The sequence below is a fragment of the Sesamum indicum genome, linkage group LG6 (genome assembly GCF_000512975.1).
Source record: "Sesamum indicum cultivar Zhongzhi No. 13 linkage group LG6, S_indicum_v1.0, whole genome shotgun sequence".
NCBI classification, from domain to species: Eukaryota; Viridiplantae; Streptophyta; class Magnoliopsida; order Lamiales; family Pedaliaceae; genus Sesamum; species Sesamum indicum.
Window position 1 is genome coordinate 8,951,009 of NC_026150.1, and position 63,126 is coordinate 9,014,134.

Sequence of the window (63,126 nt, forward strand, 5' to 3'; positions counted from 1 at the left end):
CAATGGTAATCACTACAGTCAATGAAGTTTCAGATGCTGCATTTGGATTACCTACTTCAAATGCCTCAGAATGCCTTACATGTGGTGCCAGAAGTTCAAAGGATTGTGAAGGTAACTTGGGGAAGTTAGAGTTGTCATGCCACTTTGTGGTCTCTGTCTTTCCCTCTCCATAATATCCTTTCCATACTATCCTTTCTTCGGGTATTATATAATGGTTTTATATTTTGCAGGGCATTTTGGTTTGATCAATTTCCCGTTTACAATTCTCAATCCTTATTTCATGTCAGAAGTTGCACAAATTCTTAATAAAATCTGCCCAGGATGTAAATCAGTTCGGCATGCTAAGGTCAAGGTTAGGTATTACACTCTGATGTGCTGAAATCTAGTGTTGCTGATGTGATGATATTTTTTCTGTTGATTCTAGTTTATGTTTACATGCACACACATAGTAGTGTAAGTTTTTGTTACTTCGATCACCATCCTCTTCTCATTGACTCCTGCATCATAATCGATATCAGTATCATGATTATGTAAGCAAATGCAATCAAGTGCACCTATGTTTTTCAATAGATATTAGGTGATATTGAAACTAAATTGAGTTTAAGAAAATTCCATAGGCAATGTGGGGCTTTCAAAAGACATGTAGAGATTGATAAACAGTATTCTTGAAGTGGCATGGCACAGAACTTTCAGCTTTACACTTCGCAAACAAAATTGGAGGTCAATATGAGAATGGCACCCTAATCTTGGAAGTATCATCAATGAACATGAGTTAATTCGTTGTCATTGCTTAACTGCCTGTATATTCATTTGAATAATGTCTATGCTAGTTGAGATAGCCGTACTCCAACCAATACTTGCATTAACAGTGTTCAGGTCTTTCTTTTCTTTTTGTTTTTTTTAAAGGGCTGTTCTTCCATTAATTGGAGCTTCTTGAAACATTTGTTTACTGAGCTATCAAGTGAATACCTAATTATTTGCAGAGTGCTAATGGTTTCTTTTGGCATTTTTGCATGTGTTAGAAAGTGGATTCCACATCAAGGCATCATCCACCCAGAAGTTGCAGATATTGTGCGGTGAGTTCATTTGGCTGCTACCCTGCATCTTTCTACATGACCGTTACCAACCTGTTTCTGTTCAAATAACAGGGAAGACCAAAAGATGGTTATCCGAAGATGAAATTTAAAGTGTCCTCAAAAGATGTTTTCGCGAAAACAGCAATTATTGCAGAAGTCAACGAAACATTGCTGAACAAGAACTCTGTTAGAGGTCTGGCTCCTGATTATTGGGATGTAATCCCGAAAGATTCAGCTCAAGAATTCAGTGGCTTGCCGGCAAACAAAAGAGTGCTATTGCCTGCTCAAGTAACATTTCCCATGCTTCATTTCTGTTTTATTAGATACATGCTGGTGTTGCTTTCTATTTTCTTTTGCCACCCATGACCTTAGGTCCACATATCTATTGGTCAATTTTGAGATTTATTATCATTTGAGGCTCATTTGTCACCCTCCGCAGCCTCTTCTTTTCCTTTTTCTGTATCATATGAGCTTGAAATGGAAAATGTTGGCTGGAATTTACTTGCCTGAAGCCTAAATTGGAGTTCTTTATTTTCTTTAGATACACTTGCAATCTTCAAGCATGAGCTGTATTGACATGATAATTATGTGATGTCCAGTATGTCTGTTATCAAATTCCATTATTTTGTTTTGTGAAAAGTGAATAAGTGATGTATCATAATGTGGTGATTGTTGAACACTTTTTGCAGTTTAAGTTTAAAAGCATTTTTTCTTATTATTAATATTTTTATTTCTATTATTTTAATTTTTTCTAGAGAAAATGGTCCATGGGTTGATTGATCCAAATAATAATAATAGTCATCCCCATTTACTCCTAGTCCCATGCTTTTGTCTTGGAGAGTTTTCCCCAAGGTTGGTTGATCTTTGAGCTGTTGTTCATATCAATTGTCCAAAAAAAGAAATTATCCATTCTTAACTTGTTTGGATTGGAAAAACTGAAGTAGGAAAAGCCGATAGTTAGAGCAACAAGTTACATTCACATTGCGCCTAATTTTGATGTAATTATGGTTAACTCATGAAACTTACTTTTAGAACTATAACTTTTACTGCAAGACAAGTAGGGAGTAGAGCTTACATTTTGCATTTTGTGCAAGAAGAAAAGCCAATCGTACATGTTATTTAATTGATGAACAACTTCCTGCATGTCCATATTTTCTGAGAGTTCTATTGTTGTATTATATTGTTTACCCCTCCTCCAGACAAGATGGTGCATGCTCATGCTATCATTTATTGTTCAGGTCTATAGCATTTTGAAACATGTATGCCCAAGGGTTCTGGAAGCACTTCTCAAAAGGAAAAACTCAATCTTTCTAAACTCTTTGCTCGTGACTCCAAATAGTCATCGAGTAAGAGAATTTGGGCAGCGTATAACTGTTGTAAGTGATTTTTACTTCTATTGTACCCTTGATTTGCCTGTATACTTTATGAGATACATGATTTGGGATTTACATATCTTCCTGAACATACAATTGCATGCTGTTTTTACTTGATTAACATCTAGGATGAAACTACAAAGATGTACAGAAAGCTTATTGATTTTAGAGGTACACCAAATGAATTGAGTGCCCGAGTTCTTGATCGATATAAAGTTTCCAAGGCAAGCATAAAGAACCAACCTTTGTATTTCTTTTTCTTATGTGTGTGGATAATTTCTGAGAGAAATTACTTCTTTTTGCTTCTTTCGTGTTGCAGATACGCTCTGAAAAGTTGTCAAGTTTAGAAAAAATATATGAGAAGCAATCAACGAATGATTCTGCTTCCAGTGCATCAGGGCTGAAAAACATAAAAGAATTGCTACTTGGAAAGCGGACAGATCATTCTTTCCGCATGGTTGTTGTTGGTGATCCTAGAATAAAGGTTGATGAAATTGGCTTGCCATTTCAAATTGCAGAGAATGTGCTAATCTCAGACCATATAAATCTATGGAATTGGGATAGGCTAGAACCATGCTGTGACTTTATGCTTTACCGCAGGGGATACTTTTCTGTTCTAAGGAATGGTCAGAGGATTTGTATTTGGTCTAAGGACATGTTGCGGACAGGAGATTCTATTTGCAGGCCTCTCATTGATGGAGATATTGTTTTGATTAATAGGCCTCCCTCCATACATCAGCATTCACTCATTGCTTTATCTGTCAGAATTCTTCCTATCAAATCTGTTGTCTCCATTAATCCTCTTGTCTGTTCCCCACTCCGAGGGGACTTTGATGGAGATTGTCTCCATGGTTATGTTCCACAATCTGTAACCTCTAGGGTTGAGCTTAATGAGCTTGTTTCTTTAAACGAACAGTTGCACAATGGGCAGAATGGTCGGAACCTTTTGTCACTAAGTCAAGATAGTCTGACTGCTGCCTATCTGTTCCTTGAAGATGGTGTTCTCCTGAATAAGCCTGAGATGCAGCAGCTGCAGATGTTCTGTTCCTTTATGCCAATATTGCCTGCTATCATCAAATCTACTTCAGGGGCTGCTTGGACAGGAAAACAACTATTTGGCCTGCTTTTACCGCCTGACTTTGAATTTGCTTATGCATCTAATGATGTATGTATTAGGCAAGGAGAGCTTGTATCATCTTCCCATGGATCAGCATGGTTAAGGGATAGCTGCGATAACCTCTTTCAATGTCTGCTCAGACATTGGCGAGACAAAGTTCTTGACTTCCTGCATGCTGCTCAGGAAGTTCTTTGTGAGTGGCTGTCAAGGAGGGGACTAAGTGTTTCATTGTCAGACCTTTACCTTTCTCCTGATTCACAGTCTCGGAAGAATATTCTGGATGAAATATACTATGGTCTGCTTCAAGCTGAAAAATTATCAGATATCAGCTTATTGATGGTAGATTGCAACCAAGATTTTCTTGTAGAAAGCTCTGAAGAGCATGAAAACATGAAAAATTTTCTGAAGGAACACATGTCGATTGCCCAACAGACTAAAGCAGAACTTTTTCAAGCTTCCATTTCTGCTTCCAAGTCAGTTTTCTGGGATATGCAGAATCTTGTTTACAAGTACTCTGACAAAAACAATTCATTTATAGCTATGCTAAAGGCTGGGAGCAAAGGAAACCTGCAAAAGTTAGTACAGCATAGCATGTGTCTGGGCTTGCAGCATTCATTAGCTCCCTTGTCTTTTTCAGTTCCCCGTTACCTTTCTTGTGCTTCGTGGAACAATCAGAAGAACAATTTCACTGTCCACAAGTTGCATAATCAGGAAACCACAGATTCATACATTCCATGTTCAATTGTCGCTAACTCCTACTTAGCAGGTCTAAATCCTCTGGAGAGTTTTGTGCTTTCGCTGACAACCCGTGACAGTTCTTTTAGTGGCCATGCTGATGTTTCTGGGACTCTAACCAGAAGGCTAATGTTTTTCATGCGAGATCTAATAATTGGATATGATGGAACAGTTAGAAGTTGTTATGGAAATCAAGTTGTTCAATTTGATTATTGCACTGAAGACACATCTGCCACACATAGTGATGCTCTTATGGCTGGACACCCTGTTGGCTCATTGGCTGCTTGTGCGATTTCAGAAGCTGCATACAGTGCTTTGGATCAGCCAGTCAGCGCACTAGAACCATCACCTTTGTTAGCTCTAAAGGTACGTTCCCCCGCCCCCTGCCACCCTCTGTGTATCAGGGTGCATGTGTATGGGTGGCTGCAGTAATTCTGACTCAGCTCTCTGCTGCCTGATTATTTGTGGCTAAATATGTTCAAGTATTCTTATCCACAGCAACATTAGATTTAATTGAAGGACCAAAAATATCACCTCAGATTGTCTTCTAGAGCAAATCGACAAATGGTTGAAAACTAGGTTTACTTGGTATATGGGATAGATGTTTAATCAAGAGGATGTCACTATTAGCAAACATTTTTGTACCATTCTAATATCTATACCTAGGTCATTGGTCACTCCGAATCATGCTCCGGGGACTTGGGGGTGAAGTGGATTCTTATGGTACTCTAAGGTACACCAAAGTGCACACTTAAAACTTTTAAATCATGACTTCAAGCACTCTGAAATTTGAAGGTAAAATTGGGATGAAACCATGGGCTCTGATGGTGGAGATGTTAGATGCCAACATTGACAATGGTCATACATGGATGGTGAGAGGATAAAGATAGTGGGGAGAGGAGTAAAGCTAATAGATAAGCTGTGAAGAACTGACAAGAGAATGAATGAAAAGAAGAAACAGAAAAAGGAAAAAGACAGAGAGGTGCTGGCCATGGTGAGAAAAAGTAGGGATGGGTTTGGTTAAGCTGATGCACTAGTACAAGGGTCTTTTGTTACTTTATTCTTTTGTTTCAGTTATGTTGTTTCTTTTATTTTAGGGAAAATTACATTGACACTCCTCACGTTAGGTCAAATTACACAAACACCCTGTTTTTGTAATATCAGGTACACCATGAGGTTATAAATGTAATTACAATTGCATCCCTATTCAAAGGCAAAGCTTACAGACATCCCGTGAAACACCCCCTGGGGGCGTATAATTTTACAAAAGACAGGGGGTGTTTGTGTAATTTATGTAATTTACCCTTTATTTTAATGTCGATAACATGAAAGCAAAAACGATTTTTCCTGGGATCTAGAACCTCTGTATCCAATAGAAAACTTGTCCAGAATCCAATAATCCAACAGGCCACAATATATTGTCAAATCTAATATCTAAAAATATAGTAATAAGCGTGCTCTAAGTTGCTCTTGCCCACAAAATATTTTAATTTTGCTGCTCTGCGCCCTGCTCCTATCCTTCCTCTCACCTTTGCTCCTGCCTTATGTAACCAAGATCTGTATGATGAGATAGACTATTAGCAAAGTGTTTGAAAGTCTGAAATGAATAAGTCTGGAGGTTGGACATGGTATTACAATTAGAAAGAAAGTCAATATAGAAACAGGAATTTAATTCTTGCATTTGAAACCATGTGATGCATTGAAGAAATGGGTTCAATTTTGCTTGATGTAGTTAAGATCATAAGCATAACAGTGGAATGGGAGAAGCTCTGTTTACCATAAATTTCAACTCTTATCAAGCCCAACCATATATGCAGGAGTATCAAATAACTGAGACATTTTGTTTCACTTCTATGAAAGACCAATCTCTTTTTGAACTTATATGAACCCAATCACTTCAGATGAACTTTGAGGTCAACACCAACTCCCATCTAATCCATGCATCACAAAGAAAAGAAGACATAGATAGATATTGCCAGGATACCGAGGGGCATTTCCAGTCTATACAATTTTCACGTGTTATGAGTGCTAATGGTGATTTTGGCTGAATGACCTATATGCTACTTCCCGCTATGTGACTTCAGCACCTTTAACACGAACCTGAAATTTAGTCTTCTAATTGACTGTCTCCTGAGAACAGTATTCTGCAGTTTGCATCATATTGCATCTTAAGCTTTCAATGTTGTGTTCCCATTTCCTTTGCATGTGTAAGTTTGTTCAAGGTGTTGCTTATCTGCTGAATCATATCCAATGCTTATAGAACTCATAGTGACTAGTAGTGCCTGACAGATACTTCTCTTACAATTTGACCATGCAGAAAGTCCTGGAATGTGGAGTGAAAAGGAGTACTGGCTTTAAGAGTGCGTCACTATTCTTGTCAACAAGACTTCGAAGATGGGCAAATGGTTTGGAGTACGGAGCTTTAGAAGTCAAGGATCATTTGGAAAGCGTATTTTTCTCAGACATAGTTTCAGAAGTGAGAATATGGTAAGCTTTTGTACATCCTTTTCGCACAGGTTCCTCCTTATTTTTTATTTTCTGTTAGTAATTTTGATTTTTACATATCTGAATATAACCTTCTGCCGATATTAGTTTCTCCAGGCAGACAAAGAGCAACGCCAGCATTAGTCCATGGGCCTGTATTTTTCATATAAACAAGGTAATACATTAAAATTTGCATGTTGCTTTTCTCAATGTCTGAGTATTTTGATTTAGGACTATTTTTGACCTTTCAGGAAGTTGCCAAGAAGCGAAGGATCAAATTGAAATCTGTGATCAGAACTCTTTCCATGAATAATGGATGCACTGGACTAAAATTTAAAATAACTCTTCCCAAGTTGCAGATAACAAGCCAGTAAGACTCTTCTCTGATAAGGCTGTCCATCTGTTCACATGATTACTGAAGATTTGAGTATGAAAAGAAAGATGGAGAACATATGTCTACAATATATGCTAAAAGTGAATCCTTTATTTGATCGTGTATCTGTGTGCATCACCTCTAATAGTCTAGTTACTGTTGTAGTTCACCTAATTTTCAGAAAGGTCAATAGTATAGAAGTTACAGGGCATAGCTAATCCTCTAAGAAAATTGCGGGAGTTTCAAGTTTATATCCAATATGAATCTTGGAGATGCTCCATTGGTTAGGGGAGGATTAAGAGTAGGGATAATGCCGAAGGAGCTGTGCTGATGTGAAGCATATTCATTTTAGTAATAATACCTTCATTTACTACAAGACCTATGTCAATGTCATTTGCTTTGCTTATTGGTGGACTATGTTTTCTTTAGGAGTTCTCATCTGCTTCATGGGAGGTCTCGAGTCCATCACACGTACTTCCTTTACATAATTTTTTTGGCCATAGTTTTATGCTACACTTGGTGTTGCTAATCTATAAAGTGGTTTAGATATGAAGGAGAAACCAATACATGATTGGTCCTAAGTCTCAGCAGAAGCTTGGGCACAGTATCTCATGGGCTAGAATCTCTGGCAGACCTCTGATGGTGGGCTCTAATTTGTTTTAGGGGAAAAAAGCAATAAGTGATAATAGTGTCAGGTCCAATGTCATTAATCCCAAGGGTCAAATCTTGCATTAACAGTTCTGCTTCTCTTGAGAAAATAGTCCCTTAGCTATGTCAACTTTAAAAAAGAGAGAGAGAGAACTGTCTGAACTCAAAGAATCTTGTATCCTCCTGATCTTGCTTCTGATGGGCAGGGTTTGTTCTGAAGCAGACATCAACAAGACATCTCACAACATAATTTACATCTCAGCAGCATTAACTGAAAGCCTCAAAGAGTTTTCCGACCTGGATATTCTTCGTGATATGGTGATACCGGTCCTTCTTCGAACTGTAATAAAAGGTGTGTGGCACTTTATATTTCCTTTTGCTTATATGTTTATTCCTCCTATCATGTGATTACTTTCTAGATTTTTCTTGAACAACATTAATGTGATGTTGATCTGTAATTGAATTGTGTGGATATGTATACTCCATAAGGGTCGGAAAAGATTGACCTTCTTGTTGTACCCATCTCATTGTGACTTCTATTTTGCATTGTAGCTGTTGGCTAACCATCTCCTGGTTTTGCTAGAACTGGGGCTTTTGGAAGACCCCACCTTATATATCTTACGATCTAAAAGGCAAAAGCAACTGAAGAATAATCTATGAACAAACCAAAATAACTAGTATGCATTGCTTTAGGAAAATAATTGAAACATGAATTCAGAGATGCTATACATGCGCACTATCTGAAACAGCATGCAGCTTTGTTTGTTCTTGTTCCTAAGATCTGTGACTTCATTCTGAGGTTTAGATTAGGCATCATCATATACTAACAGTTTTTGTTGAACTAGTCCTTTTGTGTCTGAAGCTCTTGCTGCAGTATTGTCATAATCTATGTTAAAATCAATGTAATGAGACAAATTATTCGTACCCTGGGAAATGCTGCTGTCTTTGAATAGCAAACCCAACAGCACAGATAAAGGCATGTTTTATATTGATGCAAGTCTTAGAGCATGAGGTAATTTCTTTAGCATAATAGTTTACTCCAAAATATCATTATTACTTATAGCGAAGACAGGATCCTAATCTTGGACGCTTAAACCATATACTGTTGTACTACTGCATTCTATAATCTTCTTTTGTTTCAAATTCAATTAATATAATCATGATTGTTATCTGCCATTTGGCTGACTAAACAAAAGGGTATTAGCCACTGTTGGCTTCGGCTGTAAATTGAAGCATCTTTGTGTATCTCCAAGAGAACACGCTAAATTTTAATGACTTGATGGTGGGATTCAAACTAATTTACTTTTTTGTCCAACCGCGTATTTTGGTTTCTTGCAGTTTGCTGCTGATTCATCATGTACCGTAATTGGATAATGTAATATTTATAGTGTTTCGACTAATCAGAAATATAATTTTTATCAGCAGGGTGGAGCCACAAGGTTAAGAGTAGTTAATTTCCACCGTTTCCTGCATTGAATTATCTAACTTAAAATTAGCTTAGTGTTTCTGTAGCCTTTTTGTTGAATCATCGTAAATTCTTTGGTATCGTTTTAGAGAACTCTGTTATTAGATTCTACCAGACTGGAAAGACCAGAAAACTAGTATTACAGAGTTTAGGCATCTCTTGTTGTGTCTTTTTTATATTCTAAGGATAAAGTTGGAATAAATTTGTGATGACTACAAACAAAAGGGCATGAAACACGTGATCCCACAAAGTTATGGAGTTCGGGTGATATTTTATCAAGAAGCTTCGATTATAGTTGACATAGTTACACCATAGACTGCTTCTGTTAATGAACTCAGTTGCCCTTTGCTCATTCTGGAGCTTCAAGATTGAACTTGTTTGTCACGTGGATATGAGAAACCCTTTAAATCACGATGCTAGAGAAACACTTTATAAAAAACTACACAATCTTGAGCATGATAGGATCTTCATCTCTGGTTTGTTGTGGATTCTATTATTGTTCAAGTATTAAAGGCATAGAATTCATACTAATGCTTCATTTGTTTGATGGGAGAAAAGGGGAAGTGAAAGGGAGAGGACTACTGGAATTTTACATAAAGAAGTATAGTTCATTTCCCCTAAGATGTTTGGTATGATTCAAATGGAAGAAACCTCAAGTACTTCCCATTATTTGATACAATAAAAATAGAGTGGGATTGGCAATAATTTCGGCAGCGTCACCAATCAGCCCTTTCTTATTTTATGTTAAATATTGGTTAAATTTTAGTTGAATTAGAGCACTTATATTAAACTTGTAAATTATTTTCAACAATAGTAAGCAAAGAGTAAGAATAAAAAAGAAATGTTCGTACTTTTTGGCCAGGGATGACAGCATGTTATAGTTTAGGCACCAGTATAGTGGGCAAGGGGTATATGAAAGTGGGTAATAAATAAAATGAGAAGTTGGAGAAAAATTATAATTAATGTATAATGTGGTAAATCAATATAAGGATTTTGTTTCTATCTTTTGAGCCTTATACCACTTTATGCCAACTTTGGATGGAAACAAAAGCGCACTCTTGGGGGGTTGTAATTACTTCGTATTTTACTTCTGCTCCACTGATTCTTTAAACCAATAACAAAACTTCCTTATGCTCCCACTTACACTAATATTTTCCTGAAACATCCATTTTCCACCCAATAAAACCAACTGTCTTGACTGAACATGGTCTGCATTCTTTTTTAATATATATCAATGAGAAAATGTATCTGATGTGACAGTTAATTGTTTCTTTGCCTTTGAGAAAAGATGTAATAGCAGAATAAAATGCTTGATGAACAGAAATATAATATTCAATCAGTGTATTGCTGGAACAACACCCCCTCTTCCCCCTTGTGTTTCAACTCTGCAATGTCAATGTGTTTTCTCGTCTGTGTTAATAGTGATAGTTTGTTCTTTAGGATTTCCGGAATTTAAGAAGGTTGATATCTTGTGGAAAGATGAAGCAAATCATAAAAGATTCTCCAAGCGCCCTTCAGGGGAACTCTTTTTGCGGGTTGTCATGTCGGAATACTGTGACAGGACTAAATTCTGGAGCATCCTCAAAGATAAGTGCCTCAGAATAAGAAATATAATTGACTGGGAGCGGAGTCATCCAGATGATATCCATGATTATAGTGAAGCATATGGAATTGACACTGCCTGGCAGTGTTTTGTAAATGTAAGTTGTAATAATTGCACATTTTACCTTTAACTGCAGCAAATTTTTCAGCAATAAATTATCCCTATAAGCCTGGATTCTGGCAACTGGGGGCAGATACATTTGGAACCACCCTCTGTGATTCTGGCTGACAGTTATAAAAAGCTAATATTCGATCTTCAAATGCAGAGTCTGCATTCAGCCATCAGTGACACGGGCAAGACCATACTTCCTGAACATTTAGTTGTCACAGCCAATTGCCTGTCAACGACAGGAGAATTTCTGCCATTAAATGCGAAAGGCCTCTCACTTCAAAGAAAGGAAGCCAATATCCAAGCTCCCTTCAGCCAAGCCTGCTTTTTGGTTTGTAATCATTTCTCCTTTTGCTTTACTGCCACCGTATCTATTCTTTGAGTGAAATAACATATTTCTCATGCTTTGCAAATCACCAGAATCCTAGTGATTGCTTGGTAAAAGCAGCCAAGATGGGACAATTGGATGCTCTTCAAGGCAGTCTTGAGGCTTTATCATGGGGCCAAACTCCATCAATTGGAACTGGTTGTCAGTTTGATATTATGTATAACGGGAAGGTGAGGATACTTCATAATTATTTGAAAAGATTAGATATATCTCTTTAATCATCTATGTATAGCAAATCTTATATTGTATCATCTTTACTGGAATGAAATTTACATTAGAGTGGGATTTGGATTTTAGAAAATCTGATTGTTTCCTTATGAAATGCCGTGCTAATTTCTCTGCCATTGCGATGAATGTGTATGCAGATTTGGCCGAAGTTTATTCCTCAGTTATGGATAAGTTGTGATTGTATATTTTTGTCTATTTGTGGGTGTGTTATAGATTTCAGATCACATGTTGTTGTTGAAGGATGCACCACTCTCTTGATTTAATTGTTTCTACATTGCCATGCATTAGGGACACGAACCTGAGAAACCTACAGATGTCTACACTCTGCTGAGCAACCATGTTAGGTGTGCTAAACCAAATGATGTGGCAAAGCACCTTTCTGTAAGACCGAATGGTCTGTCTCCCAACATAAAGCAGCGTCAAACTTTGGTTAAAAGAATGGTTTCACAACATTTCTCGGTGGTAGGGATACAAAAAATTTCACAGAGATTAAAGCGAATGCTAAAAGAGTAAGTGAATCCTTTCTACCTATTATTTTACTGTTAAAACTTTCTTTATGTTAATCTTTGCAGTTTTCCAGTTTCAGATCCAAGTTCGCTGTAATATGTTTGACTGTTCCTGCACGATTCATTTTCTGTTCTTAAACATCCATATTGTGTACTTATTGTTGTTCTCACCAGTTGAATGACTTTATTGAAAATGTGTTAGTATTTCGTAATCTCCTGAGGCATGGAACTAAAATCAATTTTTCTCACTCCCCGTACCAAGATTCATTCTCTTGTCAAGTGAAACTATATGCATCTGTTATGCTGTTTCCTTTGGAGTCATTTGTTTAATTATGCTTCTACAACGATGTAGGTATCCTATGAACAGCCAGTTGAATGGAGAAGATAAGTCTACTGCAATGAGGGCTCTGCAGTTTCATCCTCGTTGGGAAGAGAAGATTGGAACTGGTGTTATGGATATAAAGGTATACTAGGGATATGTACTCATAGGAAACCATTCATCGATTTTGACCACCCAATATGTTAATGTTGGACGAGTAATAAGCATATCATAAATACATACTTATCTAGTGGGAGACTATATACTGCACGAATCAACCAGACTTCTCAGGTCATATAAAAGTAAATTGCTTGAAGCGTTGGTCCAAAGTGGTCTTATATTGGGGCCAGAAACTCCTTTGACTCGGAAAAATGAAAGCACGGGTTTTTGTGTTAGGAATACTATATTCAATGTATCAGATTATCCGTTCTTATTTTAGATCATTGCTCTGTTGTATTCTTGATTCTTGATAGAAGTTACAAAAAATGTTCTATAGGAACTGTCTGATCTCTTAGCTCTTACTCTGCATTTTCTAATTCTTTGCCTTGCTCTCTTGCAACGTTCAGGTTGGCCGTCATCCAGACCACAAAGAAAGCTGCTTTGTCCTCATAAGAACAGATGGAACAGAGGAGGACTTCTCATACAACAAATGCATTCATAATGCTCTTCAGATAGTCGCACCCGAGAAAGCAAAAGCTTACCTATCCAGAAAGGAAAACTTAAACCGTAACCCTGAAGTTGAGGTGGGATAGTTTTTATGTCCGTAAAGCTAAATAAATTTGGCTGCTTGGGGACCTAACAAGAAAAAAGACCCTACCGGACCACAGATCGAATTATTCTGCATTTTTTTTTGTTTTTATGTTGAAATAATGTATGTAACTTGGATAGCCCAAGCTTCTTTTTGCTGCTTCCACTAAAGTTTCTTCGCCCGGAGTTTGGCCAAGGAGATTTAGTGGAAGTAGCAACGGGAAAGCTTTCAAGGGCTATCCATTTTCATGTTGTATTGTTCATTGTCTGTGACTAAATCTTGTAACATTGTCAGCCATAGCAATGCCATGTCAAGTGTTCATGTTTCAATCAATGCCATTGTGTCTTCAGCTAAGTATGTGTGTGGGATGTCGCTCGACGAACCACGAGTTTGAACGATGTTCAAGATACACAGTGAGTAGGATTGGGCTAATCTAACTTAAGATTGAATTGAACTAATATAAAAATGAGTTGGTTTGGCCGAAACCCATTTGGGACCGGGTGGGCTAGTCCTAGGAATCAATACCCGGGACTAGCTCGACTCAGTGGCCCAGAACCAACTTGTTGGGCTTTTTTTTTTAAATAATGCATGGCATATAACTTTTATTTTATTCTTCTAAGTTGACAATTCTAACAGGTTTTTTATACTTTTGAAACTCTAAAAACTTTTCTCTTTTTTTTTCTAGTTCTAAATTGTTAGTATTTTAATTCATTTACTCTTTGTATTTTTTTTTCCATAATTTATTATTTTTCTATATACAAGTTCTTGTGTGGTTTAATTTATTATTTATTTATTTTATAAGACAATTATAAATTTAAGTAATTATTTGTAAGAAGACTTAATATCATAAAAATAAATAAAACAAGCATATTCGGGCTTGGTGTGGGTTTGGTTCAGGCCTCAATCGAGCCGGTCTATGAGCTGGGTTTGGGTTTAAAAATGGACTTAATTAGGGTCTATTTAGAGGTTCAGGATTGTTCCAAAAATGGCCATTATAGTGAGCTAATTTTGGACCAAACTTTTTCGAACTAGTCTGAATACTGCTTTAGGACCAACCCGCCCCACTGTACACTTTGAAAAGATGCTAGAAATATTTTCGTCTGCTTGATTGATTAGATTTGATGGATTAAAAAATAAGATATTAGGAGCTTATAATTGTTTTTAGAAAATGCAACAAGTTTTTAGCTTATTTTTAAATGTTTGACAAATTCTTTCAGTTTTAACATTTTAATTATAAAATTATCATGAGGTAATATTTCATATAAATTTTAAAATCATATCTTATTTGAAAATTTTGTCTTTAAAATAAGACCGTTATTTTACCACTTAAAAAATACTTTACAAGATACAGAAGCTTATAAGAATCTTATGAATAAGTGGTCATCACCTTCTAAATCTGATGAGGACTGTAATTCTCCTTTTACTTGTTAAATATTTAGGTGATATTTGACATTATTTTTAGTGTGTTTTCATAACAGTCACAGATCATCTTTAACGTTTAAGAATAAAAGTTTTCTTAATTGGTTATGAATCAGTTTGTATTTTCAAATCCCTTAAAAATGGACTTAAGCAGCACAAGATCCTATTCCTCAGCCTAAGTTACGTGGTTCATGTGAATTTGTACCCACATAAGCTATTATCATCGCGTTTGTCGTCATTTTTAGTCTGTTTTTATAACAATCATTGACCATCTATAACGTTAATGAATAGAAGTTTTAGATGGTTTTAAATCAAATGATAGTTTCACACCCCCAAACGGACTCAAACAACATAGAATCCTATCTCCCAACCTGAATTTGGAGACGTCGTTTTATATGGGTTTGTACCCACATAAATCATCAACTATTACATCTTACATAAAATAATCATCATTATGAAATAATTCAATAATTCACAACTCATATAAATACAAATTCACATGAATCATACCAAATTCCCCCCTCCCCAAACCTAACCACTACCCTCCATTATCTATACATTACAAACATATAAAATCCCAAACAATCACCATCAACACATAATATGACATCTACAACATCTCTCATTCCCAATGAGTCATCCAATTTTTCACTACTTTCAAACTGTCTCAAGAAAGAGGGTAAATTACAATGGATTTTGATGATGTTTATCATAATTATAAAAACTTCATTATTGTAATTTAAATAAAGTATTTGTAATTTTTCAAACAATAAAAAAATATTTATAATTATGAAAAACTTAAGGAGGAACCCGTTGTAATTTACCCTAAAAATAATACCAAACAATCATTTTTTTTCCTCCAAAAAATTTAACCTTTTTCTTTTGAAATAAATAAAACCTTCCCCAGTAGTGAAACACAAAAAGTGGATGTGTGTGTTGAGGTATGAGCTGAAGCAGTGGCAGCCACATGCCTGCATGGACCTCCACTCAGAGTTGCCTTATTTTTGTCCACACATACACAATAAAGTCATACATTCTTCACTTGTTGAATAGACTGAAATAAATATAAAGGATAAGATTTTATGTGTATAATTGTTTAAATGACTATTTTGTTAATATATTAATTGATTTTTTTAAGTAATTTTTTGTTCCCATTTGAGTTGTAAATAATAATAATAATAATTAATATCATGATGTGTCTTTTTTATAACTTAAAAAATAGGCCAGAAAGAGGTGAAAAATAAACAAATTTTGTGGATAAATGTTTCTCTTAAGATAAATATTTCTTTTTTCTTATAATGAAAAGTATGTAATATCTTAGTATTTGATTAATACATTAATATTCGATCAATATATTAATACATCAAGAATAATAATATAAATTATAGTAAATTAAGATAAATACTTATATGTCTATTCAATTTGAATATATAATTTTGAATTTATTTATAAGATCTTAATATTAATTAAATTTAGACATTATCCATATGACAAAATTTTCTCCAACACATAATTTTATGAAAATAGTGTTCACCCAAAATGGACCCATTTCTATCCGGGTGGAAATAAGACCAATTTTTTTAATTATAAAGTTAATTTGAAAATAAATGTTGATATTTGAATCAATACTTAATTAGAAAAAGGAAGACTGAAAACCCTCCTAAATACATCAATAATTTCATAGTGAAAAAAGTAATAAAATAATAAATTACAACTATTATATAAATAGACAAATACCTACATACAATAATTTTAAATCCAAGACATGTGTCTAATGAAGATTTTTGGGACCTTGGTCTCATAAATAAAGCATTAAACATCTTTGAACTCGATTTGAATGATATTCAACTTGTAGATTCTGTTCGAAATTTATTCACCAATAATGAGCCTAAATATAAAATTCTAGTCAATTATTACAAATGAATTGTGGATTACAAAAACTCTTAATGTTATAGTCTAATTTTATAAAAATATTAATAGATTTTATAATACAGAAATAATAAATATAATTACAAAGACAATATCAACAGATTTATAAAGAATAAGGACCAAAGAGATAAATGGCTCAAGGAGCCAGATCCGATGGGAATCGTCCACAACCACCAAAGGCCGGCAACCACGATACCGGTTGCTTTATCACCCAAAACTAGCCACAAAGGTTCAGTTACTCAAAACACCCACCAGGTCGATCACATGGACCCAAAATCGAAACCACCGATAGACGATCCACAAAAGGACCATCCACAACCATTTAGAATTCAACTTAGAAACTTAGTTCACAAAGAACTATTTTATCGAAGGAAGAGATAGATAATTACTTTTTCTGATTCGGTTGTTATCATCAGAAAAAACACCAAAGTATTTGTAAGGGGAAGCCATTGATGACAGTGAAAGAGAAGAGTGGGGGAAGGTGGAAAAATGAGAACAGAGAGAGAGAGAGAGAGTGGAAGAGACGAGGAGACAGGAAAGAAAAGGGTTAGGGTTTTTCATCTGTAAAAGGTAACAAACAAAATATAAAAAGAACGGGATCATATATGATTAAAAGTAGTAAAATATCCAAACAGGACGTAGCATATATACGTTTCTTCTTGTAGTTGACCCGACCCGACCCTATCCTTTGACCCGAAATTCGATCCTTTGAAAGTGGGAAACATGGTCCTATCCTAGAGTGTGTATTTTATACATTGGATATTACTTATAAATAGTGTCTTAAAAGAATATTTAGGTATGTTTTTACTGTTAATCTTTATCAATTTTTTACCTTAGCATGATTTTTAGACCATTACTGATTTGATCATTCGAATATCTTCATTAAAATATCTCTAGAGTGTGCGTTGATCTACGACTTCCAAGAATCATTCCCGACCATACAATTTCGATCATAATAAAACAATTGCGAGCTTGACCCGAATTAGTTTGAACCCGTGGACCCACCCAGACCTAATTAACCCAAACCCGTAGTCCATTTTGATCCAATTCAAGGTAGGTATAGCTTGTAATAATATTCTTCAAACCTCAATTAGCATTTAGAAACAAAAGTAATTGAAAACCAGTCATGTGATGCCACCTTAATGATAGAGCAATTTGAGTAAATTACAACAGATTCTCTTAAAATTTACCATAATTATAAATATTATCTCATTATTTAAAAATTTACAAATATTCTCCTAAAATTAACGGTCGTCTAACAAACGGCCATTTGTCAAGACTATAAATTTGAGAAAAATAATTATAATTTTTCAAATAATAAAAAAATATTTGTAATTATACCAAATCTCGTAAATCTACCCTAATTATTATAAGTATTGAAGGGGGCTCCTTTTCCGCCTTTGTTCCTAATATATTCCTCTTTGCAATAAAGCCAAATCATATATATACACATACACATACACACGTACACGTGCATGTGCGTGTGTGTGTGTGTGATTAATTAATATTCTAAAAGGGATAAAGTCCAGATGGGGACAGGATTGGATCTCAATCTCACTGTTCCAAACTTATATCAAATTATTTATAATAAAATGATATCTTACTTAAATTAATTACTATCATTGCACAGCTGCACCACTATTTATTTATACATATATATATATATATTTAATATCAAACTATCAGAAATATGTGAATTTTAATAATAAATGGAAATTAATGCATCACATCAATTTAATATAAATCTGCAATCCGCTGAATTTAATTTTCACCCCTCTATATATATAAGAATTGCTTAAATTAGCTTAACAAAATTAAAAGTTATAAGCAGTTTCTTATCAAATTATGCAAGTTATTGATAAAATTATAAATATAAAAGTTGTTTGCCCAAACACCCTGATTTCGACTTTTTTCCGCTTCTTATCCTTGTTTTCAAATACTTATAATTTTTTATTATTGTGCAACTTAATTTATTCCTAACACAAAAGCAGAAGCTACCACAAACAACCTTAAATATTAAATCTAAACAATTATAAAAGAAAATCTTTTGTCGTATCAATTTTTAAAAACCCAAATTTACCCTTTATTTCATTTCATTTCTTTAAAAGATTCTGATCGGATTAGTAATTTTAATATTTTTTAATAATCTCACAATTATATTCTTTTTCCTCATAACTAACCACTACTTTACATTTTTCTCTCACTTAATTCTCCATATTTGTTATAATTTAAAATGATAATTTATTATTTTCATAATTTTTCTTTCTTATCATCTCACACAAAGATTTTTTTTATATGCTCGTGAAAATCGTGTACTATAATAATTAATAGCAATAAGTATGTGGGGCCAAGTTGTGTGTATAATTGGCATGTGACGTACTGTAGGATGGGATCACATTTATGAGACATCATCTCACTCTTTTTATTTTGTTTAGCATTTGGCTGTCCCACTTTCTTCTTCTTCTTGTCCTAGGTTGTATTTATTGAAAAAATTCATTATTTAATTGCTTTTTCATAAATTTTGAAATATTTATAAAAAAAATTATTAAATTATATTTATTAAAAAAGAAAATTGCTTAGAATTTTGCAAGAATATAAAACCTCAGTTTTAGCTGGTGGGCTTAGACATTATTGATAAAATAGTCAAAGACTTGCTGTTACCTATTGCCTCAATTGTAAGCTAAGGTCTTAAAACTCTTCATTTGATAAAATCCCTCTTATTCGAGTCTCATGTATGTGGGTATTTTTTTATTTTTATGGTAGTTTCAGAAAAAAAATATAATGATGTTAACTTCACTCCATATATATATATATATATATATTATATTTATCCCTTTATAAGTACAAAAATACTTGATAGTATTAAATGAGGGGCAAAATTAAAACTTCATATAATTTATTTTGCTAACATCAGGAGTTTTATTTCAAACCCAAACGACATGGGTCAGATATAAATGGAGAATTTTTGAAGAGGGTATGCACATAAAATCGAAACTTTTTTGAAGGAAAGTATAGTTTCATGGTGTTAGAAAGGGTTTAAGTAAAATTAACAAAATAAATAAATAAATAAAAATTTATATTTCGATCAGATCCGAATCCATAATCTTATCGTCGTTGAATCCCAACAACGCGACTTAAATTTTGCAAGATTTATATTGAAGAACTATATAAGTTATTTAATTGAAGAAGAAGTGGTGATGAAGTAGAAATTTAAAAAGTAAAAAAGATCCTTATCATTTGCAAGTTGCATAAGCTGTAGATGTGTCAGCAAATTAAGAAAATAATGACCAAAAATCGCTTTCATTATATTATTTTCCACCACAACTGGCGTCGCCTGTCTTTATTATTATTATTATTTTTACGATATTCATTATATTATTTAATATAAATTCAAAAAATTTATTTAAATCAATTAATATATTCAGACGAGATAAGAAAATAAGAAATTACTATAGAAGTAAACATACATTCATATTCATGGGATTCAAACTCACAGCTTTTCCAGTCCAACTATGCTTCATTGGCTATCAGGTGTCTTTATGGTCTGAGTGATTCTATTTAGTCCTGTTGCCTTCTTTTGGCTTTGGGATTGAGCAATACGATCTGTATTTCGAGTGTAAATATAATTTTTTTTTCTGTTTTAGACTTTCTTTCAATAATCATTTTTGAATTAAATTATATCAGAATCACGTTTTGATAAAAGCTATAATTTATAACTCTCGTACCCTCGTGATTGATTTGTACTTGAGTACCGAGTATATTTATTAAATAATTTTTTAAATTTATTCGTTTACTTTTGCATAATCAATTATAAATCTGTGAATCCAAACGTCATAATAGTTTTGTTGTATTCAATTATTCACAATCACTCATTCAACTGCAGGACGAAACTACACCTATGTATAAGTGAATTTTACCAATAAATTGTTGGTTCAGTGATAAATGAGTTAAATTTTAAGACGAATTCTTGCAAAGAAACAGAGTTTGAATCTTCAGAGTTATACTTGCTGGGAAGGATTTAACTCTTTCGTTACCATTATCCAAACATGATTAGGTTGTGGAGCTACCATTGTTTTATAATAATAATTATACCCAATAATTCCAACAACATGTATGTTGATAAATTAATTTTAGACAAAATTGCAAAATTGGTTCTGTACGTATAGGAGGGGTGACAAAATTAATTATGTAAGTACTGGACTGACAATTTTGATCTTTAAGACAAATATTAGCCTGATAAATTGGGGCTTAGGGTTCTGACTGACAAAAAATGGTTTGCAGACAAATATATTCATAAATTTCCAAAGAGAAATGTAAGTTGAGATCAGTTGGCAATCGAAACCCTACGACCCAATTTGTTCGGCTAATTTTTAGATAATTTTTGCTGGAAGAACCAAAATTCTCACTAAATTAAAATTTACAGGACCAAAATTGTTAATCTGAGTATTAAAAGAGCTAATTTTGCTACTAGCTATACTTACATAATTAACTTTGTCATCATCTATACTTACAAATATTTGCCTTTATTTTAACCAGTGTAGCGGATTGACTAGTCATGAAATCAGATTCAGTACATGCACTGCCCAACGGGGTCCAATGCCCATTCTATTTGACTTTTTTTGTTTTAGTGTTTGGCCTTCAAATAGATCCCTATGATTGGAAAAATTATATTTATTACTTTTGAAGTTTGTTTCTGTTTGCAACCCTTATGGTTTGGAAATTGATATAGCACTCTTGAGGTTTGTTTCCGTCTAACAAATAAACCATTTTGTTAATTAAAATTCATCAAAATTTACTGATATTAATAAAAAAAAATCTATATTTACCTCTAGTTAACTTATTATTGATTTATTGAAGTCAAATAAATATTTTTATAACCAAATTACACTCATATGTCTTCACACGTTAATGTATGTGATGGGGTATATCTTCACTATTATAAGTGTAATTTAGTTAAAAAAAATTTATTTGATCTACAATAAGTTCGAAACAAATCAATTTAATGTAAATGTCAATTTTCATTCAACTTTTTTATTAATATCAGCAAATTCAGTAAATTTTAGATAACGAAAGGACTTATTTATTAGACGGAAGCAAACTTACTCATAAATAATCATAATAAATTAATGTACTTAATTATTAATAATAAATATTTATTATTAAATAATAATTATTATTAAAATAGACAGATAAAGAATATTAAAATAGAAAATAAAGTTATTAGAAGTGTAGCACAACTTAAAATCTTTATATACACATGAGGAAAAAGAAGACCTGTGTCTTAATACTAGGAATATATTTAGTACTGTGTGATCCATGGTGGACCACATTAATTCATAATATTATAATTATTTTCTTTTAATTACAAGGAGAACTATATATATATATATATATCTTAAGATGGGTTAAAATATTTTTCTTTTAATTTTTTTATATAAAAAAGATACTTTCATATTTAATATAATAATATAAGAATTCTTTTGAGAAAATGTAAATGATTTTTTGAATTATTTCAGATTTAGAATGAATAAATAATTAAGTTTAGGTACTTATTTTGTAATAAATTGAACTAAGATATCTAATTAATTTTCATTTAGAATAGTCGAAAAATTTGTGTAAATATCTATTATTCAATTTTAATAAATTAATAATATATAATCTTATACAAAAATATTCAAATTAATTGAGTAGCTAACCTACTACTACATTTTTTAAGGTCAAATAACCAAATTTAAAAATTATTTTTGTAAACTTAGCTCTTAATTTTTTAAAATATTATACTTAAAATAATTTTTATAATTAAAATAGAATTTAAATCGAAAACTTAGGACCAAAATGATAAAATCTATGAAAAATCACATAAAAACACAAAGCATAGAACAGTTTTATCCAAATATTAAAAAAGAAACTTACTGTTATTAATTTGGCTGATGATTGAACCATATCATATAATTCTTTTTTGGGAGGGGTATTAAATTATATTGACTCTAAGATTTTTATTTTAATTTTTTTAGACACTTATTTAACTTTTATGTCCAGTCAAATTAAATACTACTCATATAAACAATTATGATATTTCCTTTTCTTTTTTATAATTAAAAAGTGAGGTTCCGATGAACCCGTTGTCGGTAACTTAACTAAAAGAACTAATCGCCATGAATTATTTCTTTTGTCAAAATTTATCAAGACATCGATTTTCACTAGATTGAGTATTATAAATGGGAGACCGTCGTCATATAATAAAGCACATAAAAACATTAATCATTATGAAATGTTCCTTTCGATAAAACTTATCAAGATATTGCCAATCTTCCCTAATACGTGAAGCCCAATCTCCATTGGGTCAAACATTACAGTCGGACGCCATCATCCATAATATACACATAACATGACGGTATTTACGATTTTAGTGAAGTTCGAACTCGTCCATTTTAGTAAAAATTTGAACATTTAGACTAAAAACACTGACTTTACGAGGTCTGAACTCTTGAGATTCAAGTAAATAATTGAATACTTTGACTAAAAATCACTGAAGTTACGAGGTTTGAACTCTCGACAGTCAAGTGAAGAACTCAACGCTCGGACTACCAAACCACCAACTTTACATACTCTAATAAGATTTGAACTTGTGGCATTCAAGTGAAAATTTAAACGCTCGAAGTATATGTGAAAAAGCTTAAAATAAGTGCTTATTAGCTTATTACTGAAAATTCAATTCCAGAACTTATCTATTGTTGTGAAGCTTCGACCTCGTCACTGCCCTTTATTTGAAATAATTATGGGAGCGAAGGAATAACAAAAGAGCTAACTTCCAAAAACGAGTTGGGCACATGACGAAGTTAATAATGTAAAGAGATGAGAGGTCTCTAAAGTAAAAAGGAGACATTCCCCAATCAATCAATCATTCATTCATTCAACCAAATAAACAAAAAAATTCAGCTCAAACTTGCTTCTTCAGTTCTCAGCAAAGCCATTTTTCTGAATCCTTTCTCTCTCTGACTGTCACTCTCTCACTCAACCCTTCTCCTCTCTCGCGCCACACACACACACACACGCACACGCACATAGACGTGTATACATGCGTGTATGCGCAGGTTGAGTGGCTGAGAACTGAAACAATCATAATTGGCGGTCGCCCGTTTTTCTTGTTGTTTAGCTAATGAATTCGAGTTGATGTACTCCGAATCTTCATCAAAGATCCGGATTACTCAGAATCTTGAATTGATTTTTTCTGGGCCCGAATCCGGGAGCTTGGCAAATTGACGTTTGTTGATGTTGGTTTGATTCTTGCTGCTCCCGATTGCGAGAAATCCTCCGGTAGTGCATTTTTTTTTTCTAACTGTGTTCTGGCGTCTTTATGCGTTTGTATATATAAATATATATGCATGTGTATTTGGATGAGAAAGATTTCAGCCTGATATGATATATTATCAGGTTTGATAAAGTTCTGATTTCTGGTTTCTTCGAGAATTATGTGTTTTGTACATGTGGAATAAGTAAATTTGTGGATCATGTGATGAAAGTCGTACTTCTTGAGTTGAGTAGAGTTGGTATTGTTTTGTGGTGAAGAAGAGTGTACTTTTATGATAGTGACAAAGGATTAGTAGTTGATGTGCTGACAAGTCCTTTTTTTTTTTTTCCAATGAATTTTAGCATATTGTTTTTAGTTGACAAGTCTGGAGGCTAAGTCAATATAGATGGGCTTGATCAGGTATTCTTGATTTCTCTTTTGGCTTGCTCTGATATGGTCCTGTTCTGAGGTAGAAAATGGGCAGCATGAAACTCTTCTCTATTGATTTGAAGTATTTCTTGAAGATGTCTATTTTTGATCGTTAGATCATAGTTTTTTTATTCAAAACTAGAGCGTGCAAAATGTTGTTTATTTTTAATTAACTAGGATTTGTTCCATTTAGCTCTTGCCCCTATATGAAAGGGCAACACTTGGTTGCAGATGTGTAATAACTGTTGTCATAATAAAAGAAAAAAAAATAGACAGGAATGTATATGTATGTGTACATGGTCAGTAGTGTGTTAACCGAGAAGTTGTAGAATCAGACATTGTAACTTCTAACCAGTTTCATTTTGTAGGGAATTGAGAGGAAGAGCAGAGGAAACCTTTTTGGGATCAGTGCTGTGATAGAAAGATTTGTCACATTTTGGTGGCAAAGAAATCAGCTTGATCTTAAAATCTAGGTAATTGATAGCTTGGAATGTCAAACATCAGTAAAAACTAAGTGCCTCTCAACTATCAGTTGTGGTTGTGCATGATGAGCAGATACATTGTTTGTATGAGTGGATATTTTGTAAAGCATAAGTACAAAGATAATTTCTTTTCTCATTTTTCTATTTTTGGAACGCAAGTGTAGAGAAATTTTAATGGTTGCTTTTAGTAACATTCTTGCAGTCTACTGAAAATCGGTCTTGGCACTCGGATAGCATGAAAACAATGAAATATTTCATTTTTGAAAAACTATGATGCCATCTATTAGAATTAGCAAAATTGTTGTGGTAATGCTATTGCATGTTATTCTTATATGAGTTTGCATTGTTGTACTGCAGACAGCGATGGTTGCTTTTGGGAAAAAGTTGAAGGAAAGACAAATCCAAGAATGGCAGGGGTATGCATCAAATAAGTATTTGATTCAATTCAATCACTTTTCCTTGGACGAAATAATATCTATTGGTATTACTGGATAATTTGGACATTTTAAAATGTGGGAGTGCTTGGAATCTGAGCTGTAAAAGTTGTATAATCTACAGCTACAAATAGCTTGTTATATGAGACAATATGATTGCTATGCATTATAGAGGATGGCTGAAATCCTGCTACCACACGGCATATTCTGCATGTTTATGTTTACTTTGTTGACATCGGAGGATATCTTAGACGAATGAAGTAGCTATTAAAATCTGAGAAATAGTGGATGCATAAAGCAAGAAAGGATCACGGATCAACTACAGAATGGTGTTAGATAGACATAGACACATAGTTATATTGTCATATCATCCAGTTGTGTTTGCATTGACTTGATCTTGATGTGAAATACTTTGGTACAAAATAGATACTACATCAACTACAAATTAATGAAGAAAAGGGTGAAGCAATACGCTAGTCAAATTGAAGCTGGAGCACTGGATCGTCGCCATGTTCTCAAGGATTTCTCGAGAATGCTTGATATTCAGGTAATAGAAATTACATCAAATAATGAACATTGTTCACGAACGTATTCCGTACAGTGTCACTTTGCCAAGTCTTATTCTGCTAACATGCTTTGAGTAATGAGTGTATCATTCCATTTCCCACCCTTTTTATCTTCTTCTCCTTTAATATAGTTTATGTTACTTAATTTTATCTGTTGTGGGATGGTCGCCATATGTTGTAAAGGTGCCATTGTTAACATAGCTTAAAAAGATCATTTCTAGAATGTCAATGAAGGTCAAGTTAGAAATTACGGTCAACTTGAAAGTAATATGGCTTATTTTAATGACAAATAAAACATGAGGTCAATGGTCTTGATCTTTGGTAATGGTGTTGTCCTGTTGTGCTTCTATGTAATTTTATGTCTGGATAACAAATTCAAGCGTGTTTTAACAATTATGGTAGAGAAAACCACTATGCTTATGTCTATGCTCGTAGTATATTTCTTGTGGAAAGTACTCTTTTCATACTTATCATGGAAAGTTCAATAATTTTAGCGTGCACCAAGTTTTTGTACAATGAAGCTTATATAATTGCATGCTGACATTGCAGATAGAAAAAATTGTTCTCTTTCTGTTGGAACAACAAGGACTATTCGCAAGAAGGATTGCGCAGCTGAATGAGCAACAAGAGGCTCTTCAGGAAGAGCCTGACATATCCAAAATATCTGAGCTCCGAGAAGCTTATAGGGCAGTTGGGCGGGACCTTCTAAAGCTTTTGTTTTTTGTTGAAATGAATGGCATTGGTCTGCGAAAGATCCTTAAGAAGTTTGATAAGCGGTTTGGCTACAAATTCACTGATTACTATGTCAAAACTCGTGCAAATCATCCTTATTCCCAGCTTCAGCAAGTATTCAAGCACGTGGTAACTTTTTTTAAATTGAAAAGAATCTTGCTGCTTCCATTTTTGTGTCATGTCTGTTGTCTTAATATCTAGGGGCAATCAACTTTCTATCTATACGGTTTTCCTTGGCATTATCAACTTTTTACATCATCATCAGTGAGGCATAGTAAATGATTTGAAATTATGATATTTTCAAATCATTAAAAGGAAATGAAACAAATTGTCACTGACCTGACTGGTGACTGCAGGGTTTAGGAGCTGTTGTGGGAGCTATATCTCGCAATCTCGCAGATCTTCAGGACCGCCAGGGAAGCTACTTATCAATCTATGATGAACCTGCACTTCCTCTCCAGGTTCAACACGTTATGTGTTCTGTTAGCTTCCTCAACTTTTCTGCATTTCTCATTATAATCAGCTTGTTCTTGAGATTGTTTCATTCTTTGCTTACCCCTTGAAGAACTGTTTGCAGGATCCTGTTGTTGACTCACTAAAAGCAGCTGTTGACAGAGTAACCTACTCAACAAATTTCCTCGACTTTTTGGGCCAACATGCACTTATCATGCATGAAGAGTTACCTTCTCCCGTCGAGGAACATGTTGACGATCAGAGATACCATTTCATGTCACTTCTTCTAAACTTGGCGAACACTTTCCTTTACATGGTTAATACATATATTATTGTTCCCACAGCAGATGACTACTCTATGAGCCTTGGGGCAGCAGCAACGGTGTGTGGTATTGTGATTGGGGCAATGGCAGTAGCACAGATATTTTCCTCTGTATATTTCAGTGCTTGGTCTAACAAGTCATACTTCAGACCTTTGGTATTTAGCAGCATAGTTCTTTTTATTGGAAATGCGATGTATGCAATGGCTTATGATCTCAACTCAATATCAATACTTTTGCTTGGTCGAGTATTTTGTGGGTAAGTAGCTTGTCTCTCTGTGTGTTTTTATTGTTGTTTGACTCACTGTGATTGATCTGTCTGCTTGTCCTTCAAGGTGGCTTAACTATGTATGCTAGCATGAATATGTGGGTTTGTTCATGTGTATTTATTTTCATTTCTTTTTTACTTCCGTATTAAATAACTTTTGCTGAATTTTTTTGGTAGTCACATGGGGACACTGCTGTCTAAATCTGTGGTGCTTTTTTCATGTCTTGTCTACAGCTCTAGTTGCTCTGCTCATATTTATTGTTTGTGGCCACTTTATTCTAGATTCTTTGTGTTCTCGTCATAAGTTAAGTTGTCAGTTGAAGTCTTTTATTTTATTCCTGATAGCCAAAAGTAGTAAGTCAGATTGTGTTATAGAAGTTATTGAATTTTTATACACTTCCAGTTGAAAGACACTAAGGAAAAACTAATTGATGCATGCTTTCATATGAATTATCTTCTATATTTTACTACTTGCTCTTGCATATTTCCAGCATGTTCTTAACTATGTAAGTTATTTGCAAGCAGAGCCAATTATCCAAATTGAAAAATCTGATACTAAAACATTCAAGAACATATGAATAAACGAGTTTAATAATCTGGTGACATATGAGGTCTTCATATGTTTAACTTCCAGTCATGCATCGTCCAGCTGCAGGCTGCATTTGAACATAATGGCTGCTCGATGCAGTACCTGATATTGAAGTAATCGGCTTCGACAAGATTTGACAATGTGACATCTTCCCTGTTTTCATTTAACTTTGCAGTTTGGGTTCTGCCAGAGCAGTTAACAGACGTTACATTAGCGACTGCGTGCCACTTAAAATCCGCATGCAGGCTTCAGCAGGTTTTGTTAGTGCTAGTGCTTTGGGAATGGCATGTGGTCCTGCCCTTGCCGGGTTGCTGCAAACTAATTTCAAAATCTTCAATATCACGTTTAATCAAGATACTTTGCCTGGTTGGGTAATGACTGTGGCATGGTTGATCTATTTAGTATGGTTATGGATCTCATTTAGAGAACCTGCTCATGAGACTGAAGTCAATCATGCCCCCCCAACACAATCTAATGCTGGTATTACCTCATAATCTCTTTCTATTACTTGCTTTTTTCTCTGCTGCTTTTCTTTTGTTACAAATAAGTCCTCATCAATAACTGGTGGGATATGGTTTTGTTAGGGGAAGAATGAAACAAATATGATGTAAGAACTCATAAATTATTATGTTTGAATTCAAAAGAATTTGTTTGTAAAATCAAGAAAATGTACTTTAATATTTAGCACTCAAGCAATAAACTTGCCACATCATTAATAAAATCTGTCGTTTGTGCTTTTCTTTGTCTAATGTAGATATATGTTGGGCTGACAAGTCTGGACAATACCTTGATTGAGAACTGTCAGTTGAATTACAAAAAGATGATCTTATATTTTCATTAATATAATTCATTCAGTGACATAGAATCCTTTATATAGTTGTTGGGTGGATGTACTCTGTATTCTAAAAGGTCAAATGGGTCTAAGTTGCTTGAAAGAAAACCAGACCCATGCATAACAGCATCCTACATTGAAGTGTTTTCTTAACTTATGTTTTCCCCATGTGAATCTTCCTGAAGCTTTGTAACTCTACTTTCTGAACATATGGTCTTAAATTTTGACAGTGGATGCTCGTGCCTTTCGTTATTCAATTAGTGAGTTCACTTGACTTTGACTAGTTTATTAAGTGCAAAATTACGAAGATCACGTCAGGGTTTTGGAAATTTTAGAAGTGTACTTCATGATATATATTTTGACTATCAATTTATATCAAAGCCACTTTAACAACTTTATTCATAGCTATTACACGTACGGAAAGGAAATTATTAATGGCATCTTATCTAAACCAACTCCTTTGTGTACTATCTAAACTCCCGTCCTACAGTGAAAAATCTACCATTTCACCGCCACTATAATACTGTAGGATGTTCCAGAAAAAGACAAGTTAAGTGGGGACATCCATTAGAGTAATTTCTGAAGCTAGCGTTGTAGGGTGTGGATAAAGAATCCACGGATTTACAATAATTCTTGCATGATGAAAATTGTTCTTTTGCTTTCGACTCTAGAAAAACCATACAACTTACATGTTCTTAAATTTAGTAATTTCGTCTGTCTTCAAATGTAAGTGCGCCCACAAGCAGGCCCAGGTTACAGAATTTGAAAAAGATGTCTGGAAACCTGACATAGTATTTTTGTCAACAGCAGAAAATGATAAGCTCGAGAAAGGCCTGGTACAACCATTACTTACATCGAAGGAACATGAACAAGGTGATGACGATCAAGAATGTGATGCGAGTGAAGAGGCTCCGGAGGAATCTCGTCTAGCAGCTAACTCTTTAGGATCGGCCTATAGGTTACTCACACCTTCTGTTAAGGTAATATTATTGATATTGTATGCTTCCCATTTTTTTGATAAGTAAGAAGGCTATGTCTCCTCATGCATAATTAAGTTGGAAGTTGACATTTGCTGTACTTGATTTTTGCTTTAATAACTGGATCTGTGCTGTGGGACATCTTTGAGAAGTAAGGTTGAGGTGGATGTAGATTGAAATCGATGGACAAAAAGTGAACAATCGACTAAATTTGGTAATAATCCATTTGGGAGAGTTATGTGATAGGTCTGAGATCTACATGACCTGCAGGAGGGAATGAAAACCAGTGATTATTTGAAAAAGAGGGTTGTTTTATGTTGTTCCTATAGTTGGAAGGTGTAAGCATCAAGTTATTCTATTTACACTAAGGAAGAATTACAGTGCAAAAATAATGCTTTGAACACAGGACGAAATGATATAGCAGCTGGAAAAAAGAGAGAGAGATAAGGAGAGAGGAGAGTCCTTACCCTTACAAGGGTTGGAGCAAAAAACCAAAACCGCAACATCAAATACCAGTTCTCATCAGTAATCTACTCTGTCAAAATAAGAAGATTATAGGAAGTATGAATGTAAACTGAACCTACTAAGAAGTTGAATTCTACACAAGACTTAATGCAATTCTTGCTCTTTAACTTAGATGAATAAGGAATCTAATCAAAAATTCAATAAATATATAACACTAACTTAGCCTTGTGCCCATTCTACAGTGGGTAAGGTCCTGTTCACCTATCCTCATGACAATACTACTTCCTATACTATTTTGCAGGTTCAGTTGTTGATTTACTTCATGCTTAAATATGCAATGGAAATTCTACTTTCAGAATCAAGTGTAATCACAACATACTATTTTGGTTGGACAACAAGCACAGTGTCAATTTTTCTTGCCTGCCTCGGACTTACAGTTCTTCCGATTAACATTGTTGTTGGAAGTTACATAAGCAATATGTACGAGGACAGGTAATCTCAAACCTTTGAAGTCATGCCTTCTATGTAGAGCGCACATATTGATATCTCTGAACAACTACTTGATTAACCTATACCAGTATTCTATAAAAGTAATTCTATGCCAAGAGCTGATGGAGAACTTTTTGGGAAGTCAGAATTTTTATGTACAGGGTGGTGGATGATCCTTTGTTTATTATAAAACTCTATAGTGAATGGTTGTTTCTGTAATATGTCACTTTACATTCAAAAGGGTTCCAACCTTGACAGAATGCGTTGCTTACACAGTAAAATCTGCTGTATTTGATTCTTGAGTCATGAGTTTAACAATTTCTCTTTCCAACTCTATTGCGATGATCATTATTAGTGAGCTGCAAGCTCAAATACACACACGATACTGCTTTAGTTGTGTCAAATTAACTGTGGGGAGCTGAACCAACTATGCATGTATTTGTAGGTCTAACTTGTAAGTCGGGTCGACCGTGTTGGTTTAGATTTAAATGATACGCCCACATGTTACCTCTTAACCCACAACTAGGATCTTTGCTTAATGCATCTCAGTTATGAAGATTGTCTTCTGAAATGAATTTAAAAGCATGATGGTGCATCCTGATATGGCATTATTTAGGCCTTATCTCTGAGTAGTGTGTAAACTTACAATGTTGAACAAGTTATATGTGCTAAAAGATTTGCAGCTCAACTTCATGCCATGCAAGAAAGTGCTTTTGTCTCAAAACATTGCTATCTAAACTAATAGTAGAATTCCCTCAACAATTGTTTGCAGGCAAATATTACTGGCATCTGAAATTGTGGTCCTCCTGGGTATACTTTTCAGCTTCCATTTTATTGTCCCATATTCTGTTCCACAATATGTCTGCTCAGGCCTCGTCATGTTTGTGGCTGCTGAAGTATTGGAAGGTAAGATTTCTATTTCAAATTGTTCATCTTTGCACAGAACAAGTAGCATAAACAGACCAAACATCGCTAATAATCAAATTTAGACATAGTTGATGGCTGTTAATTTTCTAAGATAAACTCATCCCACATGCTAAGTTGCTTTATACCGACTTTGGTGCTTGAAGTTGGTATAAATGGAATTGTCTTTCAAATTGGCATTCATCTAAATGCATTTCTCTGGGCCATCTTCATATGTTGTTGGTATTACTGCAGGGGTCAATTTATCACTTCTCTCCAGAGTAATGTCATCCAGGCTTTCTCGTGGAACCTACAATGGTGGCCTTCTGTCGACGGAAGCCGGGACACTTGCCCGAGTGATTGCCGATGCAACAATCACCCTTGCAGGTTATTTGGGGCAGAGTAGGCTCTTAAACATCACCCTCATTCCTTCCCTCGTCATTTGCATAGCATCTATTGTTGCGACATGTTGTACCTATAATTCTCTGTACTAAGTCAGCTTCTGTATCTAGACGATTTCCTCGAGTCGAGAATCTCCAGTGGTCTCATTCTTTATTTGTTGCCCTCAATACTGTTCTCTGTTAGCCTGAAATTTTGGTTATGTTGGTCCCAAAAATTTAGGTCTTCAATGCTTGGCGAATGTTGTAAATTTGAAGGAAAAAACAGTCCGTTTCTTCCTCATTCTGGGCATTCTGGAGCTGTAACATATGACCATTTTTGTCTTTCTCTGGAGTTGCTACAAAATCTTCTTTGATCTGGGACTAGGCTGCCTCTTTGTTTCCTTTTGTTTTTTTTCCTTTTTCCAACTGTGGGAGGAGCCTGGGGTGTGCTATAACATTTATGTGCATTCTGGATATAGTTATGCCCGGTGTTTATAATAGTTTCTACTTTCGTGCCAGGAATAAGTCGTACTCAAATTAGGAGCGTTTGAAAATAAAAATAAAAAAAATGAAAAAATTGAAGTTTGAGGACATAAATTGATAGTCATGAGGCCACTATTTAAGGACAGTAGAATTATAATACATAAAAAAATTTAATCTTTTCAACTATAGAATGAACTGTCCACACCATAAATATCGGAGAGGAGGAGTTTTCATTTACACTTGATTTAGCTTTCTCAATGTTTCAAATTTTAAGAAGAAAGGCAGACACTATAAATAGTTGATTTAGCTTTTTTTTTTTTTTCTTTTTTTGATAAAATTGAGGTCTCATAACTATTAAGTTACGGATCGACTTAAATTTTACCATATTATGAGCTTTGTCTACTTAGATAACAATCACCCATTAATATACATTGTTATAAATTGTATATAATTAATATGCTGATTGATATAGTTGTTTATATCTAAAAGGGTAAATTATAATAAATTTTTTTGAAATTTGTTGTAATTATAAATATCTTTTCGTGGTTTGAAATATTAATAATACCACCCTAATTTTAGTGGCCATCCAATAATTACGCAATTCATTAGTCTTTGTTAGGTTTTCATTCATTTTTACCCTAACGAATGAACTAAAGTACCCTTGTAGATTATAATTTATATATATTTTTATATATATTTTATTTATGGACAAAGTAGATAATTTTTTTTTATTATTTTTCACTTTTTTCCATCTATCTTCTCAAATTTTCTTATATATATTTTTTTAAAGAAGACATAACACAATATGATTAAGTTGGCAATTTCTGACCCCCATTAAGAATTACATAATTTCATTCAACATTAGGAGTATTAATAATTTTTAAAATAATTGAAGGGTATTCGTAATTATATTAAATACCAGAAGTATTTATGAATTTACCCAATTTAAAAATAAAAATTAGGTGTGGAGAAAATCTGAAGGAAAAATCCAAAAAAAAAAAAAGAAAAAAGAAAAAAACCATTTCAAATGATGCAGATAAATATTTAACCTTTCATCATAGTGAGTGTGGAGTTGAGCAAAAGCATTAATAAGCAGTAGTGGTTGAATCTCACCAAATTCCCCTCCCAATTTCATGTCCTCTTTCATTTATTTCTCAATATTAATAACTTCACCTCTATCTGCACCCTTCAAATCAAGGAATCCATACCATATTCAATTAAATTAAATGAATCCGTTATAATCTTATCATAAATTTTGATTATAAATGATGTACATTAGTAAATAATATTAAATTATAAGGGTAAAAAAGTAATTTGATATATATGAGACACACCTTAAGCAAATGCAACCCACCACACCATATAACTTCCAACACTACTATAAATACCAAAATATTAATTTTTTAAGAGGGAGGACTATTCATTGAGTGAGACCCATCTCTCTTGAAATCAGCACCCCCTTTTGCGGAAACTGCAATTCACCTGGTGCGCAATTGTGCCGAAGTAAAATTCTCGATTTTGTCCTTTAGTAAAAAACCTCAACCACATCAATAAACAAAATTATATATTAATTATCAACGTCAAATATTTACTGATCATACTACAAAAATATAATATTTAATCATGGTTAATAATAAATAGCCACAATAAATACTTATAGACCACAACCGCAGAGATTGTTGGCCGTAATTTTTTCGAGGATAGGCTAAATATTTTAAAATTACTTTTACACCCCTTCTGAAAATTCTTTATTTACACCTGATCGCATTCCATTAATGTTTGAATGGAAAATATTTACGTCAACAAAATTTTTTTACATAAATATTTAATTTTGCCCTTCATTTATTTGACTTATAATGGGATAAATACTATATATATGGAGTGGGTTAACATTGTTATATTTTTTTTTTCCATATAAGTAAAAAATTATAAATGAAAATATTAAATGAGAGGTAAAATATCTATAAAACTATAGCGAAAAGTGATCAGATATAAATGTTGAATTTTCGGAGAAGATGTAAGTGTAATTTAGAAACTTCAATTTCTTTAAAATACAATTCAACATTCTCAGAAGGGATTTAAGTATAATTAATAAAAAAAAATAATCTCTTATTATAAAACAATAAATCGAGTTACAGGATTGAACCAGATTCGATTCGAGCTAGAATTTGGTATCAAAAGTAAAAAGAGATGAGGAGGAAAAAGCCAAATAGAGAAGGTGCAGCTGCTAGCTACCACATTTGCTCTTCACCTGAATATTAATAGCTATTAATTGCTATTCAGCTCAGCAACTTGTCTTGTATTCCAATCCCACCAAACAGCACCTCCACTCTCAATCTCAAAACACGCTTTTACCCCTCAATTCCCGCCCCCCCGCCCTTTCTTCTCACTATATATATCACTCAGTATCTGTGCAGTGCTTTTCTCAAACATCTCATGGTCATCATCATGGATTTTACCACATTTCTCTCTGTTCTGCTGCTTTTTCCTGTACTTCTTCTCTCTCATGCCTTCTCATCATCTGATCATCCAGGTACTCTATATATATATATACATATTCCCCTCTCCCTCTCTCTATATATATATATATTCTTGAAAATGCATTATGTATTAGGATAAATTACAAACAGCTCCCTAAAATTTAACATAATTATAAATATCTTTTTGTTGATTGAATAATTAAAAAATACCTCCTTGACTTTACAAAGACACTAACAAATACTTTCCTATGATGAGCCATTACAAGAAGTATTTGTTAGAATATTTGTAATTTTAAAAAATAATTTATAATTTTTTAATTATGACAAATTTCAAAAAATCTCATATAATACCCTATTTATTATCCCTCGATTTTTGCTGATTTTTTCCAAGTTAATTAATTATATATATGCGGGTATGTTTTTATATGAATTTTTTTAAGAAAATATACAAGGTTATTTATATTATGTATAGGAATTACATTATATATAATTAAAAGCTTTTCATAAAGTATGTATAGATACAGATTATCTGAATTTTTTATATACAGAGAGTGTAAAATACATTAAAAAATTATAATAATATAAGATTATAATTAAAGATTCGAGCTGTATAAGGACTCACCTATTTTTTTATTGTATTTTATATCTTATTTCATATATATAATTTACATGTTTTACATATATAATTCATATAAATTTTAATTACATTATTTTGTAATTAAAATCATAATTTATAAATCAATTATATCTAACCACAATAATTATTGCTTTTCAAGAAAGAAGTCAAAGCCATTAAATTTATATTCCAACCAAAGAATATTTTTTAAGAAATTAAATAATTATAACTAATATTTTCTTTTGAATATTTAATTTGTTTTAGCTCCAAAATATACTTTCATGCACCATGCCACCACCGCTCCCGCAATCTCATACTACGATTACATCATCGTCGGCGGTGGCACCGCCGGCTGCCCACTGGCCGCCACCCTCTCCCAGACGGCATCCGTCCTCCTCCTCGAGCGCGGCGGCTCTCCCTACGGCAACCCCAACATTACCGACCTCGCCGCCTTCGGCAAAGCCCTCTTCGACCTCTCCTCATCCTCCCCCTCCCAACGCTTCATCTCAGAAGACGGCGTCATCAACGCCCGCGCCCGCGTGCTCGGCGGCGGCAGCTGCCTCAACGCAGGGTTCTACTCCCGCGCTGCCTCCCAGTACGTCCGCGCCGCCAGGTGGGACGTGAGGCTGGTGAACGAGTCGTACAGGTGGGTGGAGAAGGTGGTGGCGTTCGAGCCGCCGATGAAGCAATGGCAGGCGGCGGCAGTCGGCGGTGAAGGATGGGTTGTTGGAGGCCGGCGTGGACCCGTACAACGGATTCACGTATGACCATTTGCCCGGGACGAAGCTCGGCGGCACCATATTTGACGGCGACGGCCTGCGGCACACAGCGGCGGATCTTTTGAGGTTTGCGAACCCGAAGGGGCTGACTGTTATGTTGCATGCTTCTGTTCACAAAATCCTCTTCAGAATCAAAGGTATGCGTTTGTGTCATTTTTTTAGAAATTAATTTCTGAATTTTTTTATAATTATAAATATACTCTCGTTATTTAAAAAATTACAAATACCTCTCAAATTAATGATCGTTTAACAAATATTTCTTACAGTAAATTATCATGAGTTATGATTTATAAGACGACCAATAACTTTAGAAAAATACTCATAATTTTCAAATAATAAAGAAATATTTATAAGTATTATAAAAAAGCATGTTATAATTAACATTGTTAGTATCATTATTTGGTTTAATTATATTTTTTCATCCAAACTATGCTCGTTGTTACACTTTAATGTTTAATTTTTTTTTGGTGTCAATTTATCATCTCAACATCACAAAATTTTGCACTTTGTCATTTATAATTATTTTTCAACCAAATTTTTTGTCGAAAAAACATTACATGCAGCATATGTGATATTTCACATATGTAGAGCATGTACTATTTTTTTGACGACTAAATCAACAAAAAGATGGTCTTATATGATAAAATATAAATTTTAAAAAATTAAAATAATAAGTTGACATAAAAATAATAATAAAATATAAAAATAAATATGATTCAAATGATAAAATGTAACTAATCTCATTATTCTATAGCTTAGGAGAGCTGAATTGATGTTTAATTGGTTTGAACAGGGAGAAACAGGCCATTAGCCCAAGGGGTGGTGTTCAGAGATGCCTCAGGAAAGAAGCACAGGGCATACCTGAAAAGTGGGCCGAAGAATGAGATCATTGTGTCATCCGGGGCCCTTGGGAGCCCACAACTGCTGATGTTGAGTGGCGTAGGCCCATCATCCCACCTTAAGGCCCATAACATTACGGTGGTGTTGGACCAGCCTTGGGTGGGCCAAGGCATGTCCGACAACCCAATGAATGCTGTTTTTGTACCGTCACCACATACGGTGGAGGTTTCGTTGATTCAGGTCGTTGGTATCACGCAGTTCGGGAGCTACATCGAGGCCGCCTCCGGAGAACCCTTTGTCTCCAATCCGGCCCAGAAAGACTACTTCGGAATGTTCTCTCCCAAGGTGTGTGCTTTTATTTATTTGGTTAAATATTTTATCGATAGGCCCAATTAACTTTGGTGTATGTTGGGCCGAGGCAAGCCCATGGGGATTTTTTAAACTTTTATTTGATTTATTGAAATAGGAGTTAATTAAATGTGGGTTGTGTTCTTCAACCCAAGAAAATGGTCTGTTTTGAGAAATTGGATTTTACTTTCTATATAGAAAAATAAGAGTAATAAATTTAAAATAAATTATATAGTATTCTTGCTAATAATTCAATTTTACATGTAGTTGTTAATTGTAAATTACACTCTTAGAACTACCAAAATGGTAGTATAATATTTTTTTTCAGTCCGTATTAAATTTAAATTAATTATATAACAAATGTATTATATGTAGATTGGACAGCTGTCAACCGTCCCACCAAAACAAAGAACCCCAGAAGCCCTAGAGCAAGCAATCAAGGCCATGGAAGCCCTTGATCCAGCGGTCATCAGGGGCGGGTTCATCCTGGAGAAAATCTCCGGCCCATTCTCCACAGGTCACTTGGAGCTCCGAACCAAGAATCCGAACGACAACCCGTCAGTCACATTCAACTACTTCAAGGATCCACGAGACGTGCAGAGATGCGTTGATGGCCTCAAAGTCATTGAAACTGTGATTGAATCGAAGGCATTTTCCGAGTTCAGATACGACTATCTTCAGCTATCGGTGCTCCTCAACATGACCGCCAATGCACCCATCAATCTGCTACCCAAGCACGCCAATGACACTACATCTTTAGAGCAATTCTGCAAGGACACTGTAATGACCATATGGCACTATCATGGAGGTTGCCAGGTCGGGAAGGTGGTGGACTCTGAGTATCGGGTTCTTGGAGTGGATGGTCTGAGAGTTATCGATGGCTCGACGTTTAATTACTCGCCCGGGACTAATCCTCAAGCCACTGTTATGATGCTGGGAAGGTAATGTTTTAGTATGTCAGTGAGCATTTAATGATGAAAACACTAATAGAGGAAAAAGTATTATTTTAGTCCGTTAAATATGTCTAATTTTAATTTTAATCCAATAACTATATTCATTTTTGTTTAAATCCAGTAACTTACGAAATTACTTACTTTTAGTCCTCTGGCAGATTTTCGGACAATTTTACCCCTATGCCACTTTTGAAAGGCAGTTTTAGTCCATATGCACTCATAGGGATAAAATTGTCCTAAAATCTACCAGAGGACTAAAAGTAAGCAATTTCATAAGTTGTTGGATTTAAACAAAAATGAACATAGTTATCGGATTAAAATTAAAATTAGACATACTTAGCGGACTAAAATAATATTTTTTCCCACTAATAGACAAAAAAAACCCCTTTGAACCAAAATAAAAAGTAGGGATAATTATATACCCTCTCCTAAGGTTTGGTGTAATTACATATAAATTCTTGTGGTTTGAAAAATTATATCTAGTGCCCCTGAGATTTGCTTCTATATAATAAATAATAAGTCCACCTCTTAATCAAAATTCACTGTATTTGTTGATATTAACAAAAAAATTGAATAGAAATCGATATTTTTTTGAATCTCAAGAGTACCAGATGTAATTTTTCGAATTGAAGAGGATTATACGTATTATTACACCAGACATCATAGGAGAGGAGTGTAATTATCCCTACAGTAGATCATGTCCATTTTCTTCCTGAAGGGTTTTTTTTTTTTTTTGGTCATTTAGAATTTTCACATAGAGTGAAATGCAAGTAACTCAATTTATACATAGTGTGGTTATTTTTGCGCTTCTTAATGTTTTAAGAGTTTTGTTGTTTGGGGAATTGGGTGTGTTGCAGGTACATGGGAGTGAAAATATTGCAGGAGAGACTTCAAAAGTGAGCAAATACAATGAGAGTTTCTAGGTTTCAATCTGACATTGGAAGATGTTTGTGCTTAATTAAGGTTGAGTAGTATATTATTCCCGTTAAATAAAATTAATACTCAGCTCCTTTTTCATTGATTCCTTTACTGTCCTTATTACCTCTTTTTATATCATTCTTGAAAACATTTCTGGTTTTATGAATTCATGCATGAGTATAAAAATGTATATATCACTACCAAAAAGAAATATGTTTTCATTAAAAATAAATAAATTATTTCATATGATCGCAGCTTAAAAGTCACCGTAAATTAATATTACCACTACAATAAAACAAAAATAACGCAAAAATTTTAAGTTTTAGTCACGGTTAATTTTTATTTCTAATGATTTTCGTTATGACTAAAATAGTTACTGTGACTTTTAATTATGGCTAATATCTTGGACTTGTTTGCAAGAGTAGGTTAGTGACTGTTGTGCAACTGTTGTTAATTAATATTTGCTATGATTTTTTATTTTTAATCATAGTGATTAGTCATGACAAAAAGTTACAATTCTGTTAGTGTCTTGAGACAAAATTAGAGATAGTTTGCGACAAAAGTGTCTCTTGCCAATTTTTTTGCGGAATTTGCAATTGAAATGTTGTGATGGATTTTGTGACAATTTTAGACGTGTGTTTGTGATTTTGCGACAATTTTAAACGTGTTTGTTATCCGTTCCAACCTTGTCACAAATTGCTATGTTTGCTTACAATAAGCAAACTTTCATCCTAATGAAACTTCTTTTTTTGTCAAATCACTCAATAATAGCACAAATTTGTGCTAAGAAATAATGCAAAATGAGATAGTCCTATTTTCATTTCTTGCGAGCACTCATACATTTATACATAACAATTGTTATGGTACTAATTAATTAATTAGAATTGCAATCCAACTTAATTAATTACCCAAAATTTTAAAATAAAAAAATGAGAAAAGTACATTTTTGGTCCTATAACTATAAATCGTTATCACTTTGTCCTTGTACTCCATTTACATATTTAGTCATTTTTTGATTAATTTAGTTTCGAACATCTCACATTTGATCGTTTTTTTGACAAAATTGAGTTCTTTAATTGACAATGTTGGTTCCCTTTACACTAGAGTAGATTTCTTTTGTTGTCATGTAATTATTATCAAATACGTGACTAAATTTGCCCCCCCCCCTCCCCCGAAAAAAAAGAACCAAATGTGATGTTCAAGATTAAATTCGTCAAAAAAAAAAACTAAATGTATAGATGAAACAAATTATAGGATCAAAATACTAACCATCTATAATACCGGGAAAAAAATGTAATTTTGCTATAAAAAATTATAGAGAAATTGAATTGAAGATTATGACATGGGAATATATACCTATTCAATTGAGGTCCAAAATTAAACTTGGTAGCACCTTCTACTATAATCGCGTTAGGGCAACTCTCCTTTGGCACCGTAAAGTTAGTCTGTTCACACGTGCTTAGTACCAGAATCGCGTGAACAGACTAACTTGTGGGACGTAAAATGCAAAATTCTCCCTAGTGAACATGCAGTAGCTATTTCCACACCAATTAATCAACCTCATTCATCAGGTAACGTTGTTTTTTGTTGAGTCCAAAGGAGAGTCTTACATATATACTCCACGTTAAATATGAAGAGTATATATATGCCCTCAGTGTACATTAATGTACAATGTACATTGAGAGTACGGATTTGACCAGTTTATAAATATGTTATATATAGCATCTTTTAATATGTTTATGGAGTTCATATAATAATATCAAATCTTGTTTTAATAATTAGTTAATTAGATATAATAAGTTTTAATACTTAAAAAAGGGTTTATAAAATACCAATAATAATATTGTTCTATTAATTAACTTTGACTAAGTTTAAAGAATTAAGTTGTTAAAATTAATATTGAAAATTAAAGGAAGTTTCATGACAAAAATGGGATAAGGCAGAAGTTAATTTTTTAATTAAGTAGAAGGAGAGAAATTTATATATTCATAAAATAATATGGGAAAAAAATATTTAAACGGTCTAAGTATGTAACTTACGCTAAATTATATTAATTTTTTCATATATTTTCACGAAATAGTGAAAAAATTCTTGTATTAAAAATATATGGAGATTTTATTCAATTTGGTCAAACTCAAACATTATGTTTTGTTTTATTTTTTACTTGTTTTGGGGTGTTTTTTGGAGATAGAGAGAGAAAAATAAAGATAAATAAAAAATAAGTTAGAGATAGTGTGTATGTTTGAATTTGTTTTTGGAGAAAATATAAAATAAGTATGGTATGTTTGATGTTTGGTAGTGGGGAGACAAAAAGTACTGTTTATTGTTAAATCATGTCTCTTTTATATATATTTATATATATATGTATAAATATATATAATTTATATAGTTGTGAGTGGATTAAAATAAATATTGTTTTTTAATTAATTATATTTTTTGGACAAAAAGTAATTAAAATTATTTTAAAATAATAAAAAATATATCTAAAACTTACAAAACCAAACAAGCTAAACATACTCTATATTTTGGCACATCTCAAAGATGGGCCAAAATCAAAACCAAACATACTAAAAGCAGCCTAAAATTGAAGGGGCAAAAAATGAAAATCTGAGAGGTCTATTCCACCAAATAGAAGCAGTTAAGCGTAAATTTTCGAAAATTAGGGGGTGTAATTGTCATATCAAATACAGTTAAGGGGCTGAAAATGCAATTCATGCTAATTTAGTTACGGTTTAATTCTGAGTTAGTTATAGTCATGCTCAGTGTGACCGCCATCGTCGCAGTTATTTGAGCAACTTCGCCAGTAGCAAAAGCTCTCATCAATGAAAACCATACTCGCCTCATTCTCCTTCTTCCTCCACTGCCTGGTGTGCTCTTTTTCACCGCATTTCTTCCTTGAATTTGTTGCGCTTAGAGCTTTCTGGAGGTGAATCTGTAGCTCCGATTTTTGTAGTGTATTGGATTGGAGTGTGATGTAGTTCCTGTTTATTTGATGTTCAAATGATTTTCCGTTATTCAGTTTATTGTTCATTTGTGTTGGTAGTCGTTGCGCTTTTTACACTGTTTATGATCTTCGATATCTTGGTAGTGGAGTCTCGGTTTTGTTAATGCGGGATGAGAAGCTGAAGATTTATGAAGAGTTAGCTATCAGATTCAGATGTGTTTGGAGTCTGGATGAGTTTGTTAGATCTATTTCTGGAATCTCTTGTGCTTCGATTTCTATTTGAACTTTATGAATATGATTGTAAATTTGTACCAAAAGTGCATGTGCTTGCGGTGATATGTACTGTTATGGTTGAAATGGAAAGTTGCATTGTTTTTCTCTGACAACTATACTTGTATCATATTTACCTACTTTTTTCCTCATCTTTCTGGTTGTAATCCTTTAAAATGACGGACTGCTTCACTCTTGTGAATGGGTTTTGGAGTTTTTTTGTCTTGAAAATCAATTATTGACTTTGGCATATCCTGACCTGGAGTATTCTGTCCTCATTTTAGATTGCAAAGAAAAGAACATGGGACTGAAGTGGGAGGTGATGAAAATTGCAGCTGTTGGGGCTACTATAGTTAATACCTTTGGGAAAACTTACTATAACGTTGAAGGAGGCCACAGAGCTGTAGAGTTCAATCGTTTCACTGGGATAAAAAACAAGGTAAAATGCTCCATATTTGCCTTCACATTTTGGTTCTGCACTTGTTTTCATATTTTTAGTGCCTGTCCAATACTGAATTTTGCGAATTCGTGTGGTTTTTATTTGATATTTTATAATCAGTCGCTTAATTTGTTTTAAACTTTAAGAAAAAAAATTCTATATTACTCCCTCCTTTCTGTTATGTTGATGCAGAACTTTGAACAACCTTCCAGTAACAGGATTTGACTGATCTTGATTACTGAAACTAGGGATTTGCTGTCTATTAAAGAGCTTTAGCAAATAGATTATCTTTTTTTCTTCTCTTTCTTGGAAGAAACAATAAGAGTTTGGAAGAAACAATAAGAATTCAAAAAACCAAGGGATATTGGTTCTCTGTAATCAATTGCCCCAAAACATGTATTTACTCTATCAAAGAACTGCTGTTAGTGTAGCATTTTTCTTGCTTGTGGCTGTCCCATTTTCTTATATGCTCCACAGTTATAACAGTTATTATTCAGTTCAAGGAAGACCTTGTAGTAGCTAGAGTAAAAGTCATTTGCTTGTCATGCTGACTTCATATAGATGCTAACTACATAGAACATCTGACCTCGAAAAATTCTACTATGTAGTTCAACACATAACTACTATTTTTCACTAGCACCATATGAAAAAGGTCTTGTATCATCACCCTCTCTTCATTCATCATGAGATGACAAAACACCAAACTAACCTGCCGTTGTCCCACTTGACGGAAATGAATATTTTTCATTTTTGAAAATTTTGTGCTTGTTGTTGACTGGTTAGAAGGAGATGGTGCACTATAATAAAGATTTACTAGATGTGGTGTTTTGACATTGGAAATTTCATATCTACTGCTTTTTTCCTTGTTGCTATGGATCTACCATTCCATTCCAATATGTAGCATGCTGCAGTTGTACTCACTTGATATGTTCTCGCTGCTGAGGCAAATGATGCTGTTTTACTAACTTTGTTACTGCAGGTTTTCCAGGAAGGAACGCATCTGATCTTCCCCTATTTAGAATGGCCTATCATCTATGATATCCGCGCACGCCCCTTTCTTTTCATGAGCACTTCTGGAAGTCGCGATCTCCAAATGGTAAAGTCTATCTCTGCTGGTTTTTTTGCCCCTTAGATTTGAACTCCGTTTCAAATAGAAAAATGTATTTCTGGAGTTGCTGGAAATATTTTGAATTTTCCACATCATCTCTTCATATCTTCTTGCCGTAGAAATAAAAATTCCAATTGAAAAAATAAGAAATAAATCTTCAGGTTGAAGTGCGGATATCTCAATCTCTTTGAGGAGATTCAATCCCATTGGAGCAAAATTCTCACTGGTCTAGCAGTATTACTCTTGACTTGTCTCTTCCAGGATACAACAGTTTGATAACATGACTCTAACTCAATTTCGACAAGTAATATCCAAAACTCTCCGAAAAAAAAAATACCTTCAAACAACTAATATAACTCTCTTATAGAATAATTGCATGTAGTCTATGGGTATGTGTATCAAGACAAGTAGAATGATAATCCCTTTTATACGTAGAAATCATCTATCATTTTTAATGTGAATTAATGGGCAATAATGTGATGAGTTACAAGAGAAAGTGGGGAGAAATGGCTAGTAAGTGGATATATTACGCATGATATGGTTTAGTGGGAAGATCAAATTGAAGAAGATATGTTACAAATATTATCACATGACCATCCACCAACATCAACATAATGGATGGAATACGAAGAGATATGTTATAATTTAAAATGCAATATATGCTAACACTTCTTAAGAAACTTAATTCCAAACTCATGTTCTCTTTCGTTGAATGCAATTATAAATTGATTTCCTCCAATCTGGAGAGGGCAAACGCGGCTTGGTAACCAAGTACCGAAACAGCACAGGTTATTTCTTTTCAGCTGGGGAATTTTGCCTGCAATGAGCTTCAAGTTGACACTTCTCTTTTCTCATGTTTAGGCAGCACCAATAAGTATGCATTTGGTTACTTTATCAACTAGTTGGATGGTGTAAGTAAATCCCATTTGCTTATGCAAGCAGGTTGAAGTTGGTCTGCGAGTTCTTTCACATCCTCTGGCAGATCAGTTGCCAACAATCTACCGCACTCTCGGTGAAGACTACAACGAGCGAGTGTTGCCTTCAATAGTTGAGGAAACTCTGAAGTCTGTCATCGCCCAGTACAATGCAAGCCAGCTCGTCACTCAGAGAGAGGTAACAATCAGACTGTTTCTGAACTATAATTATACATTATTTCCGGAGTCAATGTTAACACTACTGCTTTCGTAGAGGATCGGTGATACTAATTTGGTTAATGCGGCCATTGCAGACTGTTAGTCGGGATATTCGTAACCTGTTGACAGAAAGAGCTGCTTCCTTCCACCTTGCAGTAGACGATGTTTCTATTACAAATCTAACTTTTGGGAAGGAGTTTACTGCTGCTATTGAGGCAAAACAGATTGCTGCACAGGAAGCTGAGAGGGCGAAATACATTGTGGAGAAGGCTGAGCAGGACAAGAAGAGTGCTATCATCAGAGCTCAGGTTAGAAGTGTTTCTTTTAACTCACTTTAGGTATTCTCTCTCTATCTCTGATGCAGCATCGGTGTGACAATTAACTGTAGGGTGAAGCAAAGAGTGCTCTGCTGATAGGAGAAGCTATTGGAAACAACCAATCATTCATCACACTAAGGAAGATTGAGGCTTCAAAGGAAATCGCACGAATTGTGTCAGACTCTAAAAATCGGGTGATGCTTAACACAGAGGAGCTGCTGCTGAATGTTCAGGGGACGTGAACCTGTAGTGCAGACCACCTCTTGTGTGGATGAAAGTAAACAAATGCTAGGCCCTTGTAACATACATCTTTTGTTATTAGCCTGCTGTAATAATGTTATTTATAGGCTTGGAAGCGGGGCGAATTGGGACGGGGACACCACCAACTTTGAGTTGAACCTGAGACACGCCTTGCCCGTCATTTCTTTGGACCAGCCCCACCCGCGTCCAAAACCAACCGGGACGGGTCTAACCCATTTGCCCCAATTTTTTTATTAAATTGTGAATAAAATGCTTTATTGATTTAATTGATAAAGTGACAGCATTTTATAGTTATTTTATTATATTTGACTTTCATATAGTTATTTTAAATTTGAATGATTTACAATTTGTTATTATCTACATGGTGAAGCCTTGAAACAAATTATTCTAATAAAAGGCACCAGTTATTAATTCATCAATTATAAATTTAAAATAAAAATTAATATTTTAATATTATTAAACAAATAATAAGTTGATCAAATATATAACTATAAATAAACTCCATTTAATTACTACAAATCATTGAAGTTTGCAAATCACTTTAACACATGAAAACAAATCACATTTTAATTGTTCTTTAAATTACTATTGATGCGTGCGATTTTAGCATGGGTTCAAAATTATTGAATTTTGATATTGGATTTGGGCTAATTAAGTGAAAGTTTTTGAGAAATAGGACATGCAAAACAACACGTTAGCACTCTGATGCTTAAGTAAGTCCCGTATTTAAGAAGAAATAAGTATATAGATAAATCATAACGAGAAATAAGAATTTTGTAGGCAAAAACACGAATTTTAAGAGAGAAGAGTAATAGGGAGAGAGCTTTTTCGATGGTAGAAGGGGACTGTCTGTTGAGGGGCACTCCCCTATTTATATAGGAGGAGTCCCTTTATAACAAGAGTTGGGGCATCCGCATGCCCAGCGAAAAAAGCGGGATTCAGGAGGGATACGGTTGCACCTTATCCATTCCTTAAGCAGCAAGTCTTCGGATGAAGAGGGACTCCTTCTTCGTGCAAACTCCTACCTGGCGATGAGTCCTCTTGGGCTGAAGAGTCCAACCCCTTGAGGGCATCTTCCTCCCTTCGGGCTAGCCTTGAACCCGCCAAGGTCTCCCGCCTATCTACTTTCTAGGGGTCACCCGCCAAGGCCGTCCGTTTGTCTACTTTCTAGAGGGCACCTGCCAAGGCCGCCCGCCTATCTTCTTTTTAGAGGGCACCTGCCAAGGCCGCCCGCCTATCTTCTTTTTAGAGGGCACCTGCCAAGGCCGCCCGCCTATCTTCTTTTTAGGGGGCCCCTGCCAAGGCCGCCTATCAAGTGTTTTTGGGCCTTTTATAATTTGGACCTCTCATGATTTGTGCCTACTTGGACGTTACTGACCTCTCGTTTCTTTCTTCTTTTTGTATCTTTTGAGTCAACCTATTTTTATACACATCAATTAATTGTTCATTATTAATCATTTAAATACAAACATCATCTATACTTAATTGCTCCAATTACTTATTATTAATCGTTTAAATACAAGCATCATCTATACTTACTCATTAAATCATAATGAGTCTGCAGCAAAATGGGAGCTCGGGGCAAATTAAAAAAATATATATAATCAATCCCGACTTGAGACCCATTTAATCAGACCCAACCCGCCCCCATTTTAAATGGGTCCGAGTGGGGCTCGGCACCAACGCCATGCATAGATGCCACTGCGGACGTCGCCTGAATAATATTTATTGTGGGAGTTGAAGCCATCAGAGGTTGAGATGGCCGAGTTGGTCTAAGGCGCCAGATTAAGGTTCTGGTCCGAAAGGGCGTGGGTTCAAATCCCACTCTCAACACATTTGAACTTTTTACTCCCACACTTTCTTTTCTCTCCAACTCCTTTTAGATTTAAAAAAAATAGGCAATGGATGAACTTCAAATTAAGAGCATGAAAAAAAAATGTAATTTCTTTTCACTAAATTTAAATTTCAGAGCATATATATATTTTCACACATTATTATTCTCTATTATAAAAAACTTTCTACAATGTCATGTACCGTATTTTGAATATCAAATTTACCTTTTAATTCATTTCTTCCTTTAAAAAAAAGTAATTTTTATATTTTTCAATAATCTCACAATTATAAGAGGATGGCTAACGTCCAATACTGAGCTCATAGCTTGAGACCGACCCCAGCTCATAACTGCTAGTCAGAAGAAAAGGACGCCCTCCTCACTCGGAGCCGTAGCCGTAGCCGTAGTTTCCCTTCAATCCCTTTTCAATGAGCCTTCAGAATAATAAAATCATATGAAGTAATTTTTTTTTCACTCACCCACTACTCCACGTTTCTCTCTCACATTACTTATCTAATTTTTTTTTCTCGCAAATTTTTATATTTCTAATACACCCACAATTATAATGTATTTTTTCCTTCTTATCTTACTCTACATTTCTTTACTTTCACAGACTTTTTTTTTGCCTCATCCCCTCACACCACACTCGTTTCTTTTCACAAATTTCTTTCTCCTCTTCATCTCCCAATGCAGTTCTTTTTTATACGCTCGTTGGACTGCACACAACGATGATTAATTATTATGAAAGGAAACATTTTTCATATTAATTTTTGAATGTCATAATTTATCAGTTAATTCACTTCTTCGCTTCGAAAAATAATTTGGTTGCAATAATAATTTAATAATTTTTTTTTATCTCAACTCACTATTCAATGTTTTTGCTCACCTATTTTTTTTCCTTCTTCACAAACTTTCATATTTTTAATAAATTCACAATTACAATTTATTTTTTCTCGCTCATCTCACTTCACTTTTTTTTCCTTCTCTTGAACTTCTTTTTTTATCATCTCCTCATTCTACAATTTTTTTCTCCATTTCGCATTATAATTCGTTTTTGTATTTATGAGGGTACAGAGTAAGTCCAAGATTCAGCAACAAAGCATGAGAAATCGAAAAGAAAGCTCTGAACTCCATTCACCATCACCAACAAAATATTCATAACTAACCTCTCAATATTCCAAAGTAATTGAGATTTTAAAATACAATTGTTCATATTTGATGGAAAAAAGAATTCCAAGATAAGTTTGAGTAACACCACAAATATTAATTAAATTTATGAATAATTATATTTACGCCCCAATCTATGAACTATTTACATAAATAATTTCTATCTTTTACATAATTACAGAAATAGCTCCCGACAGTCAATAAGTAAATGTATGAATACTTTATGCAAATAATGTTGACGTTTTTAATGGGTGTACATGTAATTATTCAAAAAAACAGAAATAATTTGTATAAAAAGACCATAAATGAGGGGATATAAATATAATTATCCCTTAAAGTTATAACGAGCGTGAGCTTGATGGTCGCCCAAGCAATAAATAACTTCAATTCTCTCACACGCCCAACATAAAAATATTAATACCAACTACTAAAAATTGAGACCTACATTGTATTAACGTACGACAGGATTCAAACTAAAAATATCTGGGCAGGGCCTAACAACTTCATGTCATTGTGCCAGAATGTGAACCACATATCCCAAAATTCAAACTCTGTTATGATTTTCTAGGTTGAAAGCAGATACATGTATGAATCATGAAGTCGGGACCCTCCCTGTCCTGTGCCCTATGTTTGGAGGAAACAATAAATATTATGAAAGAATGAGGCAAATTTAGTATATCCTGCCAAGAATTCTTTTATGGGTCATGCAGATATTTTTCTTAGAGTAAATTACATTGAAAATTTAGTTCAGTTTACTGTCGGTAATTTTCACTTTATAATGTTAGGCACAAACGAAGTAATTTTCACTTTAAACTCCTCGAGCTCGAGTTCGAGCTCGAACTCGTTAAAAAAGGTCGAGCTCAACTCGTTTACACCCCTAACCCTATACACAAGATACAATTAGGTGAGTGTGAATGGTGAAAAGGGCAGTTGACTGGTTCATCCATAAATGAGAGGTGTGGGGACATAACTGAGAGTTACATGACTCTACAAACTGTGTTAGCTATAGCCTAATTAAATGGCCCGCAAGTGTTGGTCACGAGGAAGGTTCCGGGCAGCACTGATAGAGTGTCTGCCTCTGCCGGCCACATCAGGAGCTCAGTTTTGCCATTTTCTCTTTGTTTCTTTGCACTTTTTGCATCAGCCATGCATTTTGCTAATCACCTTTTTATCTCATTGCTACTTCACATCATCATTTTGTTGCTGGACTGGATGAAGTCATTGCTCATAAGGTCATTTTTGTGACAGATAAAAAAGCTAAGAGTGAACCGAAACTTTATGGCTGAGGAAAGAGGTTCTTGGCCCTATTCACACTCGTTTATTAACTAGTTATCTTAGGTCTAGGCGAAACAAGAGTTTCGTTAGCCTTTGTTCGGATCGAGCTTCTGTTGTTGTGCCAAAAGTTACAGCTAATAGCAATAGGCGCATTAAGGTATTTAAATCGTACGGCAGTTTAAGCACTGCATTTTAACTGAAGCCCGTCATACGATAATCTAAGGACACGCCTGTTGCGGTTGCACACACCAAATGGCTGTAATTGGTGAATTTAGACAAGTACTGTGTTAGAAGTCATGTTGAAGACCAGCTCAAGAAAGAGGTTTTTCACTTTTTAAAATAAATAATAATTGTGAAGAGAAAACAAAAGGCAAACATTGTGATTGATGAAGACTTTGTCAAACTTAGTTCCCCATCAGACAACCTGGCTTGGCTTGTTCATATTACTGTAACTTGTTGTAGCAGAAGCAAGACATAAACAAAGTTAGATCAGCTGCAAAGTGGATGAAAACAAGGGGAACCAAGTCGTTGAGACGGTCGACAATTAAAGGATTATGTGTGAGGCAGAACCAGAAAGGCAAAAATGCAATCAAATTGCATCAGAGATGCATCAAAAGCCTGTTTCAACACTTGCTGTGTAAATCCTCTGCTTGGCCTGCCTGCGCCTCATAGCTCCCCTACAAAGTCCGCAGCAAATCCAGCAGTCAACGCTCGCCACAAATTTGTCTCGGCCATACTATCCTCCATTCAACCAAACACTGATTTTACTAATCATGAGTCCATCCCCTCATTGCAAGAACTGCTCTCTATCCTGAGAAATGCACTCCCACAATTCATGGACACAGTTCTTGCAGACCATATTCGAGCTCAACATTACTATCACCTCTCCCTTTGGAATCATGTCTGTCTTGATTACATCGGCCACGGCCTCTTCTCCTACTCCCAGATACAGAGTTGGAGTCCAACAACTGATGCTGCCGTATTATCCTCATCATCATCAGCAGAAGCAACGTCTTCCCTGAGTGCTGCAGATGCTCCCTTCTTGGAAATTTCTTACAACTCAGTGAACTTGAATTCTTACTTGCTTTACGGCAGCCAAGAATCGGAGTTCCAGGCGGCTATACGGAAAAGAATCATGCGATACATGAATGTGTTTGAAGAGGATTACTCCTTGGTTTTCACAGCCAACCAGTCATCAGCATTCAAGCTTCTTGCAGACTCTTATCCTTTCCAGCCAAATCAAACACTTCTCACAATCTACGACTACGAGAATGAGGCGGTTGAAACGATGATCGAAAGCGCAAAAAGAAGAGGCGCTCGGGCTCAATCAGCCGTCTTCTCATGGCCTAATTTCAGGATCAACTCCAGGAAACTAAGGAAACTTGTTGTGCAAAAGAGCAGGCTGAAAAACCAAGGTCTATTCGCCTTTCCCCTGCAATCTAGGATGACGGGATCGCGATACTCCTACCAGTGGATGAACCTGGCAAGGGACAACGGATGGCATGTTCTACTTGATGCATCTGCATTAGGAGCAAAGGAAATGGAAACCTTAGGCCTCTCTCTTTTCCAGCCTGATTTCCTCATTTGCTCATTTTTCAAGATTTTTGGGCAAAATCCATCAGGTTTTTGCTGTCTGTTTATCAAGAAATCCAGCATCCAAGATTTAAGCCAATCCTCCACAAGCATGGGAATTATCAGCATCATACCATCAAAGGGTCCATTTCAAAAACTAGCCATTGATGAAACTCAACAGATAACTGAAGAAACCCCTCCTGCACTCCAAGAAACTAAACCCTTCATCATCAAGCAGAAAGAGCCATCAAAATCTGAGATAGAAGAACTGGATGAAAAGCCCGAAGCCACCCAAATTGCAAACAAGAAACACAGCACCACAAACACCTCAGGAATCGAATGTCGGGCCCTGGATCACGCAGACAAACTAGGCCTTATTCTGATTAGCAGCAGAGTAAGATACTTAATAAACTGGCTGGTCAATGCACTACTCAGTCTTCGGCATCCGCATTCCGAAAACGGGCTTCCTCTGGTCAGAATCTACGGGCCAAAAATCAAGCTGGACCGAGGTCCGGCACTCGCGTTCAATGTATACGACTGGAAAGGAGAACGGGTCGACCCCATTTTAGTACAGAAGCTAGCTGATCGAAACAACATCTCTCTTACCTGCGGGTTCTTGAAAAACATATGGTTTTCGGAGAATTTTCAGGAAGAAAAGGACAAATTGCTGGAAAACAGAAAAAGGTTTCAAGAACTGAACCCAGAGGAGAAAAAGAAAGGGAAACAAGATTGTGGGGTGGGTGTGGTTTCAGTTTCACTGGGAATGTTGAGCAATTTCGAAGACGTGTACAAAGTTTGGGGCTTCGTTTCGAGGTTTCTGGACGCAGATTTTGTGGAGAAAGAGAGGTGGCGTTACACTGCTCTTAATCAGACAACTGTTGAGGTTTAGACTTTAGATTAGTGAAGAACTGTCGAAATTCTTTGATTTTTTTACTATGTTAATGTTAATCATGAGTTTTACTACTGTTTCTTTTGCTATTGATTGCTCTCTTCATACGTAATAACAAAGATCAGATTTTTGAGATTTTGTAATGGTGAAATTCTGAATTTTTTTTGTCCTGTTTGAATCAATTTTTGTCCCCTGCAGCAGATTTCATTGACTTTTGATATAGTGTGAAAAAAATTCTTGCAACTTGTAAATGTTCGTCCCGTGGAATATTGGATCAACGATGTCTTAACTTATTGATTAAGACTAAGATCGAGATTTTAATGAAAAAGTTTAAAAAAAGATTTGAGTTGCACCTGAATATTTATCTCACTTTATACAAATTATTATAATTTATTTATTATTATTAATATATTGATTGAATTAAAATATTATTTAATGCATCGAGATGAATTATTATAATTTATCTGGCATTATTAATATTAAAAGAAAATAAACAAGGCAAATAAATGTTATACAATGGTATCACATTGATACATATGAAGTTTAATTTTAAATTATTTTTTATTTTGTATTTTTAAAAGATATATAAATCAATAGTATAATATTTTATCAAAAATTGTGATCGAAGATTTTCACCCAAAAAATTGGTCATCTTCATGTTTTACACCAATTTTTTTTTTTTTTATTATAATTGTGTCATGGATTTCAATCATTAACAAAATAATTAATTATTAATATCTAAAAATAATTTATAATTTACCAGCAACTATACTTAGTAGACAAACAATTATAATTAAAACAAATAAATATTTACATGTAATAAGATTTGAACCGATGACTTTATATTTAAGAGCCTCAATTTCGTCGAATAAGCTAAACTTTATTGAAATATCAATTTTAATAAGCGCAAATGACATTAACACTTTTCTTTTTTTTTTATAAAATTACAGATATATCCCCTAAAAAAATATTCGTACAATGCGTCCGACGGTGTTTGTTTAATATTAAGAATAACCCTTAAGTAAGCAACAAAATTATGACAATAATAATGGATGACTTTGACACAAGTACTAATGATTGCCCATTATTACAAACTTTCTTTGATTTTATTTATATTAATATTTGACATTATTATGAGTAAGAATTATGAAATAATAAATTATAATAAACTCACATATAAAGATAAAGATAAGACAGATACCTTCACGTTTAATAAAATTCAAATTTATAAATTTAAATTAAATTATAGGATCTCAACCTTAACTATTGAACTTAGAGATCATTGGATTTTGTTCGATTTTAAAGTAATTTTACACTTATAAATAAAATAAAATACTGCGTGTGAATTCCCACTTGGGCCCACAGATGGGGCCCAAACATACCTTTCAAACACCCATTATAAGCAACTCACGGCCCACTTGGCTGACTACTGTTTCATATTCTGCCGTGCAGAACAAGCTCTACTTTCAACTCATTAAATTGTTGTTTATTATTTTTTTTAAAAAAAATAGTCATCTCAAAATTTTAGAAATTTCAAAAAAAAAAAAAAGGATTGATATAAATATTTTAAAATTTTCAACTCTATTTTTAGATTTATATTTTATTGAATATTAATAAATTTTATATTTGTTTGATTTGGAATAATTCGAAATTCAATTTTTAAATCATTTCCATAAATTCAAATTTAAGTCTAAAATAATACACCCAATTAATAATATATTTTAAGGATAATCACATTTACACCTCCTGATCTATAAAGAATAAGGGCCCAAGCAACAACAACAAGGCCTAGAGGAAGGGAAAAAAGAAAGGTCATTACTGTCATAAGACTGGAAGAAGAACTGCAATAAATATCTTGCCTCTGATCAAGGTATCTTTATGAGTGGTCCGTTATACAAACAACTTTTGTCTTTTGCAGAATTACAGAAGTTGCCCCTAACAGCTAAAATAGGGTAGTGTACGTCGTGATGTTGATGTTTTGGAGGATATAATCTTTTAAAAAAAAGGGATAATTTATACAAATGATATCGATAGTTTTGATGGGTGTATGTATAATTATTCAAAAAATTTATGTAAATAAATTATAAATTAGGAGTATAAATATAATGCTCCCATTATTTTATAATAATAATATTAGTGACCTTCATTAAACTTTAAGTTTTGTTGGGTAAAGCCCATTATTTCTAATAAATCCCCTAGCAGGCCTCCTCTTTTCCTCGTGATAAATCTAATAGCAGGCCTTATATGGGCCATAATTACATTTCCTTGGGCTGTGAAATAAACATTGGCCCACATCTTCAAATTCCAACTTCCTTGGGAAAAAGCCAACTCTTAGAATAAATTCTAATTTATTTCGTTCAATACGCGGGACGGGACGAGTTTGGTTGGACCTAAAATGGTCACCTTCATCGCTTGGTTCTAATTGGACCTTGAAACCTGCTCTGTCCTGCCTCAAATTTGTTCCGGACCCATCTTGATTGGACCCGATAGGTCTAACTCGTAAGATCATATCAAATTAACTTTTCTTAATTAATTACTTTTAAAAAAAATATTACTTTTTATAAATATTTAATAAGATATTATTATTCGGAGTGACTGAATCCAACCAATTATACAAAATTAAAACTCTTCCCCGAGTTAAAACCTAATAAACTAGTCAGAAACCCGTCTTGCCCTATTTGCCATCCCTAGCTAGTCGGTCTTACTGGGCCATATATCTACAACAAATTCGATTGTAATTCACATTTAATATATTTTTTCACTAAACGAACTGAATCGAAACTAAGTTTCAAATATTTTTTAAGAGAAAAAAAAAGTGTTTTAATTTGATTTATTGTACTTCAAAAGCTTTAGCTTAGCAAGCATTTTTAACATACTCTAAGGTTGCATTTTTAACACCAAAATTTTTGAAAATAGGGATCATTTGAAATTCTTTTTTTAAATTCTTCCCGTAAATTCAAATTCTTGATTCAAATATACCCTAATAATATATATATATAGATATATATCAAAAAGTAAAATAGTCAATACAAAATACATCGAGTCAAACATTACACACTAATATAGTACCTTTTGTTATTATTATTATTAGTAGTAGTATTTGTTATTTTAAAGGAGAATTAAGGTTGGTTCCTTAATTTTTTTTTAGATTCGAACTCGTAATCTATTTTTCATAGAAACAAAGTGTCATCATTGAACTATTTGTTATTTTATATTCTACTTTATTGAACATATACATGTTACGTATATAAAAAAAATTTCTATATAAAATATTATTTTTATATATAAATTTTGTATATATTAAATAAAATAAAAAACCATAATAAGATTTGAAATAGAAAATTCAGTACAAGAAACATGATGACCTACGGAAGTGGACAAGGAACGTTCACAGTTGAAATAGAAAGGGTACATGATTTGTCAAAGCCACATTACGGAAAAGACTTAGGTCCAACTTTTCCGGCTAACTCAATTCTTCCAATAAATTCAACACACCCTACCTAATTTCACTCCTCTTTTATTTTCTATTTAATTGAAAAGATTGAGCTGATTATTTATCGCTTTAAATGCAATATGTACGAATTTCTACTGTTATGGAATATTCTTTTTTTTTTTTTTTAAATTATAGTTACGATGTCGATTTTCAACTCAGCTCGTTATTAAAATCAATTATCATACCAATTAGATCAAATTTCTACGTACAATATTCAAGAAATTTTTTTAAATTTTAAGTAGGTTGGAACATGTTCTCTTTTTATTAAAATGTATCATTAATCGGATGACTATCTTAGTATTTCGAATAATTAAAATTTTCTTCATTAATCCGCACATATTGTTGTTAAGAATTTATTTAAATTTTTGTCGAGAGTCAAAAATTATTTATGAGTTTTAAATATCGTAAATTAAAGAAAAGAAAAATACATTCCATTTGAAATTATTGTAGTTAACAAGTCAAACTTGAACAAATTATTATACGAAATATATATATTTGGTAATGAATAATTTAATTTATTTTTTGATAAAAATAAAATAAATAATAAATAATGGCGGGCGAAAACAGGTAGTAGTGGACTTTGGGGTTATAATTGAGGGGAAGAAGTGATGCAAACGTGACCAAATTCTTTAATGCTTTTTTTCCTTACATGTCTGTTTGTATGTGACTTTCACACACAACTACCAACCAAGTCTTTGGGACTTGAGCCGTCGTCGTTTACTTCAAACTCTATTAATAGTTTTTTTTTAAAAAAATTACATAAAAGTTTCTGAATTAAGTCAGAATACACAAATATTTTTTATATTTTTTATGAAATTACAGCTACACCCTTTAAGGGAAGTTAGTGTAATATTTTTAAGAAGGTGTTTGTGTAAATTTTGCATTTGAATATGGGGTGTAATTGTAATAACAATTTGTAACCTCAGGAAACGTAGCTATAATTTTTCAAAAAATAAAAAATATTTACATATTTTAGCTAATTTGAAATATTAATATAATTTATATTAATTTTTTTGTGCCCATAAAAGTTGCAACTATGAAATGATTGTACATTAATTAAAGGAGGGTGCAATTGTTTAATGGGTTCATTTTCATGCACACTAATTTCATGTGTCTTCTCTTACATTTGCTCAACTTTGACAATTTCTGCACTACCTAAGCTTTTTTGTCCTAACTTGAGGTTGCTCTTTCTTATTTTATGTTTTTTTTTTTTTATGATTTAGGTTTGGGCACGATGTGATATTTGATTCGGGTTTAACTTTGATTTGGTATTCATCTTTGAATTTCTGTAATGGTTTCAAGAAACGGATAAATCCCAAATCGATCGACGTTTATAAAAATTGTGAAAACTGCGTTGAGAACTTTGATTATAGCCTGAATTAAATAGAACGTCAAGAGGTAAAGCTCGAATACAATAAATGCAGTTAAGAGAATTTACTTAGTATTTGGGAATGAGTATCTATAGGTGTACCGTTATGTACAATTTAACATGTATTATTGATCCTATGGTAATAGAGGCGTCATCGAGTACTCAACTGAGTAAGGGTAAGGGTCGGGTTTAGGTCGATTTGACCTATGTATGAACTTGTGGATATTAGGACAAACAGTCATAAGAACGATGAACAAAATACAATTAGATAGGTCATCAAAGGTAAAGTTCGAGACTCGAGAGCGATAAATACCATTAGGAGAATCTACCTGGCATTTAGGACTCCTTATTTATAGGTGTGTTGATCATGTACGATTTAACATGTACTACTGATCTTGAGTGAATCCTATAATTATAAAGACCCTGTATGGTATTGAATTGAGTATGAATTGGATTCAACCCGTATATGAGTATTTTAGAGAACATGTTTATTGTACTGTATGCATGCCTTTTACTATATTCGTTTTAGTTTGTGTGTAGTTCCCACATCATTTCAACATAATCAGTATATTATATTATAATTATTAATGACAAATTGAACGTATTAGTAAAATCCAAATCAATGAATATATTCCAAAAAAAAAAAAACTATTGTAAATGTTTGTACACATACATGCGGGACTTCAAACACAATGTTTAATTGTAAGGTTTTAATTTTACCGTTTGAATAGAGTCTCGATATTGGTCATATTTGTGAGTTTAAGCAGCCTCAAGTTTGACAGTTAAGGATGTTAAAAATTGATGATTTTTATGATTCAACGAGGATCTTTTCATGTAATAATTAGTATATTTTATATTTACTTATCAACTTATTATCTAAATATTTTTTTAAAGAAATAAATTTCGAACTTAGGAAACTAGTGCAGGTACGTACACTTTGCAGCACCAAAAGAATACTAATATTCTTTCGAAACTAAAGAAAGGCGCATTTTTGTCATGCAATAATATGTATATACGTAGAAGGATAAATTTGTATGTTTCATAAAATAAATAATATGACCACCGTTACAATAGTCAAATTTTGACCAATAAATTGTCGAGATAAGTGTTACATTTAATAGTTTAGGAAGTACGTGTCTGATATGAGTAAAGATTAGGAGGAAAAGTGTATTTAATATATTAAATTATTAATTTGAATTTTATATAAAAATAGATATATTTTTCATCATCATAAAGAAAAAGGCAAAAGATAATTGTTATCTGTATTGGGGTCCACAGATTGGAGCTGTGAGTTGGGCCAAAATCAAGAAATTACTTTTATTAAAAATTGAAAAGATATTTATGATTTGACTAGTTAAAGTGACGCATTGGTGATATAGGGCTGGTGAGTGGTGGTCAGATTTGGCTGTCTGCTGAACAGAAATAATGCACAAAATTCCAATGTCAAACAGAAACTTGACAAGTGTACTACTCAGATCAAACTTCAACAAACTTTCCATCTCAATTAAGAGAGTGTTGGCCTAGCTTATAAGTTTTTTAAGAGGTAAATCATGGTAATTATTTTATATTATTATCTCCCAAATAATTAATATTTATTTTGTTCACTTATCATCTCATAAAAATATACTTAATTTATATACAAAGTTCAATAAATATTTTTTTAATAATATATTTAAAAAATTTAAGTACACGCATCAAGTATGCCAACCGTCCTAGTACTGAATTTTCGATAGATTTTTCACTGTAATTAATATAATTGGCCTCAAATGAAGAAAACAAATAACACATCATTTATTTTAAATTGAAATTTTGTTTCATATTTCACTTCACCTATGATTAAAATCTTGAGACCAACCCAAAAATAAATAAATAAATAAATAAAATCAGATGTTATTTTTTTGTTTAAAAAAAAAAAAAAGGACGGAGATTCCAAAGGAAGCAGGTGGGGTTGGGAGTTGGCTGTCAGCCTTCCACACACATTACATATTTCACAAGTGGATTTTGTCCCCATTGACAATTACAGATCTACGAATATTTTTTATTTATTTTTTTATTTTCGTCTTCAGTAATTGTTTATATATATATATATTAAATTTGGCTGATAATAATACAAATATGTGAATATTTTCACAAGTTCATGTTGTTTGCCCTACCTTTTCTTTTTAAATTAAATTAAATACTCCTCAAGTTCTTTTTTTTTTAAAAAAAGAAATATATATATATATATATATGTAGAATATTTGTTGATCAGACCAAAAATAGAACATAAGCCATAAAATTTATTTTTTTGTCGAGTTCAAAATCATTGAAATCTTGACCGGGAACGTGTAATTCGGCTAGTCGAAAATTTTGTATGGCGAAATGATGTATTGAATATCAAATCAAATTAGTTAGTTTGATTGGGTTCGACTCGAACTGAACTGCCTGAATTTGAAAAAATAAGAGATAAAAAGTCCAGTAATATTTTAATAATTAATAATATATCTATAATATAATTTATATGTTTATAAAATATATATTTACCCAAACTGAATCAAACAATTTTCTTAAAAAAATAATTGAATATGGAAATAAATTTTTTATTCGATACCGAGTACGAATCAAAAATTCAATTCAGTTGGTTCTCGATCGATTTATCGAAGTCTGAATACTCCTAATCTTGAGGATAGTTCAATCTGATAGGTTAAGCTTGTCGGAAGATCCTCAATTAAGATTCTTTATACTTAAAGTTAGTTCGGGTATACCTTGCTTCAAATGACTCTAAAATATTCACAAGACCAAATATTCGTATTTATACGAATCCACATGTCTAAATCTCCGCCATCCGATTATTAAATGATCAACAGTGTTGAATTTCGTCAATTTAACCCGAATAAAAATTGCACGGTTTGATCCTGTTTGGGCATTTGAAATTCCATAGGGAGTATTTTTTTTCTTTTACATGCTTTTCTCTCTTACAAATATATAATTTTCATTTAATTTATAATTTTTTTAACTGATTCTTTTCATGTAAAATTATTTCTCGAGAAATGAACAAATAATACAGTGAATCATTTTAAGTAATCAATTATTTTATTGTTTAATAATGAATTCTTTTTGTTCATAATTTATTAGATAATCTGAATAAAACGTGTTCTTGTAAATAAAAGTACTAAATACAACGAATATCCACAAAGTTTAATACAAAATCGAAAATTATAAGTTATGTGCTCGAACTTCACCAACATATGTGATGTTATTCTACTTCAATAATAGGTGTCGTTCAATTTTAATAATAATTATTAATTAAATATAATTAATTGGTATTGATAATTAACATATGATTGTTATAGCTGTCAGTTATTATTAAATATATATATATTTAATATTTATGATTATAATTGATTTATTCAATAATTAATAATTCATCATTTTTATTTTAATATATATAATTAAATATTAGGAACCAGAAAAAAAAGGTGGGAATTAAGCAAAATGATTTAATGCGTTACGAACAAAGTTTAGGTCAAACTTCAGAAACGAAACATAAAAAAAACCTTAAAATGTAATATAAATAAAATAAAAAATAAAGAAAAAACTATCCTCATTTTGATACCCTTCTTTAACTTGACACAATGTCAATCCTTAGTAATAAAGCAATAGAACTTAGGGGTAAAAATGGTACTATAGTAAAACCTCTATAAATTAATACTTTATAAATTAATAAACTCTCTAAAATAATAAAATCCTCCGATCCCGACTTGGGCCTTTGTAAAAAATCATCAAATTCGATAAGATAATAAAATAATATTTTTTCAGAAAATTCCTTTATAAATATTAGGTCCCATTAAAACTCTAAATTAATAATTCATAAATACAATTATAAATATTATGATAATTTACTAAAATATGAAATCTGTAATGCTTTACGCATATGATCATTCATGGATGATTTTGCGATGCCTTTTAGATGAGAAGACATGGTTGAGTGTTATGAATTATTTTCTTATCATATTGAGATTTATGTAGTATATGTTTCATTCATCATGCATGAATATATTTCATTGGTTATAATAGTTATTTAAGTGCAACGAATTAATGTAAACATGTATATTTAAGTAATTCCAATGAATTGATATATGTGTCTATGAATATAATAGTTAATTCTTGCATGAATACAATCAATGAAACATATATGAATTCATTTATTTTCAATACATATGTACTAAATTTGTTGAATTTAAAAAGTCTCTCTTTTAATTAATAAAATATTAATTTATCGATAAATTAATATCTCTCTAAATTAATAAAATTTCATGGTCCCAAGATTATTAATTTATAAAGGTTTTACTGTAATTATATTTAAGCTAAATTACGACGAGTTCCCCTAAGCTTTGGCATAATTATGAATATTCCCTAATTATTTGAAAATTTATAAATATTTTTCCTGATGTTTGATAAATTATGTAATTCTTGAATAGAGGTCTATATGATCAACTCTGACCTTACTTTAGTTTAAAAAAACTGAAAAGTTTGTAAAAAAAAATTGGACAAGGTAGATAAAAATACTTGAAAACCTAAAAGAATTACCCACTTAGTAAAAAAAAGAAGATTTAAAAATAAATAAAAATTATAATTCATAGTCCACAACAACATCTTAGTCAGTGAAAAATAAATGAAAACTTGGAGATTAACGGATTGAGCTAGTTGTTAAACAATCGTTAAAATTATGAGACATTGATCATTTTCTAAACAACAAGATAGTATCTGTAATTATATCAAATCTCATGTAAACTCATCGTAATTTACCTTATTATTTTTATTAAGCACGATGGGCTTATAATAATGATCATTATCGACAATATGTGTATGGACTAAAATACCCTCAAGTATTACTTATTTTTCCATTGTATCTCTTGAAATTAAATTTTCTATCAATATTTTTTTTCTATTCACATATACTTAAATTCTAAATCACATAAAGAATATGACTAATAGACTTTAAAACCTCAAATTTAAGTAAATATGTCTAATAAACTATAATTGATGAAGTATTTATAATTGAAATCCGTAAGATTTTTTCATCGTAGCCCTATTGATAAAATATATATGATGTACATAATACGACTTTCAATCACTCAAATATCGAGTTCAATTTTTTTATTATAATTGAGAACGATCAAGTGATTCAATAAAAACACTCTATTTCTATAAAAAAATAGATAGATTCGAGTCTATAAACGAGTTAGAATATTAATTGATTAAAAGAAATAATTACAACTGTTATTTTATAATACTCACTAATGTCATGTGTGCAGTTTATTTTAAATAAAATAAATTGTATACAATTATAATAAAAATTAAAATAAGAAATCCAATCCGGTGGCAGGGTGGCATAGTTACAACATCAAAACATCTTTTTAAATTCTAATGATTCCACCAAGACGAATAATTCAACATATGACATTAGACTTAGACTGCTCAAATTGACAAATTCCTCCAAGCCCCCCCCCCCCCCCCCCCCCCCCCCCCC

At 33.2% G+C, this 63,126-nt stretch overlaps 3 protein-coding genes, 1 long non-coding RNA gene, 1 other non-coding gene and 1 pseudogene across 9 annotated transcripts in view; all 6 read left to right on the top strand.

Moving 5' to 3' along the window:
* Nucleotides 1-13,217, top strand: part of LOC105164152 — a gene marked incomplete in the record, with an annotated part of 15,391 nt that extends 2,174 nt beyond the window's left edge. Inside the window, 17 exon segments of the long non-coding RNA XR_002287364.1 lie at nt 1-111; nt 231-352; nt 1,023-1,076; nt 1,149-1,364; nt 2,315-2,452; nt 2,578-2,673; nt 2,769-4,667; nt 6,619-6,788; nt 6,894-6,960; nt 7,037-7,155; nt 8,013-8,158; nt 10,712-10,971; nt 11,140-11,313; nt 11,403-11,540; nt 11,887-12,107; nt 12,457-12,568; nt 12,990-13,217. This is a non-coding gene — a long non-coding RNA (DNA-directed RNA polymerase IV subunit 1).
* LOC105164153 (SPX domain-containing membrane protein At4g22990) lies at nt 23,341-32,505 on the top strand. Of its 4 annotated transcripts, XM_011082741.2 has the most exons (13): nt 23,342-23,836; nt 24,173-24,230; nt 24,608-24,712; nt 25,079-25,137; nt 25,582-25,702; nt 26,271-26,582; nt 26,810-26,914; nt 27,031-27,485; nt 28,259-28,563; nt 29,723-29,895; nt 30,659-30,849; nt 31,619-31,752; nt 32,005-32,505. In XM_011082741.2, the coding sequence occupies exons 4-13, from the start codon at nt 25,085-25,087 to the stop codon at nt 32,241-32,243; spliced, it is 2,088 nt and encodes a 695-aa protein (XP_011081043.1). In that variant the 5' UTR covers nt 23,342-23,836; nt 24,173-24,230; nt 24,608-24,712; nt 25,079-25,084; the 3' UTR covers nt 32,244-32,505. The 4 variants fall into 4 exon arrangements, with proteins under 4 accessions (XP_020550310.1, XP_011081043.1, XP_011081042.1 ...); XM_020694651.1 differs by lacking the exon at nt 24,173-24,230 and having other exon boundaries at nt 23,341-23,836; nt 29,726-29,895; XM_011082740.2 differs by lacking the exon at nt 24,173-24,230.
* On the top strand, nt 35,025-39,652 carry LOC105164154 (annotated as a pseudogene).
* LOC105164156 (prohibitin-1, mitochondrial) lies at nt 42,387-46,281 on the top strand. Of its 2 annotated transcripts, XM_011082743.2 has the most exons (7): nt 42,387-42,472; nt 43,045-43,199; nt 44,179-44,295; nt 45,250-45,420; nt 45,536-45,748; nt 45,829-46,034; nt 46,105-46,281. In XM_011082743.2, the coding sequence occupies exons 2-6, from the start codon at nt 43,062-43,064 to the stop codon at nt 45,997-45,999; spliced, it is 810 nt and encodes a 269-aa protein (XP_011081045.1). In that variant the 5' UTR covers nt 42,387-42,472; nt 43,045-43,061; the 3' UTR covers nt 46,000-46,034; nt 46,105-46,281. The 2 variants fall into 2 exon arrangements, with proteins under 2 accessions (XP_011081045.1, XP_011081044.1); XM_011082742.2 differs by having other exon boundaries at nt 45,829-46,279.
* On the top strand, nt 47,771-47,851 carry TRNAL-AAG. Its single transcript has one exon. It is a non-coding gene; the product is annotated as a tRNA-Leu (tRNA).
* LOC105164157 (molybdenum cofactor sulfurase) lies at nt 50,574-52,882 on the top strand. Its single transcript, XM_011082744.2, has one exon. The coding sequence runs from the start codon at nt 50,875-50,877 to the stop codon at nt 52,750-52,752; it is 1,878 nt and encodes a 625-aa protein (XP_011081046.1). The 5' UTR covers nt 50,574-50,874; the 3' UTR covers nt 52,753-52,882.

Coding starts and splice junctions, on each gene's coding strand:
- LOC105164157 (XM_011082744.2), top strand. CDS start 50,875: ATGCAATCAAATTGCATCAGAGATGCATCAAAAGCCTGTTTCAACACT.
- LOC105164156 (XM_011082743.2), top strand. CDS start 43,062: ATGGGACTGAAGTGGGAGGTGATGAAAATTGCAGCTGTTGGGGCTACT. Junction 45,421..45,535: donor AGCTCGTCACTCAGAGAGAG/GTAACAATCAGA, acceptor CGGCCATTGCAG/ACTGTTAGTCGGGATATTCG. Junction 45,749..45,828: donor GTGCTATCATCAGAGCTCAG/GTTAGAAGTGTT, acceptor AATTAACTGTAG/GGTGAAGCAAAGAGTGCTCT.
- LOC105164153 (XM_011082741.2), top strand. CDS start 25,085: ATGGTTGCTTTTGGGAAAAAGTTGAAGGAAAGACAAATCCAAGAATGG. Junction 25,138..25,581: donor CAAATCCAAGAATGGCAGGG/GTATGCATCAAA, acceptor GGTACAAAATAG/ATACTACATCAACTACAAAT. Junction 26,583..26,809: donor AGCAAGTATTCAAGCACGTG/GTAACTTTTTTT, acceptor TGGTGACTGCAG/GGTTTAGGAGCTGTTGTGGG.